Raw genomic sequence first — 72,089 nt, forward strand, 5'->3', positions numbered from 1 at the left:
CACTAGCTATCAGACAAAGTGATTCCATAGTGTTAGGACACTCCCTGACAGTACAAGTTCCACACTCCGTGGAAGTTCTTTTAAACCGAACACAGACTCAGCACTTGACGATTGCACGTTTAACAGGTTATGAACTGACACAGTTTCAGCCACACATAGAAATCAGACGCTGCAACGTTTTAAATCCCGCTACACTGTTACCGTCAGTTACTTCAAATCCTGCCACACATGACTGTGTGGAAGTCGTTAACACCATGACAAAGCCAAGACAAGACTTGACAGATATTGCATTACCTGATCCTGACCTGACACTTTATGTGGATGGTTCATGTATGAGAACAAGTACAGGAGAACTAGTAGCCGCGTATGCAGTGACTACGGACACTGAAGTTATAGAAACACATCGTATTGACACCCTGTCTGCTCAAGCAGCAGAGCTAGTCGCTCTGACCCAAGCCTGCATACGAGCTAAGAACCTGAAAGTAAACATATACACAGATTCACGTTATGCATTCGGAGTCGTACACGACTTTGGAGTGCTCTGGCAGGAGAGAGGTTTCATGACTTCTCATGGAACCAAAATTCAGCATGGTTTCCTCATTCAAGCTCTGTTAGATGCCATACATTTACCGACAGCTATTGCTATCATGAAGTGCAAGACACATACGAAAGTCACTGATATCATTTCCCAAGGTAACGATCTAGCAGATCGAACAGCCAAGCTCACAGCTCAGACTCCAGACATTCCTGTTAACACGACACAGACACTCATTCCAGATCAGACTACTTGTATGACAGTTAAGGACCCTACACAAGATGTAATAGATATACAGTTACATGCTACTCCCGATGAAATCAAGAAATGGTCTGAACAAGGAGGGGTCCAGACAGATCAAGGATGGTTGACGAAGGGAAAAGCCACATGGTTTCTCCCCGACTCAATGGTTCAAGTCATTATTAATACCGCACATAGTCCAGTACACCTAGGAGAAAAGGCCATGTTAGACAGTATCCAGAACCTTTGGTTCAACAAGCATTCACGAGCAGCAGCCAAACAGAAAGTGCGTACCTGCATGATCTGTTGTCAGTTCAATCCAGGTAAAAGTGTCCCGGTGGAACAAGGTGGATTCCATCCTCCTGACCACCCTTTTGAAGTCCTCCAGATGGATTATATTCAGATGGAGAGATGTCGAGGTTTCAAGTATGTCCTCGTAGTTGTATGTGCTTTGTCCAGATGGACAGAAGCATATCCTGTTCCAGATTACACTGCCGCGACCACTGCCAGGCAGTTGGTTCGTGAGTTCTTTCCCCGCTATGGTTTACCAAGGGTCGTGTATTCAGACAACGGCCAGCCATTCTCATCCGAGCTCATGAAACAAGTTTCCCTTCTGTTAGGGTACCAGTGGAAGTTCCATTGTGTACGCCATCCTGAAGCAGCCGGTCTAGTTGAGAGACATAATCAGACATTGAAAATCCGCATTGCAAAAGTATGCGCAGAGAAAGGTGTAGATTGGTTGATAGCACTGCCAGTTGCCCTTTTTTATATGAGAATGGTTGCACACTCTAGATCAGGTCTGTCCCCGTACGAGGTCGTATTCGGCCGTCCTCCTAATATGTGGGGTACACCTATGCCCCGAAAGATTACAGACGTTTCCAGTAATATGTTGACAGATTACCTAGCTTCCTTGATGTCTGCCCTACACTCTTGTCGTTCACAGGTACCGCTGCTTTTCCAGACAACACTGAGGTGAAACTGCATGAAGTCGTTCCAGGCGATTTCGTCCTGGTGCGCAATTTTGATCGTTCAAGTCCGCTGGAGCCCCGTTGGAAGGAGCCCCAGCTGGTGTTATTAACAACAAGGACCGCCGACAAGCTCGAGGGACGCAAGGGCTGGGTGCATACCAGCCACATCAAGAAATTCCATGGAGTACGGCCAAAGACATTTATCAAAGACTGCCCCGTTCTTAAGGACTGTCCAGACACAGACTCTAAACTTCCCCTGTTAGAGAAAACTCCGCAGCAGGAGTATAAAGCAAAACTCCGGTCTAGTAAAATAAGTCAGCCAGTTTAATTGTCTAAGTCCCTCTCGGGTGAAACGGTTAGACAGGTTCCTGACATGTATGAGACAGACCCACACAGTGAGAGAGTTAGCCAAAACTCTAAAAGATGTATTATCGTTCTATTCTTTTTATTGTTCTTAAGTCTTATGGTTACATGCATAAGTTATGCGTTACATTTATGTTTTTCTATTTCACATGTACATATGTTTTCTAATGTTACAGTAGAGCACACATTTAGTGACCTGCCTCCTCACGAGTTATCCTATCGTCTTGCTATGCGTAATAACACATTTATCAGAATGTTACACTATTCACACCAGACCAGCAATGCCACTAATTGTTGGGTGTGTGGTCGACTTCCCCCTTTCCAGACACCGAAGGGAGTTCTGCCACTCTTTCCTTATCCGTTTTCACATAATGGTTCGTGTGGAGCATGGTCCATGTTAACGTCATCCTCAACTGATATGTCCCTTTTGAATCATACATGTTTTCCAGACAAGCAAGGTCTTTCCCATAGAACAGGGTTAGATCTAGAAAATGAAGTATATGATTTAGGTAATTATTCCTCGAATTTCATGGTTTTGAATGTTCAGTCCGATACTACTCCAGATTTGCCTGCCATTTCAGTACTACCAGTCAAAGGCGAATTATGTGTCAGAAAGAATGGTTCCGCACATGTAGGACATAGTGATTGTACTACTATGGTCGAGTATAGTGACAGTGGGAAATCTATTTTCAAAGCCTCACGTCATTCTTATTTTATTTGTGGTCAGACCGCATATGTTCGTCTGCCCCTCGATTGGGATGGAACATGTTACATTGCCTTCCTACTGCCACCAGTTTTTCTAGCCCCATCCGATTATCACAGAAACACACATCTAGTACACGTTAGACATAGAAGGGAGACTGAGTCCCCAATTGTCGATCAAACTGAAACTACTCTAGAACAATATCAAGACTTCAATAAAGGTTTCTTTTTCTTTTATAGGCCCTGTCCAGAATAGTAAGTTAATACGTAGGTTAACCAGAACCCTTGAAGCAGTAGTGAATGAGACTACTTCCGCTCTAGGTAACTTAACCGAAGAGCAATCTGCCATTAGATTTGTCGTGCTCCAAAATCGTCTCGTTCTTGACGTCATACTGGCCGATAGAGGAGGAGCTTGTAGAGTCATCGGATCTAGTTGCTGCATTTTCATTCCTAATAACGCGCCGTCTGTTTATTCAGCTATAACCAGACTTCATAAAATTGCCCATCAGTTACACCAGAATCCAGGCACCTGGACATGGTCCGGTTGGCTCTGGAGTATCATATCTGCCTGGGGATGGAAAGTATTGTCATTCCTAGGTATAGCAGTAATGATAATATTCAGTTGCTGCCTCTGTTTACAATGTGGCCCTGCGATTTGCGGCTTGTGCGCTACATCCTGTATTCCTAGTCCTAAGTCCCGTTCCAAGACAATTCGAGACGAGCAAATGATGCTATATGAACAGATAGATGGTATCATGAATATTGATGTTTCCTGATGGAAACGTAGGGCACAAGGAGGGAATGTGGAAAAGTAAATTTTGCCATGTTATATGTGCCTACGTGTTCCCCACTCTATGTTATATGTGCATGATCGATATGCATATATCCCCCTATGATCGATTAAAGACGCAATTATAGTTGTGTCCAACTCTAGTATGCCAGTTTCCAGTTCTCGTGAAAGCAACGAGTATTAGGCCTATGTTGCCATGTTTCACAGTGTGCACGTTAATTCACCGCATTGTCCCCGTTCCTAGGCCTCAAAAGGGCCCGGACACCAGATTCAAGCTCCAGTCTCCTGAACCCTCTCCGAGGAGCGATGCAGCCCCCACCTGCATCCCTGACCCTTCGCTTACTTCCTGCCGCACAGTGCCCGGCCCGGCCTGGCTCTGCCTGCCTGTCTGCCAAGAGTATGTTATGCTTCTAGTTATCAGTTCAGCCCTCCTTCTCTGCATTCCTAAGCTACTGAATCGCATCAATAGTTTCAGCCAGGGTCTAGCCTTTCTGTCTCCATGTAAGAGAAATACTGTATTAATATTCATAGAATATTCCTCGCACACGCAATACATGTAGAATAATGCATGCACCAGTCTTAGTGTCGAGTAGCCTTTGCCCTGATAACTTTTGGATTCTATCAACATGTACTCCAAACACCAGATACCAGATATGCTATAGGTACATGTCGTCCTGACACCGCAGACTTTAGTCTCCTCTTCTAGCGCAGAAGTCATAGCCCCAGTTCTCCCTGGTAACACGTCATTGCCCGTTTGCGCGCACCACTAGGTTAAAGGTCCCAGCTACTCAGGTAGCCCCCTCCATGTTTCCGCCCCATTTATGACACTTCTATGACGTTTCACATCACATGCCTATGTATACGCCCTGTACACGCCTTCTTGTTACACCCATTTTGTTCTTATCTTTCGCGACTGCTACGAGTTACGCCTACTGTTACGCCTACTGTATGCAATGTAATGTAATGTATTATACTATATAAATGCTGCACTGTCGATGAGGCATTGCAGCTGCCACCCATTCTATTTCCGTGCAGGCTATCCCGTTCCTGTCCCTTCCCTTATGCCTGATTAAAGCCTGTTAGACTCAGATACCTCGAATCCTGTCTCTTATTTATTGAGCTACCTGTTTTATTCAATGTATTCAAAAATAGTACCGGTAATTAATTATTTATTTACCACAATTGGGCACAGTGTCAAGACTGATTTGCATATGGCTGGGTTGAAACTTGAAGCGCGTTGTGAGCAAAAATAAAAACGATGGATTTAGGCCCAGATCTCTGTACTGGGGTGAATGTATGACATTGCTCGGCATTCTTTCCATCAATTGTTGCTTTTGCATTTGTCACCCGAGTGGGACGGGTATACCCAGACATGGGCCCCGTGCTGTCCATGCCACTTGAGTCAAGCTATCGTGGCTGATGAGGGGTGTAGCTCCAAAACTGGTCCTAGGATGCTTGTTTTCACTCCAGGGACAACCTGGCCTGGCAGTTCGGGCTGGACTGTTCCCAATGGGCACAGGTTCAATACTGATTTGCATATGGCTTGGTTCAAACTGGAATTGCATAGTGAGCAAAAAAATTATGGATTTAGGCCCAGATATCTGTACTGGAGTGAATATATGACATTGTTCTACAATCTGTCCATCAATTATTGTTTTTGCATTTGTCACCCAAGTGAGACGGGAATGCCCAGATGTGCGTCCCTTGTCCTCCATGCCACTGGAGTCAAGATATCCTGGCTGATGAGGGGTGAAATCCTATAACTGGTCCTAGGATGCTTGTTTCCAGTCCAGGGAGGACCTGGCCTGGCAGTTGGGCTGGACTGTTCCATTGGGCACAGCGTCTAGACTAATTTGCATATGGGTGGGTTCAAACTGGAATGGCATGGTGAGCAAAAAAACATTGGAGTTAGGCTCAGATCTCTGTACTGGGGTGAATGTATGACATTGTTCTACATTCTGTCTATCAATTGTTGTGTTTGCATTTGTCACCCCGAGTGGGACGGGTATGCCCAGACGTGGGTCCCATGCTCTCCATGCCACTGGAGTCAAGATATCCTGGCTGATGAGGGGTGAAACCTCAAAACCTTTAGTAGGATGCTTGTTTCCAGTCCAGGGATGACCTGATCTGGCAGTTTAGGCTAGACTGTTCCCATTGGGCACAGGGTCAAGACTGATTTTCACATGGCTGGGTTCAAACTGGAATGGCATGGTGAGCAGAAAAAGGATGGTTTTAGGCCCAGATCTCTGTATTGGTGTTAATGTATGACATTGTTGTGCATTCTGTCCATTAATTGTTTTTTTTGCATTTGTCACCCCGAGTGGGTTGGGTATGCCCAGACGTGGGTCCCCTTCTCTCCATGCCCCTGGAGTCAAGCTATCCTGACTGATGGGTGAAACCCCAAAACTGATCCTAGGATTCTTGTTTCCTGTCCAGGGAGGTACCTGGCCTGGCAGTTCAGGCTGGACTGTTCCTATTGGGCACATGGTCAAGACTGATTTGCATATGGCTGCGTTCAAACTGGAATGGTATGGTGAGCAAAGAAACTGGATTTAGTCCCAAATCTCTGTACTAGGGTGAATGTATGACATTGTTTTGCATTATGTCCATCAATTGTTGTTTTTGCATTTGTCACCCCGAGTGGGACGGGTATGCCCAGGCCTGTGTCCAGTGCTCTCCATGCCACTGGAGTCAAGTTATCCTAGCTGATGAGGGCTGAAACCCCTAAAACGGTCCTAGTGTGCTTGTTTCCAGTCCAGGGAGGCCCTGGCCTGGCAGTTAGGGCTGGACTGTTCCCATTTGGCACAGGGTCAATACTCATTTGCAAATGGCTGTGTTAAAACTTGAATGGCATGGTGAGCAACAAAACGATGGATTTAGGCCCAGATCTCTATACTGTGGTGAATGTATGACATTGTTCTGCATTCTGTCCATCATGTTGTTTTTGTATTTGTCACCCAGAGTGGGACGGGTATGCCCAGACGTGGGTCCCATGCTCTCCATGCCACTGGAGTCAAGCTATTGGCGTGAAACCCCGAAACCGGTCCTAGAATGCTTGTTTCCTGTCAAGGGAGGACCTGGCCTGGCAGTTCAGGCTGGGCTGTTCCCATTGGGCAAAGGGTCAAGACTGATTTGCATATGTCTGGGTTAAAACTGGAATGGCAAGGTGAGCAAACAAACGATGGATTTAGACCCAGATCTCTATACTGGGGTGAATGTATGACATTGTTCTGCATTATGTCCATCAATTGTTGTTTTTGCATTTGTCACCGAGAGTGTGACGGGTATGCTCAGACGTTGGTCCTGTGCTCCCCATGTCACTGAAGTCAAGCTATCCTGGCTCATGAGGGGTGAAACCCCGAAACCGTTCATAGGATGCTTGTTACATTCCAACGAGGACCTGGTCTGGCAGTTCGGGCTTGGCAGTTCCCATTGGGCACAGGGTCAAGACTGATTTGCATATGGCTGAGTTCAAACTGGAATGTCATGGTGAGCAAAAAAAAGATGGATTCAGACCCAGATCTCTATACTGCGGTGAATGTATGACATTGTTCTGCATTCTGTCCATCAAGTGTTGTTTTTGCATTTCTCACCCTGAGTGGGGTGGGTATGCCCTACGTGGGTCTTGAGCTCTCCATTCCACTGAAGTCAATCTTGCGGGCTGATGAGGGGTGAAACCCCAAAACTGATCCTAGGATACTTGTTTCCAGTTCAGGGAGGACCTGGCCTTGCAGTTCGGGCTGGACTGTTCCCATTGGGCACAGGGTCAAGACTGATTTTCGCATGGCTGGGTTCAATCTGAAATGGCATGGGGAGCAGAAAAACAATGGTTTTAGGCCCAGATCTCTGTACTGGTGTTAATGTATGACATTGTTGTGCATTCTGTCCATCAATTGTTGTTTTTGCATTTGTCACTCCGAGTGGGACGGGTATGGCCAGACGTGGGTCCCCTGCTCTCCATGCCACTGGAGTCAAGCTATCCTGGCTGATGGGTGAAACCCCAAAACTTGTCCCAGGATTCTTGTTTCCAGTCCAGGGAGGTACCTGGCCTGGCAGTTCATGCTGGACTCTTCCCATTGAGCACATGGTCAAAACTGATTGGCATATGGCTGTGTTCAAACTGGAATGGCATGATGAGCAAAAAAACTATGGATTTAGGCCCAGATCTCTATACCGTGGTGAATGTATGACATTGTTTTGCATTCTGTCCATCAATTGTTGTTTTTGTATTTGTCACCCCGAGTGGGACGGGTATGCCCAGACGTGGGTCCCATGCTCTCCATGCCACTGGAGTCAAGCTATTGGCGTGAAACCCCGAAACCGGTCCTAGAATGCTTGTTTCCAGTCTCAGGAGGACCTGGCCTGGCAGTTCAGGCTGGGCTGTTCCCATTGGGCAAAGGGTCAAGACTGATTTGCATATATCTGGGGTCAAACTGGAATGGCAAGGTTAGCAAAAAAACAATGGACTTAGGTCCAGATCTCTGTACTGGGGTGAATGTATGACATTGTTCTGCATTCTGTCCATCAATGTTGTTTTTACAAATGTGGAGAAGACACATTATTATTATTATTATTTATGTGTTTATATAGCGCTAGAATCGACCCCCGAAGGGGTATCTCTGTGCTAAGCGGAGCATGAGCTAGATGTGTGAACTCAGCAAGCTAGCAGGTACCAAAAAGAGTAGTTTTGAGCATCTTCCTAAATTGTAGGTGGTCTGTACACTGTCTCAGAGGTAAGGGCAGTTCATTCCAGTAACGGGGGCCGATATAGGAGAGAGCCTTACCGCCTAGTCTTGCTCTTTTAGCTCGAGGTATCAACAACATATGTTTGGAACTCGAGCGGAGGGATCTCGGAGGAACATAAGGTTTGAATTTCTCACAGAGATTGGAGGGGCCTAAGTTATACAGTGGCGTAGTAGGTCCAATACATGGAAGCAGGAACACACAGTTTGGGCTGAGTGCTCCTTCATTGTAAGTGCTTTGTCAAGTCGGATCCCCAGATTTTTTGCCACTGTCTTAGGAGAGGGATGGGGGCCCAGATCTATCGGCCACCAATCTGGTGTCCAAAGTAGGGATGCCGCTCCAAAGAGCATAATTTCTGTTTTCCCTACATTGCACTGAAGGAAATTGAGCCTCATCCAGTGTGATATTGCTCTCATTCCATTGGAGAAGGCCTCCTGAACTTTTGGGGTGAGTTTGTTAAATGGGAAGAGTAGTTGGGTATCATCAGCATATGATATGGGGATGAACCCATGTGACCTCAGGAGATTGGCCAAGGGAGCCACGTAGATATTAAATAGTGTGGGGCTCAGGCAGGAGCCCTGGGGTACTCCCTTGGACAAATTAGTGGGGGCAGCTCTGTAGGGTCTGAAATTAACAACCTGAGATCGGCCGGATAGAAAGCTCTTCAACCATTGGAAAGCCGTATTTCTTAGTCCGATGTCTTCCAGTCTTTGAGTCAAGATGTTATGAGAGACACATGACTGAAGAAGGTAAGTTGTAACTGGTCATTATGAACGAGAAATCTAGGAAGAAGAAAGGCCAAGGAGAGAAAGATGATGAGACGCAGGATAAGGTTGACACTGATAGCGATTGTAATGATGGTTTCCTAGAGGACTTACTATCCTTTGAGAGGACTACTTCCTAATAATATTGTTCAGAGCAAAGGCTGTGCTGCTCATAGTTTTAATGGTGCTACTGCTCCTGTAGACCAAGATGTTACTCAGTCAAGGGGACCTGCCCCAACTGCCAAGTTGTGACTGGTCCAGCATCACGGCTATTGCTGAGATTGCTCGGTTTAATACTGTAATCACAGGTTTACCTGTTCCTAGAGTGACAACTCCTGCTATGATGACCCAGACACATAGTATTCCCACTCTAACTGCCCCAATAACTATGGCTCCAATGCGTTTAGTTTTTGGAGCAGTTCCTGGAATGCCTACTACTGTTATTACACATAATTCACTAGCAGCCATTTAGAGCTCCAATCCACTTGCAAGGCCTTTATGACAAGGTGAGACTCTAGTGTTCACAATCGGAGCCGACAAAGGTGCCATGAGATTCTTGGACTTTGGAGTGATACCTCAACTGTTTGTGGAATTCTTAAACAGTAAGAAATTGAGGTAATCAAAAATTAGCCAGAGTTCCAGTCAAGTTTGAGACCTTTAGATATTTCCAGAGTGAGGGCAAAGTTAGGGGAGCTTAATTGGGGGAGATGAACTTAATTATGTGAACCAGTATCAGTAGAATACATTTATATTTTTGAGTAAAGATGTTACCCACCATACTGCTCAAGCACACACAAAATGTACAGACTTGGCAAATAAGTATGTGTATACCTTTCAAGAAGCAAAAGTCTGCAAAGAATCTTTCACACTCAGTTAGATAATCAAGCAATTGTAAATATTAGAACTTCTGAAATAAAGTTACATGTTAAGTAAAGCGAACACAAAGAGATGATGGACGGAGTACTGAAACTTTTCAGACACTCACCCCCAGTCACAGATCTGGGTTGATCCATCATCGTTATTTAGCTCACTTCGCCACCTAAGTTCAGACCCAGCTATATGCAAGTCAGTCTTGACCCTGTGCCTCATGGAACAGTCCAGCCCGAACCGCTAAGCCAGGTCTTCCCTGAACCGGATACAACAGTGGCGGCTCCTCTATGGGGCATTTGGAGGCCGCCCCCCTGCTTTCTCGCCGTGCGAGAAGGTAGAAACAAACTGTATTGTTTCTGCCTTCTCGCGTGCAAGAAGGCAGAAGTTCCTGCTTGAGAGTGGGCGGTGTTACTCGAGGGCAGGGGGGAGTGGCTTGCCCACTGTTGTTAATACTGTTTGTTTGGGCAGCCTGAGGCCGCCCAAACAGACAGTATTAACAACAGTGGACAAGCCACTCCCCCCTGCCCTCGAGTAACACTGCTCACTCTCACTATTCTCTCTGTATGCTGCAGCACACAGAGAGAAAATTACGCAGTTGGGGCAGCGGCCTAACCAATCAAAAACGCTGCGCTGGAGAGGCGGGAGGCTGCCTGCAGCCTTCCTGATGACAACGAGCCCAGAGGAATTCAAACACAGCGAAGGCGGGAGGCGGGAGTCTGGAGTCTCGGGAACGTTAAGGTAAGTTTACTTTTATTATTTTTAAAGAAACTTGCAGGCTGGGGGTCATTTAAACCGATCTGATACCTTCAACCGAGTTCGAGCTATTTAAAAAAAAAAAAACTACTTTCCGTGACCTTAAAACAATGGAAAAGGAAGCCTTAATCCCGGAGCAAGTGCGAACTGTGTGATTCTCTCTCTGGACCATGTTTTATTCACCAGGGAGAACCACACAAAGGGCCATATGTATCATCAACATACCCTTTTGCGATTTCTTAATAGCGATTTTTAAGGAATCGCTATTTAGAAATCGCAAAATGGCATGTATGTAGAAAATCGCTTTTTTTAGCGATTTCTTAAAATTCCTTAATTGCGATTAGCAATTTGCTAATCGCAATTAAGGAATAATTTCCCATTCATTTCTATGGGCCAGGAGGCCCATAGGAATGAATGTGAAATTATTCACAATTTGCGATTCGCAATTTGCTACTCGCAAATTGAGAATAATTTCAAGGGTGCAGGGGTGTCTCAAGAACACCTTGCTGCACCCCTGAAAATGACATGTGTGCGCATATGGCGCACATACAAGGGCATGTATGAGCGTCACATGGCACCTTTGGATTTAAAAAAAAATGCTTTTCTAAGAGAATTCGCAACGTACCACCAACTAGAAGTTGGTGGTAATTTGAGAATCCTTAAGGGCATTTTGGAATGTTTTTTTCCTAGATACATTGCTTTTAAGGAATCGCAAAATTTGCGATTCCTTAAATGCAATCGCAAAATCGCAGAATTTCGGCGTTTGCGAACCCATTTGGCCTTGATACATATGGCCCAAAATGCATTACCTGCACGAAACGCCGGGAATTCTCCCTGTATTCGCAGTTAATTCTTGGAAAGTGTAAACTGCATTTTTCAACAGATTTTAAATACCTGTATTAATCCTGACCTATGGAATAAAAACGCTGAAGGGTCAGAGTCTCGGAAGATGACTCAGTGAGTTATGTGTTCGCTCCCGATAGCTGTCTTTTGCCTGCAGGTGGTGAGTTTCAATCCAGCATGGACAATTTAGTCTTTCATTCTTATGACGCCGATGAATGACTACCATTAGATTTAGTAACACCACGATACATACAGTGCTTAAACTGTGCCATAAAAAAACGAGATATTTTTTTCTGGAGGTGAACCAGTACGGCCAGGGAAAGAGCTACAGATTGTTTCAACAGCAAGAGTTTTATTGTGGCCGAAAACTTACTTTTAGAGCCAAAATACCTTTGTGAATTGGACCTTATTTTTTTGCATATTACGCAGGCGGAGGCGTTCTAAAGAGCAGATTTTGGACAAAACTTTACTTCCCGTATACGACTTTTCTTCCTTTATTATAAATTATCTGGACCCCCACCACGCGCTCTGGAGATGCAGAGAATAAAACACCAACATCCTTTAGAAGGGCCCCTGGCTATCGCTAGAATATGTGATACACCGGCAGTATTTCATCCTATACTCCTCAGCCACAGGGTGGAGCTGGATGTATTTTTTTTTTCACACACGTGCTGTGCAGTAGATGACCAAGTGTGTATTCGGGGATACAGACAGAATGAATGATGCAGGCCACCTGTACTGTGGGTTTTAAACCAAGAGTTTTACAGGTAAATAAAAAATAGATGTCATCACTCCTCAGCGGCAGGCATACTACAAGTGGACATAGAAAGAGAAAAAATAGAAAATAAAACAGTTGTGAATCGGCGTTCAGTGCCCTTGTCAGCGCTGGAGCCTGCTCTCCCTGCAGCTTCTTCCAAGAACAGCACGAGGTGGTCGTAGAGGTGAGTGCCCTCTGCCTCATGTGGAAGAAAATATACCTGTGGTTTGCTGCAAATACTTTAGCTCAAGCGTCTCCAATGTTGGCCTTTCAGGCCCGACTCCATGCAAGATTTTTAGGCTAACCACTAGCTGTGCAAACAACGGAGGCTGGACTAAAGGAGGTGCAGCAGCCAGACCGGTGAGGGAATGTGCATATCTGCATCCCTTCCAAGAAGGGTGAGTGAGCACATTTTATTTCAAAGTGTTGGGGGTGGTATTGTAAAGAGATAGGGCGGCCGGCACTCTTACAGTTTATGCACAGACTCTCCAATGCAGCGCGCCCATTGTGATGTACATTGTCAGTGCATGTATTGCCTTATATGAATATTATTAGGATTTTGAATATTTTATTTTTGGCAAGTGTGCTGCTGTGTTGTCCACCCAGGGATAATTTTTCAACACAACAGTGTTCACCGGCTGCTACAATGAATGCATTTACTTCCACGTGGTCCACATTTGTTCCGTGGTGAAAAACTGCCCGGAGTACCGGATCTATCTTGGGCACAGGGTCAACATTAGGAACCCAGGGAAATCTCTGTGTTCACAGTTGTCGCTTTATGAGTTGTTTCTGACCCCTCATGAGCTGTCTGGGGTATCAGAACACACTGGGGTACAGACATGCTCACAGGGTGCGCAGGGGTCTCCAAGGATGCTGCCCAGGTGCTGTTAGGATCTTTGAAGTGCAGAGCAGGATCTACTTGAGGCTTAAGCTCCATGTGCCTCTTATGACGATCAGCCTTGCTCCCTACGCTTACTCGCCACAGGGCACACATCCCAAACTGTTACGCCTCACCTCTTTCAAATGTCACCAGCCGCCTCTGGGATACAAGCATCCTGGAACCGATTTCTGGGTAACACCCTTCATCAGTCAGGCTAGCGTGAATCCAGGGGAAAAGTGAGTGAATGATGATGGATTCAACCAAGATCTGTGACTGGGGGAGAGTGTCTGAAAGGTTTCAGCACCACATTCATCATCTCCTTTTGGTTACATGTTAAGTAACCAGTCAGTTGCATACAGAATTGGAGTAGCCTAGACAAATTAAGGGGCCAGTGGGTCAGAAAAAGGAAAGGAAAAGAGGAGGTTGGGGGAATGATAAAATACTACCAATAACCCCAGATGGATCTAATACTAAGACTTACCCTCTGAGAGATGTACATGGAGGAGGATAGGTGCATGTGCCCTGGAGTTGAGGTGATCCTGCTAAATTTACAATTTCTGAAATGGAGGGAGGGTCCCAACGTTTGATTGTTTTGTTAACATTTCAAAAGTACTGTGGGAGGATTTGAACACCTTTTTGATATAGGGACTCCCAGTGATTCGTAGGCTGAATGTAAAGCATTGAATAAGTGCCCAAATGCTGAACCTCAGAGACTGTCTGCAGTGTCTTCCATAGTGATGGAGACGTACAACCAAGTGGATAATTTCTTTAAAGGAAATGTTCCGCTAAATGACATTGATTGTTTGAAGATTAATCAAACTACAAAAGATGCTAAGAAATCCATGCATGCCCAATTTAAGCGTTTGTTGCAGGTGATTAGACATCATAATGTTGTTGATAACCCAGAAAGGCGTAATATGAGCAAATTTGAGGCACAGTTTTTTTCTTAGATTGTGTCGGACATTATCCTACATATTGAGCAGAACATGATTTGTTGCCAAAGTAAGCAGTTAAATTAGATACTTTGATATGCGAAGTATTGCAATGATGAAAAGGAGATGAAACAGAAGATGCGTGTATATGTTGTATCTTGAGTCTTCCTGCTGCTCAGCTAGAATGTCTGTGTTGTGGAATGTTGGATGGTTGGAATGCTAGTGGTTTGTGAATGTCAGTTGGGTGAGGGCTGAGCAGCAGGACAGCTGCTCCTGATGGGGTTATCGTTTCATCTTATTATCTTAACATCTTAACTTAATAAACTAACTTGCTTAATTTACATGGAAGTACCAGCCTCTTATTGATTACATCATTTGGCGATGTTGAAGAAGAATCCACGTGTGCAACTTAAAGGATACTGATTACATAACGGAAACTGGACTGAAACAGAGAAGATAAGTCCAAGTGTGTTTGAAACTGAAAGCGGCCAAGTATAGTCCAGTTTCCGTTATGTAATCAGTATTGTTTAAGTAGCACACGTGGATTCTTCTTCAACATCGCCAAATGATGTAGAAAATAGAAGAGAAAAGGAAAAACATGAGGTAAATGACTTTTAAATGAAAATAAAGTATGTGTAACGCTGTCTGGCACTCAAACCCCATCAGTGACCCTGCCATCGGTCGCCCGGTAACCCAGGTGTGCCAGATCTTTCAGTGTGAAACAAGGGCTTGACAGCAACCGTTCTGTGATTTACTTGTGCTTCGGGGGCCATAAATCGAGCCTCGGTGTGAAATTCTCACAACGTAATGGCAGTTATCTGGTGTACTTTTACAGAGATGATATTTTCATTGGATTGAACACATCGGATTGTACAAAGTCGGGGATCGTGCTTTTGTGCTGCCTATTCTTTGTTAAGCAAAATTGGACCTTGTTTGATGTTTGACATGGAACAGCGAGGAGGAGTTTGCATGTGTTTTGAGCATAGGGAAGAGACAACGCTGTGGTTCATGGCAACATAACGTACAATTATTTCTTTCTTTTGGAAGTCATCGATATATTACAAAAATGTTGTCTTTTATTGGTTTTCACCGTTACCTCAAGCAAGGAAAAGATATCGGTTACTGTTTGCTTTTAAAATCTGCTTGAGTCTGTCTAAACATTCAGCGTTTACCTCATCAGTGGCCTTCAACGTCTTGCTCTGTGACGAATCAACACTCCATGTACGTCTGACGCTGGCACAGCATTATTTGGTGCATGTGCGTGCCGTGAACCAGCCGATCCTAGTCAATGTGCGTGCCTCCATTTTGGAAAATATGAAATCGTCAAGCCTGGATATTGACGACAGGAGGGTGAACGCTAGGGTGGAGTTCCACGCCTCCACGTAGCACCTGAGAGCCGTGCTGTTGCCCCTCCCCCCCCACGAGGCTGACGATGGCGATGGCTGCAGGGCGGTTGCGGTTGCTCTGAGCTTCGGAGATCTCTGTTTTTTTACCACGGCTAAGCAAGAGCATTTTCTTGCTTTCTTGAGGCTGGAAAAAAACGGTTTGGAAATAAATGGCAAAATCGGCTGGAAGGTGAGGAGGCAGCGTGTTGGTGTCTACTCTCCGCGTTAAGCACTTCTGAATCCTCTGCTGAATGTTCCACAGTGGCTGAGCTGTTTCGGTGTTTGGTGTTCGGTGTTCGGTGCTGATGTGCCAAGGGTAACGCGGCCGACAGCTGGTCTATTCTCTGAACATTTTTTCACTTATTTTGAAAGCTCTACTGAATGCTCCATTGCTGCTGAGGCTGACTACAGCGTTTTGGTGTGCCGAGGGAGATGCGGTTGATAGCTGTCTACCTGTGGATTATTCGGTCTGCCCTCTGAACAGAGATTGTGATAGGCAAACAGGAGGTGACCAGGTTATTTGGCAGTGGAATATGCACCGGCAGTGCTGCTACGCTGGTTAAGCAAGAAGGAAGGGAAAGCGGTAAGAACAGAGCCGCTTATGTTTACATCTGTTTATAGCTTAGCCAAGATTGTACCATAGAATGAGGGGAAAGATTTGTTATTTGGATAATACGATCGGAAGCAATTAAGTAAAGAGTGCCGAATTGAGTGAATTTCTGGAGCTTTGTGAACTTTTGTGAAAAACAAAAGGGGAGAAAAAGAGACAAAGCCTCACGTATATTTGAATTACGGGCACTATGGGGAAACTATTAAATGCTCGTCTTAAAGCTAAACAACGTCGACAGCAGGCAAAGGAGGCTGCAGCTAAGCTAACAGACGGAGGCAACCTTAAGGAAGATGATTCCGTACATTCATCAGAGAGCTCAGAGGTCAAGGATTTACTGACAGAGAATTTAGTTCAGCTGAGTATGGGGGGTAACCCCAATGAATTATGTTCTGATGATCTTTCTAAGACTCTTGTGTTACCTCAGTCCACTTTACCGCCTCCGCATCCACCGTCTAAGCAATTTCCCTTGTTTGTTAAAAAAACACTTCCCCTCTCGCTTAACCAAGCATCTCCACTGAATTCTCTGAATTTGGGATTGGGTCAGACTCAGCAGACTGACACAAATGAACCGAGTCCGGTTGTAAGCACTCCTATTAGTTCGGCACCACTTGTTCTTTCTATACTTGACTCAAAAAAGACATCAACTGACTCTGTGGGTCTTAAAAAAGAAGAGTTAAGGAGTACAGCAATGCAGCCATCTGAAGTATCTGACAGGGGATCAGATGGGGTGGTGGCAGACCCCCTCGGCCCTTTGTTAGAGATGGATACTGAAACTGAGGGGGAAATGAGGATGTCCGTGAAGGATATGCTGAACCTGATCCTGGACGAAGTGAGAGAGATTAAGAGGTCGCAAAATGTGGAACTCACGGCGATTCATCAGAGACTGGACAAAATCGAGGAATTAGTTTCCACTTTTCCAGCCCGCTTAGTTGAAGCAGAGGAGAGGATCTCTTCTTTAGAGGATCAAATGGTCGAGGTGAAGAAAGAGTCCAAAGCCACTTTTAAAACCACAAAGGCTCTTGAGATTAAATTGGATGATTTGGAGAACTATAATAGGAGGTCCAATTTACGTATCGTAGGAGTTCCCGAAGGAATTGAGGGGTCAGACATGACCTCGTTTCTTCAACAGGGGGTGATACCGGAACATAAAGCCGATCTCACTATTACTAGAGCCCATTGAATTCCTGCTCGACCATTTCCGAACTCTACTCTCCCGCGTACTATCTTGTTAAACTTTGCAGATGTCAGGGTTAAGGAGAAAATTTTGTCCAGAGCGATTCAACAAAGGCAGTTCCCCCTGAATGCTTCGGTGAAATGCCGAATATTCTTGGACATGTCTGCTGTAGCGGCGAGACGGAGAAAAGAGTTTGTCAAGATCTTACATCTATTTAAAGCCCATGGTGCTCAAACAATGATCGCACAACAATCAAAACTTAAAGTGTTGATCAAAGGGAAATTTTATTTGTTATCTGACGTGGAGGAAGCGCAGGAGTTGCTTCATGGAATCCAAAATGGCTAGTTTGGTGATAAGATTCAGCACTTGAGTATCTGCTGTAACAATTACTATCATACATAAATGGGTCTTTCTTAGCTTCACATTTGACAATGTTTATTAGCTTGGGGGGAATGGGGGCACGGTCTTGGGGGTTAAGGGGTGTAAAATCACTACACCTTAAGGTTAAGGGAAAGGTTGCTGTGGCAAGCGTGGGTAGAGGGAGGTGGAGTTAGGATGGTACCACAGGTGGTATTGGGGGGTGGGATGGGTAAAAAAGTTAAAAATGAAGTTCTTGGCAAATATATGTTCATTATTTCCGTTGTTTTGTTAATTGCTGGAGACAAATGTGGCAATAGATTAGGGTGTAGTTGGTTTAAAAAAGGCCTGGAAAAAAGGGAGGAAATTGTGTTATTGGACTTAAGTAAATATTCGAATTATGGTTAAAACTGGTTTGAAAATTATTTCTTTTAATGTGAACGGCCTTAATAATAATAAGAAAATGCGGGCAATAGAGAGATGGATCCTGACTGAAAATCATGCAGTTATACTTTTGCAAGAAACTCATATTGCTATTTCAAAGTCCGATAATTTTTCTATGTTCAAAGGATGGGCCTCTTATCCGGGCTTTTCCTTCTTCTCTGAGTCGCAGAGAGGAGTTGCATTTTTCTTTAACAAGAAATTAGAGGCGGAAATAATTCAAACAGAAGTAAGTAGTCGGGGCCGCTGGTGCTGGGCCCCATGTAAATTCAAGAATAGATCAGCGCCTATTACCTTCGTAAGTTTCTATGCCCCTCTTAATGACAATCCTGCAGTCTATGATGAAATGTTTAAGTCCCTACTGATGGTGGGCGGGGATATTGTAATTGGAGGGGATTTCAATATTCTGATGAAGCCCAATTTAGATTGAACTACTGGTGGGAAAAAGCAGTCAAAACCTAAATCATTCCCGACAATTTTGAATAATATAAGGACCCTTGATCTTGTGGATCTTTGGCGTTTGATAAATCCTCACAAAAGGGAATACACTTGTTGGTCGGGGAGGCACAAGTCATTTTCTTGTATCGATTTTTTTCTCGTTTCTTCAAAACTAAAAAGTCGGTATCATCGGATCTTGCACAATAGCTTCTCCGATCATGCGATGCTAGCTGTTGAGTTCGTGTTGGATGAAAGTATTAACGTCTTGAAACGATGGGTCTTTAATAAATCTTATTTGTCCGATGAAGCCTGGGTTACCTTTCTCAAAATCGAGATTAAAGAGTATATTGAACGAAATATGGGAACAGCCCCTATCCATGTCATATGGGACTTTATAAAGGCGTTCATTCGAGGGGCAACTATAGGTAGGGATGCAAGGGAAACAGCTATTTTTCAGGATACAAAGAATCAACTGCAGCAACAAATACAGGTTTTAGTAGATCAAAAGTATCACAATCCCTCTGCCGAGACACAGAATCAATTAAATGCCGCAAAACGGGAGTTGAGTGCGCAATACTTCGCAAGAAGTGAGGAAATGTTTTGTAGGCAAGCCCAAAAAATATACGAACATAGTAACTTTACGGGCACATTCTTGGCATGGCAAGTAAAAGAACAAGCTGCAGCTAATGTAATCCGATCTCTAAAATCTCGAATCAGTGGTGTGGCTACCTCTGATGAGGGAGAGATAGGGGCAATTATGTTGTCCCATTATGAGAATATTTATACCTCCTATCACATCACGGATCAACATAGGATAAATGAGTTTTTAGACAAATATCGTCTCCCACCCTTCCCCATCTGGATCAAGAAGTAATGGCGTCATCATTCTTGAGTAATGAATTAGAATTGGTAGTTAAAAGTCTCCCACGTGGTAAGGCTTGTGGTCCAGATGGACTACCAGCTGAATTCTTTGTTACGTTTTTTAGCTCTCTCCCCGAGCTACTTCTTTTATTAGTAAATTCGATGCTGGAGGGTGGCCTGATTCCAGCGTCTTTTTACGATGGAACAGTGGTTAGTTTTCCGAAAAAAGGAAAGGAAGCTAAAGACCCAAATTCTTATAGGCCCATAACATTACTGAATTCGGATTATAAAATTATTACAAAACTGCTTTCAATTCGTTTTAATCAAGTTTCTTTGCAACTGATTCATGCAGATCAGAATGGTTTTATTGCAGGTCGTCAACTTATTACCAATACACATTACTTAGTAGAGGCACTAGAATATTTTGAAATACGGAAGGTGCCGGCTTTAGTTCTTCTTTTAGATGCAGAAAAGGCTTTTGATTTGGTGGTTTGGGATTCACTTTTCTTTATTTTACAGCGTTTTGGCATTCCTCCTCAAATTATTACTTTAATTTAAAAATTTGTATCAGGGGGCAAAAGTTCATATTCTTGTTAATAAATCTATGGTGGGATCGATCTCAGTACAAAGAGGGACGAGGCAAGGCTGTCCACTCTCCCCCACTCTGTTTGCTTTCTTTATTGAGCCATTAGCAGCTGCGATCAGACAAAGTAAGGATATCTCCCCGCCTATCGCTGGTATAGATAAGATTAAACTATATGCGGATGATATTATGCTGCTATTGAAACCTGAGATGCATTCGCAAACACAGACTTTCTCTATCTTTACACAATTTGAAGCATTGGGGGGGTACCGAATCAACAAAAGGAAAACTGAGATCCTAATCTGTGGTAATATAAGTCCTGAATTGCACCCAGATATTCAGAGATGTATTAACAACAGACCTAAAAGATATCTAGGGGTCTATTTTTCATCTTCCGTTCGCGATTTGTATAGGTTGAACTTTGAACCCTTATTGCAGAAAGTGCGTGATATGTTCTCACGATGGAATGTATTGCCCCTATCCATTCTTGGCCGAGTGGCATTAATTAAAATGTCAGTACTCCCCTTATTAAATTTTTTGTTTTCCACTATTTCTTGCTCCCTTCCAGGTTTCTTTTTTTCGAAAGTTGAATCTTTATTCCCAGCTTTTGTCTGGGCTAAAAAGACTCCACGAATAGCTATCAAAACCCTATATGCAGATAAGGAGCAAGGAGGCCTCGGTTTGCCAAATGTTAAAGACTATTACTATGCATATTTTGCACAGTATCTTTCAAGATTTAAACACTTAGTACCTAGAGTGGCATTGTTTATTAATTTTTTCGTTGATTTAATTTGTAAAGAGATTATAATTCCTTCTCCACTCTCGATATTTAAATCACCTAAATCAGTCAGATATAAGGTTTTGAGTTGGTTTCTTAAAAAACGAGAAGTTATGCTGAAAAGGTACTCACTTTCCCTCCTGAATTTAACAACTCCATTAAGCGATGCTGTCTCTGGATTGGGATTAAAATAGGATCAGAAACTATACGTAATTGGGCCAGTTCTGGGTTTATTACTTTATCTAATTTCGTGAAAGACGGAGTATGGATGACTCTTGATGAGATGGCTATCTTAATCTGTGGAAATTTTCTTCTTATGGGCTCATATGTGTCTCTGTATAAATCTTTGGCTGTTTTAGATGTAACGCAGATAAGCCAATCCTCTAATTTAACAAATGATCTTTTTTGGTCCCCACTATTTAAAAATCCTGGAGCATGGAGAAGAAGCTTAGCACAAAGCAAGGAGGAGGATGTAAGTGCCAAAGCAATTAAAAAATGGCAGAAGCACGGAAGTCTTAAATTAACTGATATATCTTGGAAAACTTTAAACAAGTTTAATTTCACGGTTCTTAGAGGTGCCAACTGGCGACGAATGCTCTTTTTTAGTAAGTGGCTTTTGTATTATACTCCTGCTGTTATGTCTAAAATGTATAGCAGTACGTCGCCTACTTGTTTTAGATGCACTCAACCGGATCTGGCTAACTGGTCTCATATAATTGCTTTTTGCCCCAAAAATAAGGCATTCTGGAAAGAAATGTTTTCTCTGCTTTCTCCGCATTTACATTTTACGATTATCAGTTATAATAACTTAATTATATTTGGATTTTATCCAGAGCTTAATTTGGTCGATTCTTTAGCGAAACTTTTGAATATTACAGTAGCAGTCGCCAGATCACTGATTCTTAAATATTGGAAGACAGAAATAGTCCCAACTGTAGATGAGTGGTTTCAAAAAATAAAGAGAGTTAGGAAAAGTGGATGTGTATTTGCTCAAAGGACGGGAACAATTCGTAAATTTACCAAAATTTGGAAATCCTATTTTGATTGAGATTACCGTTGGATTATGACACTAGAAATTTAATGTCTGTGTTCGTATTTAATTCTTTTTGTTTTCTGTATCCTCTCGTGGGATTCTCGTTTATCATGTACTATGTTTAGATCCAGCATCTGATTGATTAATTATTTTTTGGATATAATGTAATCAGTGTGCTGTTGAATTATTGTCAAAAACTCAATAAAAATTTTCAACAAAAAAAAAAAGCCTGGATATTGACGTAGTTGTAGTGTGGTTTGCCGTGAATGTCGCTGTACTAGGAGGAGAACCAGGTACTGACGTCGACTTAATTTACAGCGAGTGTTGAATGTTCGTCTCGCCCTCGGAGGTAAATTACAAATGTGCAAACATGTTCTGTGAAGTTTTCAAAGTGAACTGCTGTGAAGTTTTCTTCTGACCGAAGGTTGTTACCCTCGAATCACGCAATGGTTTGGATTATTGCCTAGAGAATATCGGGAATGGGTTCAGAGTTCGTGCAATCAGAACGTTTTGAGAAGATCAAGAGCCCGGAAGAAGACTAAATAAGATAGAGTTTTCCAATAATGGAATCAAGTTCGTGAGCCAAGAAGAAGCAGTTAAAGGATGAAGGTGAAAAGTTCCAGTGGCGGAAGAGGGTCAGAGTGACCATGCTGGAGACACTGGTTCCAGAACTTGGCCACAACAGGGTCTAGGATCCCTAAAGCGTTGTGTATGAGTGGGGTCAGGTTGTTAGGCCACTCATTGGTTTTGATGTGTATGAGATGACTGCGGTATAGTCTCTCAGTATTAGTGTAGTTTCGTAGCAGGTGATTAAGTCACCAAGAGAGATCCCACAACAGGTGTTGTGTATGAGTTGGTTCAAGTATGGCCAACCCTTGGTTTGTGTGTGTATGAGATGACTGCAGTATAGTCTCTCAGTTTTAGTGTAGATTGGTAGCAGGTGAATAAGTCACCAAGAGAAGTCCCACAACAGGTGTTGTGTATGAGTTGGTTCAAGTAGGGCCAACCATTGGTTTGTGTGTGTATGAGATGACTGCAGTATAGTCTCTCGGTATTGGTGTAGCAGGTGAACAAATCACCAGGAGTTGTTCCACAACAGGTGTTCAAGTAAGGCCAACCATTGGTTTTTGTGTGTATGAAATGACTGCAGTATAGTCTCTCAGTATTGGTGTAGCAGGTGAATAAATCACCAGGAGCTGTCGGAGTATGAATGAGTTATGTAAGGGCTTGTTCTGGAGTATGAATGAGTTATGTAAGGGCTTGTTCTGGAGTATGAATGAGTTATGTAAGTGCTTGTTCTGGAGTATGAATGAGTTATGTAAGGGCTTGTTCATTTGTCTGAGTGGAACACATTGTTTCCTGATATATTTGGTGTTAAGGTTTGTTCCTGTGGGTGCTGCTTGTTGTATTGGTCTGGCCAACTGGTATGATTTGTGGCATTTGGGTTTTATGGTGTTTGATGAAGGATAGAGCTTTATTTCAGGAAGCTTTGTGACGTTCTGCTCAGACTGTAGTGTGCGAGATGAGATGTTATATAGCATCTCGGGATGTATCCTTTTTTTGGTTAGTTGAGTGAGTTGTGGTGTAGCGATTCAGGATGTATCTTCTTTGTAAGTTGGTGAGTTGTGGTATAGTGTATGACAGGTTGTATTTTCTTTTGTCAGTCTGATGTTGGTGTGTCATGCAAGTGATTAGAATGGTATTGCATACATTGCATATTCATTATATCTGCATTGTTTTAAGTTTGTGACTATGTGTACTTTACATGTGGTCATTATCTTAATTGATTCATCTGTTATATAGGTTTGTGACTATTAGTACTTTACATGTGGTCATTACCTTAATTGATTCATCTGTTATATTTCACAATGCAATTGTTCCCATAACGAAGGGAGATATGTTGTATCTTGAGTCTTCCTGCTGTTCAGCTAGAATGTCTGTGTTGTGGAATGTTTGATGGTTGGAATGCTAGTGGTTTGTGAATGTCATTTGGGTGAGGGCTGAGCAGCAGGACAGCTGCTCCTGATGGGGTTATCGTTTCATCTTATTATCTTAACATCTTAACTTAATAACCTTACTTGCTTAATTTACATGGAAGTACCAGCCTCTTATTGATGTATGTTATCGTTTCATCTTATTATCTTAACATCTTAACTTAATAAACTAACTTGCTTAATTTACATGGAAGTACCAGCCTCTTATTGATTACATCAATGCGCAAGGAAAGTTTCATGTAGACCCAAATCAAGCTGCCACAGAAGTGGTTTCTGAATGGACCATAAGTGGAAAATGTTGGTGGAATTCAAAGTGCTGGATACAAAGGTGGAGGACAAATGATGCATGGCGAAGTGGTGATCTACAAGGTAGAGGATGCAGGGTTCCAACTGATCCGAGTACAGATATATATGTGGTAAGGAGAACAGGGAGGTTTAGAGGCCCAGTAAATTTTTTACACTGGAGTGTGCACTGCTGTGTTACCTGCTGTGATTTTAAAGGGAGCCCTGCTTTGCAGACTGCCTTTAAAATAAAATTACATGCAATTTGACTTTGGAATTAAAGGTAATTCCAAAGTAGTATTCTACTTTATTTTTACATATAAGTGACAGCTAAGGTATCCCCTAGGCGCCAGAGGAGTAAGGCGCAATGTAACTATAAACAGGGACATTATAAAGGATGTTTTACATGCCTTGGTGAGGCAAAAAACTGCCAATTTCATTTTTGCCCCATTGTAGATAATTAGCTCCTACAGGCTAACATTGGAATATTTTAGTTAAGTATAAATATTGACAGGAGCGAGCTATAAATATCATTCAAGAACTTAAAGTGATAGCTATGATAAATCCAACAACTTGCCCCTATTAGATTTATAACACCTATTGCAGACAAAAAGTTATTAAACTTTCTTTCCTGTAAGCCAAAATATAGCCTTAGAGCAGAACTTCTCTTATTGACTAGCCTCAGCCAGCCGAGCCAAGCTGTCCTAATGAGGTGTGAAGTTGCCTGTTAGAGAGACAAAGGATTTCCCATGGGTGTAGTACTGCAGCTTCAGAAGCAGAAGACAGTAAGAGGGAGGGGTAGCCAAACTGGTCTTCAAAGGGAGAATGACACTTTAGGACTGAACAGTTTTACTTCCACATTCTGCACCTTCAGCCACACCCAAACCTCGTTAGTCAGATTAGTGAGAGGGCTGGAAGAGAATGTTAGGGAATCTAAGCCATACCAGTGGTTTGGCTTGGCCTGATCTAACCTCCAAGGAGAGAATTTTTACCTCTTGGATTTTAAATGGTGCTTTCTACGGCAAGAATATGCCACACTTTGTAGGAAGTGGTTAAATGCTTCACGGCCAGGAACACTGCATAAATATGGAAGAGATGCATGACAACACAGAACTGCTGCCTAAAACTACAAGGAGAAAAAGAACTGTGTATTGTATTGTATTGTATAGTAGGTATACTTGTATAGCGCGGTCCTGTCGCCCGAAGGGCATCCTGGCGCTTGAGATCCGGTCAACAACACTTCCACTGCTCAAACATTCCTAGGGAAAAGATGCGTTTTTAGGGCTTTCCTAAACGGGAAGTAGTCCCTTTGACTTCTTAAAGGGAGTGGCAGGGAGTTCCAGAGTTTGGCCGCTGCGACACTAAACGAGCGGCCACCCATCCTTACTCTCTGGAACCTCGGAACCACAAGCAATTGTGCCGAAGAAGAGCGAAGGGGCCGCGAGGCAGAGTACCAAGCGAACATATTCTGCAGTGGCACTGGGCCCTGTCGATGTACCGCCTTAAACACTAGGCACGCCGCTTTATACAATACACGCAAGTGCACCGGCAGCCAGTGTAGGTCCCTTAAGGCTAAGGTGGAGGAGCTAAGGTTAGGGCGAGAGAGAGCCAGCTTAGCGGCCATGTTCTGCACCCGTTGTAACTTCCCCAGCAGGTTTTTTGGGGCCTCCAGAAGCAGCGCGTTGCAGTAGTCTAAACGACTCAGTATGGTCCCGCGCACTACTTCCGGCCTGGCCTGTAAAGGGAGAAGGGGCAAGACTTTACGCAGCATGCATAACAGCATCATGCACGAGGAGATGGTCTTATTAACATGCATGTCCAGCTGTAAATTTGGGCCGAAAATCACCCCCAAGTTACGAGCTGACTCCGCGGCCGACACTGTCTCGGGGGAAAGTAGAAGGCCAGAAGTTCTCCGGAAGTACCCGCGGAATCCGGTCCATGGAGCAATGGAGCACCTCGGTCTTTGTGCTGTTAAATTGCAAGGAATTGGCCCGAAGCCAGTCCGCTGTAGCTGCCATGCAGCGATGGAATGTCTCCAGCGGGACCGCATTATTTCCTTCCAGGGAGAAGACCAGCTGGGTATCATCAGCATAATTAAAAGCCGAGATACCAAAAGATTTTATAAGCTGGACCAGAGGGCGGAGGTAAAGATTGAAAAGTATAGGGCTGATGGCCGAGCCCTGTGGGACCCCCTGCCCTACTTTCCGCAACTCCGATCGAAAAGGAGGAAGCGCGACCATCTGCTGCCGGTTGTTAAGGTAGGATACCAGCCAGTCTCTTGCCCCCTCTCTGACCCCGCACTCCTCCAGCCTCCTGATGAGGGTCCGATGGCAAACCGTATCGAACGCGGCCGACATGTCGAGCAGCACCAGAAAGGCTGCCCGACCACTATCGACACGCGAACGAAGATTGTCAAGTACGGTTACCAGTGCGGATTCTGTCCCATGCGCTGGGCGGAAACCAAACTGTGTCTCAACTGCCCTGCTGAAAACCTGATCTGCACCTTGAACGAAGGCACCTGCTTCACATTCTGGGAACACTGCCCTAAGGACTTCTCAGTGCTTCAAAAAGGATTAAGGAGGTGACTCCCTTCAAGCTACAGGTTAACTGAGCCCACCTGCATCCTCTCTACCAAAATGTCCCCATCCTGAAGTGCGTCTAGTGGACTTTTAAGGATTTGGCCGGTGTATTGTTGGAATTCTAGTCCCACCATCCCAAGGACCATCTCGGAGTTTCAGACCCCTGGATTGGTGTCATGGACAATTTGAACCCTCAAGGAGACGTTCTGGAAAAAGATCCCAAAATATGGGAACTTTTTGGCAAAAAGCTCCATAAGTTGACCAGGTGCATTGTGGGAGTTGTAGTCCTAGACCTCAAGGGAAAAACCAGAGCATCTGAAGCCTTGGCTGGTTCTGTAGACCACGTTCTAGCATAAAGAAACACTTCTGGAAGTATGTGTAAAAGTGTTACATTATGGTTGATCTGACCTAGTCCAGCATGACCTTTTTGAACAACTGAGAGCTATTTGCTCGTTTTACTTTTAATCTTTAAAAAACTCTGGTTCCCTACATTGGATTTTTGTCATATTGGTGTCTATATGTTCATGAAAATATAACCTCTGTTTATAAGTTGGTGTTGGAGTTTTACTGTGTATTGTGTCTTACTTATTGAATGTATTGGTGTTTTTAAATTCTTTACACACCTGTCTCCTAAATTAAGTCTGACTGCTTGTTGCCAGCTATCAAGGGTTGAGCAAGAGAATAATCTATTGAGACCCTAACTGAACATTTTATTGTGGTTGTGGCCTTATTACTAGTGGTAAGTCACTCCTAATATGCCACAAGCTCAAGTGATACAGGTTTCTCAAGCACCAACGCCCCCAACAGAAAATGTGAAATCTGCAGCTCAGTGTGAACTAGGTCACAAGGGTGAATCAGAATTCTTTAGCAAATCAAACAACTTTCCAACAGTTCCCAGTTTTTGATGCCTCTGATGGCTATGGTACTGATCTATCACAATGGTGATGCTTGAGAGTGAAAGAAAATTGCAAACTTGGTACCGTTTTGGAGGTAGCCCAGACTGATCCATATGTGGAGGGTGAAGAGAATGACTACCCAGTGTTCTTTTTAATAGACACCATGCTGCCATTCCACTGTTAGAACAGCGTACGTCCCCGGCCTAGCCCTCTCAGGAAAACAGCTCCAAGTTGTAGGTGTTGGAAATAAACAAATTGTTAGCCCTGCGTCATAAAAGGCCCAGGTATGATAGATTCCTTTGATATGTGATATGTGATTCTGGCCCAGTAAATGTAGTATTTTGTGCAAGTTTAACTGACCCATATACTGTACACCAGATGGTGTTGTGTTGTAAACACGATGAGGACTTGGATTTTAAAATAGCTGAATAGAGAACAGTTGTTGGGTTGTTTCCTCTGATGACTGCAGAAGACTTGTCCCTGATTTAAAAGATATTGTGAAGCCCGAAGTCTGGGATTTTAGTGGGAAAGTTATTGGACTAATTAAAGTTGTAGAACCTGTCTAAATTACTGTTAAACTTAATGCTGAATATCCCTGAACATCACAGTTGAACCTCACACCAGAAATGATGGCTGGGATTGCCCAGTGCTTTATTCCATGCTACAGCAAGGAATACTGAAGGAAAATATGGGGAGCCTATGTAATCTGCTATTATAGGTCTGCAGAAACCGATCAGCAAGTACCACACTGTGCAAGACATGCAAATGATTCCTGTTCCACTTTGTCCTGTGGGAACGAATCCTGCTGTGCTTTTGTTTCATATACCCTGTGAAGCTGCATGATTGACAGTAAGTGATCTTTGTCGTCTTTTTTTCTCTCCCGTTTCATGGGGAGTGCCAGTTTCTTTTTATGTTTAGGTTTCAAAATAGAATTTTGCCATGGTGAAAGGGTAAACAGAAAGTCCCTCAACCTTCAACCAAATCCTGAAAAGGAATCTGGAGACTCTAAAGTTACTCTGTAATTCAGTCCTGGTCCAATACATCAAAGCTTTGTTAGTTTCATCGATTCACAAGAAGCATGCAGAAAAGACACCACAGAAAATCTGGAGGGAAAATTCTATGCCGTGCCCCGGAACTGAGAATGCCAGATTACAACAAAAAGCTTACATAGTTTTGCAGTGAGAGGGAGGGCTGTGCTCCTTCAGTGCTTACTCAAATGCATGGTGATTCTTAAAGACCTGTGGCCCATTTTCCTGCTGTACTAGATCCTTTAATTGTAGGTCTTTCTAGCTGCCTTAAAGCAGTAGCAGTCATATGTGTCAGTATTTTCGGAGAGTGAGAATATAGTTATGGGCATTCCTTTTACCGTGATGGTACCTCACTTTGTAGAGATATTGCTTACTTATACCAAGACCCAAAATCTGACCAACAGTTGAATCACCAGTTACAAGCAAATTATACTTGCTGCTGAGAATATTACATTGAAGAGATGTTGTAGCTTGAATCCTGCTGCATTATTACCCCTACATGAATCTGAAACTGAGGGGCGGTTGAGCCTGACTATCTCAATGCCACAGAATTGTGCACCAAGCCAAGACCTGATAATAAAGATTAACCCCTCAAAGAGCCCGATTATGTATTGTCTGTGGCTGGCTCATGCTTAAGAGATGAGGAGATACATTTTTGAGGTGCCTATGCTATTTTTACAGTTCAAGGCATAGTGGAAGCGTAAAATTGGCCTTAGTGGCTGAGTTGGTCACTCTTTCTAGAGCTTGCTGTGTTTCTGAGCAATTGAAAGTCACAGTTTTTAATGAGAGTCAATAGGGCTTTGGTGCTGTGCATGAATTCGGATAGCTGTGGTCACAAAGGAGATTTTAGACATTATCAGGGTCTTCCATCCCAAATGTGGAGTATGTTATGAGACTTCTTGAGGTCTTGCAGATGCCCCAAGAGATGGCTGTGGTTAAATGACCAACACACAGGAGCGGAAATGATTACGTAACAGCTGGCAACCACTATGCTTATGAAATTGCTCAATATTGTGCTTATGGGTCTTGTGCATTTAACAGGGAATATTCAAATGAATCTGACAATGGTACTAGTTTTAATCTCTTGTTGTCAGTTATTGATATGTGGGAGGAAGTTAGGAGGCTGCAGGAGGAAGTGACAGAGGTCGTATAGCAGGGCTGGGTTAGAGCAGGGTGTGTGAATAATAGTGATGGGATTTTAGTTTCAGCAGATGGGAGACCTGTGTTGCCTGATAGTTTGTTTCCTGTGGCTAGACATTTCCATGGTCCCACACACATAGGGAGGGACGCAATGGTGAGAATGTGACAAATGTGAAATGTGAAATGTGAAATGTGAAAATGTGACAAAGCTTTGCTACAAGTGCCGAGAGTGAAAAGAGCCAGAACGGGGGGTAGAAGATTTTCGGTGAACGTTGCCAAGTGTTGGAATGAGCTTCCCTTGAACGTACGGACAGAATCAGGTATCCTCCAGTTCCGAAAATTTCTTAAAACCCACTTATTTCCTGCATGATGTATCTCATTATAGGCCCCTGTTTTCTTTTTCTCCTTCTGCTTTCTCCGTGCCATTTTCTTCTTTTGTGCCATTTCCCTGAGTCATGAACGACCGCCGGGATGCCTAAGGGTAACTGTGCGCTATACACGATTCCAAAATAAATAAATAAATAAATAAATAAATGTTCAGACAGATTTGGTTTAACCCCCAATTCAGGATAATGGCTTACAACCTGTGTCACATGTGTCTTGTTTGCCAACAGATAAATGTAGGGAGAGCAACCCCAGTTACTATGAGTCACATTACGAGATCAGGAGGCCCCTTCAACCAAATGCAGTTGGATTTTATTGAGATATTTGTGTTTACCCAGCCAAGATTTGTCCTGGAAATAGGGTAAACAGTTGTTTGAAGTATATCGGACTTGGAGAAATGACATTGTCCCTGTAGCTGAACTGCTGTTGTTCGAACTGATACCCAGGTTCTGAGTCCCAGTTTCTCTGGAGTCAGACCAAGGGATTCATTTTAATTATAATTTCCTGTGAATGCTGTGTGTGGCTTTGCATTGTGGACAGGTGAATGAGGTGTAGAAGTCCTAGCTGACCAAAGTGTATGCTTCTACCTCAAAGTGGCTGAATGCTTTGCCTTTGTTGTTGATGAACATCTGAAGCACTCCTGATCGGTGAACAGGACTGCCTCGCCATGAGATCCTCATAGGGAGAGTCATTAGATTGCCTGCCGTGCCGTGCCTGCTGTGCTTGTGAATAGTACAGATGACATGTTTCCCGACTACTACACGGGACTTGCTGGTGTGGTACTTTTCTGTCTCACCAGGTTGACGCTGCTAATGTCAATCCATCAACAGGGTAGTGTCACAACCCCAGTCCGGGGGACTTGGTCCTTGTCAAGAAGCATGCTCAAAAGTCATGCGTGGATTCAAGCTGGACAGGCCCTTACCAAGTCATCACAGTGCATTATACAGCTGTCAAGTGTGATGGCACGCCAAAATGGATACATGCCTCCCATACCCAGGAGTGGCGACTCTCGCCAGGGAGATGGTAACACCTGCTGCAAAATTGCAACCTTCACCTTGTAAATACCTTGAAGGAGCAAAGGGGTTGAAATTAACACCCAGGAACCTCAAGGTCAACCTGTAGTTCAAGTTCCAGAAGTAACGAAAAGCTGCATTAAGACAAGCTCTGACTCTGTGGCAAGTTACCCAGAGTAGCAAAAGTAAATCAACCTCTCGTGCAGGTGATTGATGATGCAGATCACGGGAAGTAATGTGACCAGAAGCAACTGCAGGATAGAAGAGTGGCGAACGGTCAGAGAGGGGCTGAGACAGAGCCTATCTGTTGATTGCATTTCACAAGCTGTCGTCAAAGAGACAGAGTTGAGTAGGCTGAGTTACAGTGAAGACAAACAGCCAGTATTCAGATAATCAAAACAAGTGAGGGTGTCTTGCTGGAGGTACTCTGCCCCTGAGTAGACACACTATGTTGACAGTGAACTTGATGTAATCACCTATAATCTGGGTGAGCAGAGAACTCTGTTGACCAAACGTCTTTGTAAAAAACGGTGTCTGTTAACTTGAACTCCATTCAGCTCTTTTGAACTGAACTTAGATTAACTTTGCATTTGTTGAATTACGAAGATTCCTTAGGGCAAAGCCTCCAGTATAAGAGCATGGGTGTTGTTTTAGAAGCAAGTGGAGTACGGCTAGGGATGACTTGCGAAGACTGCTATACATAAAGCCAATCTCATCATGTAATAATGAAATAAGTTTTGCCATTTGCACAAGTAGAAACTTTACATAGTTCTTAAGTCTGCTTCCTGATGCTCAACTCAAAAGGTCTGTCTGTATAGAAATTATAGGTATCTTTACCAAAGATCAGCATAGGTTAGTTACAGCTGGAGTGTTGGTAGGTGCTATTATACTCATGGCTGCTTTATTAATAGGGTTAATTTCCCATGCTAATAATAGTCCTGATACGCCTACACCTAAACCGAATACACGTGCACAACCCATCAAGACGAATGTAGGTTTGACACTAAGATTCTACACAAAGATGCTTCAGAATGAGACATTTCTACTAACATCTTTTCTAGATTGCCATATGAGTATGCACAAATAAAGGAGGCAGTGGAATGCTATGTATGTGCTCATTTGTCTGCTTAAGTAGTTGAGGGAATCACTTACAATCACATTCCTCTTTCTTATGACATTACGTGTAGTATTTTGCTTAGTCTGTTGTATAGACAGGTACTCTTTGAATATTATCATTCAAATTATGAAGGTTCCTCTTAACGAGCATCTGACCCCACATCCTAACGTAGATGAGATAGATGCAGCTTTGTGTTTCTTTTGACCTCCTAATAATTAGGTCTGGGCATAAAACTATGCGCTGCTTGCAGAGTTTGCAGAATTCAGCAACTCCACGCTCTGCAGAGAACGCACAGTTGCTGATAAACTCCGCAACGGAGCGGAGGTTTTATTTTCAAGCGTGATCGAAATGTCCGTTCAAACATTAAGGAGTGACTTGCCAAACCCTTGTGATCGCCCACAAGAGTTTCTGAGCCGTTTGCAGTCGCCACAAGATTTGCATGCTGGCTGCATGCTCCCATAAGATTTTGTGGTTGCTAACACATCTTTCGGGCATGCCAGCAACTTAAGGTGGATGTTTATTGCCATACGTGATCCCAAACGCTCAGGATCTACAGCGACTGCAATCTGGGGAAGATTCGCTCATCGAGAAGCATCAAAATCTTCCCATAAGTACATTTTTGGCATTGCTGAATTAATGCTCTGTTCCCTGTGTTGCCAATGCCTCCTTTGTCTGGCTGGTGTGTGTGTGTTTGCCAAAGGCGGCTATTTGATTTTGTTCCCCATGCCATGTGACCAGGGGCCATTTTGTATAGTCAGTGTCCATAGGCCTGCATGTGTTCCTTGTTTCCCAGGCCTCCTGCTTCTTGTTGTAACCATGTGGCTGGCGGCCATTTTGTGTAGCCAGCCATTGTGCTTTGCCATAGGTCTGAATGTCTTCTTTGTTGTGGCCACGCCTCCTTGCTTGCTGTTAGATCATGTGGTCGGTGGCCATTTTGTGTAGGCACTGGCATCCAGTGTGTTTTTGCAATAGGCGTGCATTTCATCTTTGTTTTCCAGGCCTCCTGCTATTGTTACTTGTGAGTTGTGACCATGTGGTGTTGTGTGGTTCCCACTAATCCGTAAGACCTGCGAGTTTGTTTGGATAACAAAAGCTTTGGGTGAAGTGCCTAGACTGACTCCGGGCACAACCTCAGGACATGTTGGCCTGTAGACCAGCTAGCTCTCAATGCCACTGTAAGCTCCCCTAACATTAGCAGGGAGCAAATGGTTTCTGGCAACCACTGAACATGACCACCCTGACCACCTAGGGATCGTGGCGACAGATCCGAACCTTTCGCTCAGTCACTCGTGCTTACGTGTGCTCAGAGAAATATACAGAATACACAGTGGGACTTTTTCAATATATTTATTGAACCAATGTTATTCTTGCATAGAATACATGTGCTGCGATACACAGCAGACAGAAGCAGATACAAGTGATTACGAGCATAAAAGGAGTGAATAGTAGGTATGGCACTACCTTGGTACTAAAAGTATGTATATGCAGGCATATAAACAAGGCAGTAATCAGGTGTACTCCTACTATGCAAATCCTACTCTAAGTGTACCTAGAGAGTGTGTAGGTGTAAACCCAAGAATCTCCCTTAGGGACGATCCAACCCCATTACCTTGCATGAGAGAATGAAGGTCCCCGTCTTGGTCACGCACAGTACACCCCTCACTTTGTGTCAGACCGCTGTGTGGTGAAGTCTCAGCATTCAGTGACCCTTGGTGTCAGCTGTAGTGCCTTCTCTGCTAATCTAATAGGATGCTCATTATTTGTGATAGAAAGCAGCCTTGTGATGTACGTTGTAGATTAGCGATGCTATTGATATGTAGATAGCTCTGTCGTCCGTGGATGAAGATAGAACAACACTTGTACATAGTGCTTAAAGAGGCCTTGTACAAGATGTTTGAGGCTTCGTGATAATGTTGTACGTAGCTAGATGTGTTAACAAAGTGGTTTCAGAGAAACTAATCAAAAATTGTTGAGCATCAAAATATATACAAATGTTCACGGCAAAAATGTTATTGTGAAAAAGAGGACAATGTAAGAAATGAGCAGCTTCGCTACATGAGCCTAATCCGGGAACATAACAGTGGCTGGCTGCCTATTGTGCAGCCAGCCATTGTGCTTTTGTCATAGGCCTGCATGTCTTCTTTGTTGTGGCCATGCCTTTTTGCTGGTCGTTGTTCTGACCATTTGGCGGGCGGCCATTTTGCATAGAAAGTCGGTGAGCATTAGCCATAGGCCTGCATATGTCCTTTGTTTGTGACCATGCCTTCTTGCTGGTTGTTGTGCATTCAGTGGTGGCTCCTCGAGGGAGTGCAGCGGGATGGTGAGGTGGGGGGGGAGGGGCACTGTGGGGGATAGTAAACTCCTTAATGCGGCCCAACAGAGATGTGTATATCAATAAATAAATCAAACGAATTACATTGCGTACAACCTGACGCATTACCCACACATCACACAGATCAATCAATCAATCAGGTGTTTGTTAAGTGTGACTACTCACCCGTAAGGGTCTCAAGGCACTGGGGGTTGGGGGAGGTCGCAGGTTCCAGTCCATCAAGGAGGGGGGTGTCGAAGAGCCAGGTTTTGAGGTTTCTTGCGAAGATGGGGAGCGATGTTATCTGTCAGAGGTGGAGCAAAAGGTCGTTCCATGCTCTGGCCGCGCGGAAGGAGAATGAGCGGCCTCCCGATCTGGTCTTTCTGGTGCGGGGAGAGCTAGGCTGGTCGTAGGGTCCTTTGGGGTGCGTGGAATTTAAATCAGCTGTTCAGATTTGCTGGACCAGTGTCGTGGAGGGACTTGTGAGCATGGGTTAGCATCTTGAAGGTGACTCCAACTTCGATGGGGAGCCAGTGGAGTGTGCGCAGGTGCTGGGAGATGTGGCAATGTCTTGGCAGGTTGAGGACCAGTCTTGCGGCAGCGTTTTGGATGTTCTGTAGCTTGCGGGTGCGGTTTTTGTTTATTCCGACATAGAGTGCGTTGCCGTAGTCGAGCTTGCTGGTGACCAGGGTGTGAGTGGTGGTCTTTCTGTGTTCGAGGGGGATCTATTTGAAGGTCTCACGTAGGAGGCCGAGGGTGAGGAAGCAGGAGGACAAGACAGAGTTGTTCTGGCGGTCCATTTTGAGCTCTGAGTCCAGGATGTTTCCCAGGTTGTGTGCGTGGTCCGTGGGGGTGGAGGGCCACCTGGTGTCGTTCCAGGAGTCTGGGTTTGGGCCCATGATGAGTACTTCCGTTTTGTTGGTGTTTAGTTGTAGGCAGCTGTTTTTCATCCATTTGGCGACCGCTTCCATGCCTTCTTGAAAGTTGTTCTTGGCGGTGTTGGGTTAGTTGGATAGGGAGAGGATGAGTTGGGTGTCGTCTGCATATGACAAAATGTTCGGTCCGTAGGTTTTGACGATGGTGGCGAGCTGAGCCATGTAGACGTTGAAGAGCGTTGGGCTGAGGGAGGACCCCTGGGTTACTCCGCAGGTGGTAGGTGTGGTCGGAGAGGAAAGGGGGGAGTCTAATCTGCTGCGTTCTGCCTGAGAGGAAGGAGCAGATCCAGTCGATGGCCTTGTCTTCTCTTCAACTTGTGTGAAACTAAGGGCCACTGCTAACAGACAACTTCAAGATGGCCCTAAAGAAAGCTGCTACCAAGTGCTATAAACTACAAGGGGCTCCATTGGGTAGAACTAAAAGTTTCCTTCTATGAAAAATTACTTTTTAGGAAGATTGATAGTGATAAATCAATTACTATAAATCGCACACAAAAGACTCATACAATCATTATTGTCTTTTAATCGAAAAATAAATGTTTTCCTATATCCAATTTTTTGTTGTTGAATTTTTCCAATATTTGAAAGGGCTGACAATCACAATACAACAAAAAAAGATGTAATGACAATTACACAAAAAAAAATGATAGGGACTTCTGGTTCAATTGGTGAAATGAACCATCAAATTCATACACAACTAGACAACCACATAACTATAAAAAGCCTCTGTCTCCTTTTGAATTTCAACAGTAACCCACCGTTTCTCTAGAGTATATGGTTAAAGAGAAACAGGACAGGAGGGAATGTTACACTGATGTTTCGACCCAGGTAACAGTGTGATTATGAGATCATCAAATAGGCTCTTCTTCAGGACAGATAAAAGCTAGTGTCAGTCCCAGTATTCCGAAACTGGAACTGAGTCTACTCCAGATATGGTAGGAGCGTAGTGAAGAAAAATGACTCCCAATTAAGAATATCGCTACAGACAATCGATAATCATGGAGGTTGTTGGACCCGGGCCTTTGGGCTGGTTCACTCCTGAACTTTTTGCTTTTTATGGCGACCTGGCGTTCATGATTTCTGGCTTGGCGCACTTTTTCCCAGGGTAAAGTGCGTGCGTGGAGTAAGGTTGGCCTGCCCTCCCATAGGAATGCATGGGGAATATCTGTGCCCCTGGTAGCTCCTGATGCGTGAGGTGTACAGGCTCGAGTTTGGTATGAGCGAACTCGTGAGATTGAATGCTGCGTGATGATGTATGTGGCATGTATGTGTCTAGTGGGGAAGTGCCACTTCTAGACATTGATGTGTGTGTGCAGTAAGGGTGCTGGAGCGTGATTGGCTGGAGCTGGCTGGCAAGCCTGGCTCCAGAAAGTCTGGATGGGTCTGCCCAGGAGTGAGTGGAGAGATCAGCATGAGTGATGTGAGGGAGGGCTGCGCCTGGTTCCTGAATGGGGCTGGGCTTTCCCCACACAATGCTGGCTCCGCCCTCTGTGGTGCGTCTAACGACCCTAGCCTCCCTAGTGAATGAAAGGGGTGGTTGAGCCATCAAGGGTGCTCCAAAACCAGCTGCGACTGGTTTCTCCCTCATCCTGCACCTACAGACAAAGGATTTAGTAGTATAAGAAGGGGCTGTGTCCCATTACAAGGTGTTCTCTTCCAGGATCCTGAGGGGGCTGCTGCTGTTGCTGGGCAGGAGGACCGCCACTTGGATTGCCTCCATGCCTGGAGGCCCAGTGAGCTGGCTCTGGGCCCAGCCTTGCCCCCTAACTACCTAGGAACTTTGCTGGACTTTGCCAAGCGCCTTGAAGCGCTTCATTTCTCCCCTAGCGCCTGGGAGCGCTTTGCTTGGCTTCTAGCGCTTAAAAGTGCTTTATTCTGTCCATTGGCGCTTAGGAGCGCTCTGGGTGCTTTGGCCGGTGCCTACGCGGCATTGTTTGCCTGCGTGCTGGTTTTCTGCCCCAATCGAGTGCCCACCTCGATTTATTGTTTATATTACTCTAGCGGCTGCCCACGCCGCATTTGCCCCGCGTCCTTGCTGCCCGTTTATTATATTTAACGAGGGAGCCTACCCCTCGGTTAATTATCCCCCAGCCTACTAGTGCCTGAAAGGGGCCACTGCGCTGCGCACGGCGCCCCGTTAGCAGCTTTCAGGCCGGCCAATCCCAGCGCGGCCCCGGGAGAAGGACCGGAAGTCCCGCCCTGCCGTCGCGGAGCGAGAAGGAACCTTCGGCGTCTGCCCACGAGGCTCCCCCAGCGAGAGGAGAGCCGCGACGCGAAGGGAGAGCGGCTGAGAGTGCAGGCGGGGCTCCGTGGTGGAAGAGGAGCCCCGCGCTGCCCAAAGGAAGAGACCGGCAGTGGTTCCCGCCCCCCACAGCACCAGCGAGGTCCCGGTGAGTGTGGGGGCAGGGCTTTTGTCACTTTGAGCGGCCCCCCGGTTGACAGCGGGCCGCTCCAATGCTCCGGGGGCATTTCCATTCTCGAGTCCCCCGAGGAGGGACTCCAACAACGGCCTAGATTGTGTGTAAAGATCTGAGAGGGCTCCGGGGGCATTTCCATTCTCGAGTCCCCCGAGGAGGGATTCCAACGACGGCCCAGTTGTTTTGTTAGAGCCGCGAAGGCTCTGGGGGCATTTGTTAATTAGGAGCCCAAGGCTCCAGGGCCCACATTGTGTTTAGAGCCCCAGAAAGGCTCAGGAGCATTGCTTATTGTAGAGCCCAGCGAGGCTCTTTGGGGGACAGTAGATTTGGCCAGAGCCTGCGAGGCTCCAGCATTGGCCCTCATTATCTACACCAGTTGCCCAGCACTTTGTGGGCAACTGCCACGTTTAGGCCCCCTGACACTGGGACACAGGGCGTCCTTGCCCCAACAAGGCCAGAGGGCCTAGGGACTGCCACAGGTGGTGGCTCATGTGATTTTTGCGCAATTGCTTGTGCTTGCACCTCTGAATGTGTTTTGATGCATCATGTGTTTCCTTCCTTACGCCTCTGAATGTGTTTTGATGCATCATGTGTTTTTCCTGGCTTGTTATGCCAGAAACCGGTCCCCGGCAGCTTGTTTCCTTTCCAGTAAAGAATTGGCTTGGTAGTTTGGTCTGCCCTGTTCCCATGATGCACTGGGCCAGGGTCAGACTAATTTGCATATAGCCAGGTTCTGAACTGGGATGGTGCAGTGAGCTAAAAAACGGTGATGGATCAAGCCCTGATCTTTTGACTGGGTAGGAGTGTTCTGCTTAATTCAGATACTCTGTCCATCACCACCCCCTTTTGAATCGTTTTGGCCACCACAAGTGTGGAAGGGTATGCTCAGATGTGAGTCCCTTGCTCACTGCACCATCAGGATTCAAGCAAGCCAGGCCGAAGATGGCTGTAATGCCAGAAACCGGTCCCCGGAAGCTTGTTTCCTTTCCAGTAAAGAATTGGCTTGGTAGTTTGGTCTGCCCTGTTCCCATGATGCACTGGGCCAGGGTCAGACTAATTTGCATATAGCCAGGTTCTGAACTGGGATGGTGCAGTGAGCTAAAAAACGGTGATGGATCAAGCCCTGATCTTTTGACTGGGTAGGAGTGTTCTGCTTAATTCAGATACTCTGTCCATCACCACCCCCTTTTGAATCGTTTTGGCCACCACAAGTGTGGAAGGGTATGCTCAGATGTGAGTCCCTTGCTCACTGCACCATCAGGATTCAAGCAAGCCGGGCCGAAGACGGCTGTAATGCCAGAAACCGGTCCCCGGAAGCTTGTTTCCTTTCCAGTAAAGAATTGGCTTGGTAGTTTGGTCTGCCCTGTTCCCATGATGCACTGGGCCAGGGTCAGACTAATTTGCATATAGCCAGGTTCTGAACTGGGATGGTGCAGTGAGCTAAAAAACGGTGATGGATCAAGCCCTGATCTTTTGACTGGGTAGGAGTGTTCTGCTTAATTCAGATACTCTGTCCATCACCACCCCCTTTTGAATCGTTTTGGCCACCACAAGGGTGGAAGGGTATGCTCAGATGTGAGTCCCTTGCTCACTGCACCATCAGGATTCAAGCAAGCCGGGCCGAAGATGGCTGTAATGCCAGAAACCGGTCCCCGGAAGCTTGTTTCCTTTCCAGTAAAGAATTGGCTTGGTAGTTTGGTCTGCCCTGTTCCCATGATGCACTGGGCCAGGGTCAGACTAATTTGCATATAGCCAGGTTCTGAACTGGGATGGTGCAGTGAGCTAAAAAACGGTGATGGATCAAGCCCTGATCTTTTGACTGGGTAGGAGTGTTCTGCTTAATTCAGATACTCTGTCCATCACCACCCCCTTTTGAATCGTTTTGGCCACCACAAGTGTGGAAGGGTATGCTCAGATGTGAGTCCCTTGCTCACTGCACCATCAGGATTCAAGCAAGCCGGGCCGAAGACGGCTGTAATGCCAGAAACCGGTCCCCGGAAGCTTGTTTCCTTTCCAGTAAAGAATTGGCTTGGTAGTTTGGTCTGCCCTGTTCCCATGATGCACTGGGCCAGGGTCAGACTAATTTGCATATAGCCAGGTTCTGAACTGGGATGGTGCAGTGAGCTAAAAAACGGTGATGGGTCAAGCCCTGATCTTTTGACTGGGTAGGAGTGTTCTGCTTAATTCAGATACTCTGTCCATCACCACCCCCTTTTGAATCGTTTTGGCCACCACTAGTGTGGAAGGGTATGCTCAGATGTGAGTCCCTTGCTCACTGCACCATCAGGATTCAAGCAAGCCGGGCCGAAGACGGCTGTAATGCCAGAAACCGGTCCCCGGAAGCTTGTTTCCTTTCCACTAAAGAATTGGCTTGGTAGTTTGGTCTGCCCTGTTCCCATGATGCACTGGGCCAGGGTCAGACTAATTTGCATATAGCCAGGTTCTGAACTGGGATGGTGCAGTGAGCTAAAAAACGGTGATGGATCAAGCCCTGATCTTTTGACTGGGTAGGAGTGTTCTGCTTAATTCAGATACTCTGTCCATCACCACCCCCTTTTGAATCGTTTTGGCCACCACAAGTGTGGAAGGGTATGCTCAGATGTGAGTCCCTTGCTCACTGCACCATCAGGATTCAAGCAAGCCGGGCCGAAGACGGCTGTAATGCCAGAAACCGGTCCCCGGAAGCTTGTTTCCTTTCCAGTAAAGAATTGGCTTGGTAGTTTGGTCTGCCCTGTTCCCATAATGCACTGGGCCAGGGTCAGACTAATTTGCATATAGCCAGGTTCTGAACTGGGATGGTGCAGTGAGCTAAAAAACGGTGATGGATCAAGCCCTGATCTTTTGACTGGGTAGGAGTGTTCTGCTTAATTCAGATACTCTGTCCATCACCACCCCCTTTTGAATCGTTTTGGCCACCACTAGTGTGGAAGGGTATGCTCAGATGTGAGTCCCTTGCTCACTGCACCATCAGGATTCAAGCAAGCCGGGCCGAAGATGGCTGTAATGCCAGAAACCGGTCCCCGGAAGCTTGTTTCCTTTCCAGCAAAGAATTGGCTTGGTAGTTTGGTCTGCCCTGTTCCCATGATGCACTGGGCCAGGGTCAGACTAATTTGCATATAGCCAGGTTCTGAACTGGGATGGTGCAGTGAGCTAAAAAATGTGATGGATCAAGCCCTGATCTTTTGACTGGGTAGGAGTGTTCTGCTTAATTCAGATACTCTGTCCATCACCACCCCCTTTTGAATCGTTTTGGCCACCACAAGTGTGGAAGGGTATGCTCAGATGTGAGTCCCTTGCTCACTGCACCATCAGGATTCAAGCAAGCCGGGCCGAAGACGGCTGTAATACCAGAAACCGGTCCCCAGAAGCTTGTTTCCTTTCCAGTAAAGAATTGGCTTGGTAGTTTGGTCTGCCCTGTTCCCATGATGCACTGGGCCAGGGTCAGACTAATTTGCATATAGCCAGGTTCTGAACTGGGATGGTGCAGTGAGCTAAAAAACGGTGATGGATCAAGCCCTGATCTTTTGACTGGGTAGGAGTGTTCTGCTTAATTCAGATACTCTGTCCATCACCACCCCCTTTTGAATCGTTTTGGCCACCACAAGTGTGGAAGGGTATGCTCAGATGTGAGTCCCTTGCTCACAGCACCATCAGGATTCAAGCAAGCCGGGCCGAAGACGGCTGTAATGCCAGAAACCGGTCCCCGGAAGCTTGTTTCCTTTTCAGTAAAGAATTGGCTTGGTAGTTTGGTCTGCCCTGTTCCCATGATGCACTGGGCCAGGGTCAGACTAATTTGCATATAGCCAGGTTCTGAACTGGGATGGTGCAGTGAGCTAAAAAACGGTGATTGATCAAGCCCTGATCTTTTGACTGGGTAGGAGTGTTCTGCTTAATTCAGATACTCTGTCCATCACCACCCCCTTTTAAATCGTTTTGGCCACCACTAGTGTGGAAGGGTATGCTCAGATGTGAGTCCCTTGCTCACTGCACCATCAGGATTCAAGCAAGCCGGGCCGAAGACGGCTGTAATGCCAGAAACCGGTCCCCGGAAGCTTGTTTCCTTTCCACTAAAGAATTGGCTTGGTAGTTTGGTCTGCCCTGTTCCCATGATGCACTGGGCCAGGGTCAGACTAATTTGCATATAGCCAGGTTCTGAACTGGGATGGTGCAGTGAGCTAAAAAACGGTGATGGATCAAGCCCTGATCTTTTGACTGGGTAGGAGTGTTCTGCTTAATTCAGATACTCTGTCCATCACCACCCCCCTTTTGAATCGTTTTTTCCTGGCTTACACCTCTGAATGTGTTTTGATGCATCATGTGTTTTCTTTCCTACACCTCTGAATGTTAATGCATCATGTGTAATGTTCCTATGCTTATACCCCTAAATGTTGGTGATACTTAGGTGGTTGTTTTTCTCCTAGTACAGGGGTTGCTAGTGAGGTCTTGGTTCCCTGCGCAATATTTTCCTAAGGTGGTTAGGGTTGCGTAGGAGGTACTTACCCTTTACCAGTAACTACTGGTTGTGTGCTAACTTGTTCTAAAAGTGTTCTATGTGCTAATTACTATTCCTAAAAAGTGATGATTCCTGACAGTGGTCCAGGTGGCCCTGTCTTGTACATATCCCCTGTAAATTCTGCCCGTGCCTGTTGGCACATTGTAAAGTATATGTTTCTTATCTAATGTGTTTTGGTATAATACAAAGGCTATTTTTATATAACCTTGCGTGGAGTTTCCTTTGTGGTGGGCCTTGGGTGTTGCTGTGTGCGTGCGCAAACACTTAACCTACATAGCCTCCAAGTTTAGCCTGGCTGCTCGCGTCACGTTACCTAGAGGGTGAGTAGGGGTTATCTTGGTGTGTGACTCCCTTGCCCTGACGTGGAAGTGGTGGTCTCTGACTGACTTTGGCGCAAGCCTTGGCCAGCCAGAGATCCCGTTTCTAACATTGGTGGCAGGCGGTGAGGATCCGGATTTGTGTTTGTGTTATACCGCAGTGGCAACGGGCCACACTACAAAACTCTGCATTTTAGATTATTACATGTTGGGGATTATTGTTCTTTGAAGTTCTAGTATTTCTTTTCCAAAGAGTGTCCAGTATATTTGTTCCCCATCCTGCTCCCAGAGTTTGGTACCTGTGTCACGTGTGGTCAGGTTGAGATATCAGGGGTGGTAAAAACTGCCTTACCGGTCCGAGGGGGGTTGTGTGTGGATGAATGGTGTGTCGCATGGACAAATGGGTGTGAGTTCTCTGGGGTAGGGAGCTTGCTGAAATACTTTGAACTGTGTATTCTTGCTTCAGCTCAGACTGTTAGGTCACCTTTGTTGCACGTGTCTGTGAGCATCCTGCCAAGATGGAATCTTCTTTTAACCTCTTTGGTCTGTTTAAGTACAATATGCATGAGTTGGTACAGTTTTGTGAGGAGAGAGATATCACAGTGAATGAGTCAGACACCCAGTCCAAGCTTAGGGATAACCTGATCCTATGGCAGAAGGATGACTGGGAACGTGAGCACAGTGTGAGATAGAGGGCCCGGGCATCGCACCATGAGGGTGGCGGGTCTGAGGGGAGCCCTGAAGAGTCTGAAGAGGAGGATGAGGATGACAGTGAATGGGCACCAGCAGATAGTGAGGACCGCATAGATAGGGAGTCCCTTGCTGGGTCCAGTGTCAGATGCAGCACCCCATCCCTTTCCCTGTCCCCAGATGAGTGGTTGGATAGGAGGGAAGAGAGGGAGCACCAGCTGGCTTTGGAGAAGCTCAGGTTAGAGCATGCCAAGGAGATAGCGCAGCTGGGTGTGCAGGAGAGGATAGCAGAGGCTGAGAGGGCCTTGGCCAGGGAGAAGATAGCCCTAGAGCCCTAGAGGGTAGGGTAACCCCTGACCGCAATTATAGTTTTCTGGATTCCCCAGGGAGGGTTGGATCCAGTGGTGGCAGCAATAAAGAGTTCAGTGCAGGAGGTCCCGGTCCCCTTCTGCAAAGAATAGTACCTTGTTCCAGAGAGGACAAGTACCGGTTGACGTTCAGGGGCAGTAGGAGACTGCCTCACCAGAATTGGGAGGATTCTGTGGATGATTGCCATGATGCACTGATTGATTGGTTAGCGGTTCACGGGGAACCTAATTTTGATGGACTGCTCAACCTGGTTATCAGCGAGCAGCTGCTCAATTGTTTTGTGCCACAGTTGCGCCGGCACCTGTCAAGGTATGACTACGTTTGTCCTTGGGACATTGCAGAGGAAGCAGACCGCTGGGAAGGTGCCAGAGGTTCTGACACATCATGGGTGAGTGAACCCGACTTATCTCTGTCGCAAAGTAGTACCAAATCATTTGCAGGAAACTCAGAGAAGTGGACTACAACAACAACAGCCACAACCACCAATAGTAGTTTCTCCCAAAGTGGAGCAGTTCAGGAGATTGAGCTTTCTGCTGAGGAAGTAGAGGCTGGTTCTGTCGGGTACGGACAACAATTTCTTTGTCATAGGAATCTGAGTTTAACTTAATTTTAAAATTGGAAAGAACACAACAACAACAGCTCAAACCCCTCTGAAAGCAAAAAAGGCCCTTTCTTGCACTCAATGAAAAGAAAAGAAAAGCCTTTTAAGTGACTATATATCCTCTTTATATATTTTTGTATAAGTCACATTTTAACAAAGAACCTTTCTGTGTGACGACTGTCAATATCTACAATATAGTGCAAAACAGTGAAAACAGTGAATAGTGATCACATGTCAATATATACAAAGTTAATACATTCAAATAAAATATACAAAAATACTCTTGTCCTAAGTGTCTGAGTCACTTCGCTCTGTGTGTAACGGCGTCCGCTCGTCCAAACAAGCTCCGAATTAGGACAAGAGGACGTTAAAATCATCGTGTCTTCAGTTGACATATAAGCAACCTGACGCTAGGACTGTCGTGTTCATATCCGTCTTGAGAAAGACCCGTCGCGACCAACAAATTGGCGCTTAACAGGGTCGAAACGTCGACATTTCCCTACAGGCCCCATAACTCTAGAACTCCATCGAATTAAAAGAAATTAAAAGAGTTCAGGAAGTTTACACCAAAGGGAGGCCTTTGTAAATCAAGAATATTGTAAAAGCTTTTTGTATTTTTGTATATTTTATTTGAATGTATTAACTTTGTATATATTGACATGTGATCACTATTCACTGTTTTCACTGTTTTGCACTGCATTGTAGATATTGACAGTCGTCACACAGAAAGGTTCTTTGTTAAAATGTGACTTATACAAAAATATATAAAGAGGATATATAGTCACTTAAAATGCTTTTCTTTTCTTTTCATTGAGTGCAAGAAAGGGCCTTTTTTGCTTTCAGAGGGGTTTGAGCTGTTGTTGTTGTGTTCTTTCCAATTTTAAAATTGAGTTAAACCCAGATTCCTATGACAAAGAAATTGTTGTCTGTACCCGACAGAACCGATCTTGTTTGAACTATTAAGTACCCAGGTTCTGAGGGAGACAGGGTTAACCCCATTGTTTTCACAACAAGAGGAAGTAGAGGCAGCCGCTCTTTCAGAAGTTCCACTGCCCAAAATGGAAGGTTCCCAGATGGCCCTATTTTGCAAGAGTTGCTGTTCCAGGGCTACATCCCGATGTGCTGAAAATTGCTTGGACAAGCTTTCCAGCAGAGTGTTGTTCCCACTATCCACCTGATGACAGACATGTGTACCAGCTGCCAAGCCACTGTTTACATGTGCATCATTGCACACTGGATCTCTTTTGTGGGGTCTAGAGAAAAGAAATCTGCAGGTGTTGACACTGCTGATTTTTTAAATGCCCTCGGAAGCATGCAACTGCAGCCATGCTCATCATGGAGAAATCCAATACTCCTGCAAACATTGTGTATGACTTTATTAACAAGGTCTTTGAATGGCTATGACCAAGAGGGCTTAACATTGGATTTCTTGCCACAGGCAATCGCAGTAATACGTTAAGGTCATGGCCAATGGAGGCTATTTCAGGGTCCTGTGCTTTGTGCACGGCATCAACGTCATTGTACAAGACATTCTCAAAAGTGAAGGCTAAGTAGGCAACTTACTGTCCACCTGCAGAAGAATCTGCACTCATTTCAGCCATTCATTTTAAGCCCATAAACAGCTGAGGGTCATTCAGAGTGATAATAGAATGCCAGTTACAGGAGGTGCAAACACATTGGACTCAACTTATTGCATGCTTAAACGCCTGTTTGAGCAGTACAGACTGATCAATGAGTATGTCTTGCAAAGAGGGGATGCAGCTGTGAAAAGCATGATCATTCAGATGGACCAATGGGGCCTAGTCAAATTCCTGACAGGTGCAGCTTCCTTTTAAAGTGTTCACACAGAAAGTCAGCAAGGAGGACAGTACCATGGGCCAAGCTATCCATTTGCTGTACATGCTACAGAAACAGCTAAAGGAGGTGTCTGCAATGTATGCAGGTGGAGAGGAAAAAAATTATGCATATGACTTGGTGGAGAGCTTAATCCTTCTCTTATCTTTTAAGAGAAGGGCGCAAAGAGACATTGTGTCATCCAAATATTACATCTGTGCCACAATTCTTGATCCATGGCACAAAATATTACTGGCCAGTTTCATTCCTTTTTCAGACACTGATGTTGCAAACTACAAAACATGGATAGCTGAACAAGCCAGTGACCTAGAAAAAAGAAAGGCTGGGAATTAGAGCCCCACTCTTCCAGGGCATAGGTTCTGTGGGGCAGCCTTCAAGTTCAGAGCCTTAGGGCAGTGCGTGTGTCTCACTGAAGCCAAAACCAACAACAAGAACACCATCAACAATAAGAACAGGATCATCAACCCCAAGATCTGCAAAAGAATGGTCTCTACTGGCAGGGCTTAAGTACAGTGCAGAGGCGAAGGCAAAAGAGGTCGAGCAAGGTGACCCATTGGTGTATTGGTATGGGAAACTGTACCAATGGTCAGTGCTCAGCAGGCTGGCAATAAACTATCTCTCTTGCCTGGTAGCCAGTGTCTCCGCTGAGCATGTTTGCAGTGCTGCTGGTGCCGTTGCCACATAGAAGGACCAGTCTCTTACACCAAAAAATGGAGAGATTAGGCATGATTAAAATTAATCAGCACTTTATACCACTTCATTACTTCATACATGAAGTACAAATCGAGGGAGACTCAAGTCATGGAAGTAGTGTGTAGGGTGACCTACTTCTGGGCAAACCACCTGAGTTTGAGGACAAACTCTACTTTCCTGACTACTGGGCCTAGGCCAACAATCATAGAACTTTCTCTCTCTATTGCTGATCTTATTTCGTTTCTACGACGCCCCAAAACAAATTAGCTAGCGAAACATTATTTCATTTTATTTGCTTGTGTCTGGTTGACTAATTCAGCCCCCGTCTTACTCTCTGATACATTTTATTGCTGGATTGGAGTTGCAATAGTGTGCAGTGAAGAAGTCCCCACCCATTTTACTCAAGGCAATTGGGGATACAAACAAATGTGTACCTGCCTCAAAACCCTGGGCCATGTCCCATGACATCTATTCTTTATTAGTTTATTATTCCCCTAGCCGGACTGTCCCACATTATTTTATTTAGACTGGCCAATCTCTCTTTCTTGAACGATGGATCGGCAATGTACCACAGTCACAGTGACCACACTCGATTTAGAAGAACAGGTAAAGGGCATGCATTGCACGCTGAGTGATTGTTGTTTGTGAGTGTGTTTTTCAGATGATGCATGTGGTGCCAGCCAGTAAGGTGGACTGGTTGTTTGTTTATTTGTAATTATTATGCTTAAATGTGTTTGTGATAATTTACAATGTTGGTGGCCTACCGACGGCTGATCATTATTTCCCTGAAGGTGTTTATTTCCTTCCCCTTTGAGAGTTAGCGAGATTTGTTTGCCGATTCCATGTCCACTCCACACTGCTTTGTTTTCTGCTTTAGTTTTTATTCCTCAAAGAGTCAGACCTGACCAGTCCCTTTAAAATAGATAACACAAACACAAATCTAGTCTACACAAAAAATTACTCATTCTTTTTCTTGCTGTCCAGCAACAGCATTGTACTACAAGTGGATCAATTGCATTTCAGTTAGTCTCGGGACACAGTCGGTATGGAGTTGGACACTCTACTAGGAGTCAGGAGGATCAGGGATGATGGAAGGACTCAGGGCACTCACAGCTTAAAGAACTGCCCCCAAAAGAAGGACGCTTTCCAACTATATTGAAACCAACTGATTTGGTGATGACTTTAAAGAGGCCTACTCAACTCCGTGGAGTGGTGGTGAGTGGTGACAGCGGTGCGTTGATTAATTGACTTGATTTCGAAAATGCTATGTTGATGGGTTTCTGTGCTCAGTCAGTGCTGTCTGGCTCAAATTTAACGCTAAGTGGTGGTTGGGTGGGAGGCCTGTTGTTGTAGGTATCTGGAGACAGACATTTAGTCTTGAATTATCACACTATGCATGTGCTGTTAGGTTACATATTATTCTTATGATTCATAAATGATGATAAATTGATAATCACAATAGAGTATGAGCAACCCTATTACGAAAGGTACATCTCGCCACTTTTGTGTGATTTTTGGTTGTTGTAAAATTGCCCTCCCCTAATTGTACACACACACGTCATAAAAATTAAAGGGTGCAAAAAGGACTATTCTTCTCTTGTCTCTTGTGCTCCCTCTTAGGCTTCTTGATGCACTCCTTATGATGTTTAACCTCTTTCTTTTTCCTTGATTCTATAATATAATTTTTGTTTTTTAATCCACAGGCCCTCTTTTTACCCTGTGGCAAACTGGAAAAGCAACATTACACTTGCCTTTACCTTACCGGCTGCATCCGCGCCTGGCACCCTAGATTGACAGATAGTCCAAGAGGAATGCAGATGCAGCTCCCAATTTGAAAATACAGTAAAAAGAAATTTTTTAATATTCATTAAAACTGTGTGCATTGTTTGTTTGACTCTTACATGATTTGTAATACATTTGCTATATTTTAAAGCTAGGCAATAAAGGACATTTAGATATATAAAGGTAACTTGGGTCTCAGCAGAAGGACAATTTAGTTTGGGTTGCATTTAATTTTCCTGTACTCATTCCTTTGTTTCCTTTTCTTCCCATAACAGATTTATCATGATTGGCTGCTCATTACTCAGATGAATGTTGTCCTTGTGTAGTGTTTGACTTTGTCAAACATTTCCTCAAATACCCCTTTCCATCAATTCATCAAAAATCCCTAACCCTCTTCCCCTGGGCTGTGTGATTTATTAAGGTGTTGCTTAATTTACACCATCAATGGATCACACACTTGGTGGGATGGACGTGGTGAAAGCAACACCAACTCAGTTTGAGATTCAGTTTTTACTCCTATTACTGAAAGAATAGTCCACACGGGCCCCAGTTATTCCAACCACACATAAAAGCGGTTGATATTTGACATATAGAGAAACATCATTTATCAGTATCAACATCCAGGTATTGTGTGTTGATTTAAATGCTTAACCAACAATAACCATGCTCTCCAGACTTTAAGTACTTTTCATAAAAAATCACAATGCTAGACTAAGAGTCACTTTTGTTTCCTTGAAATACTAGCTCACCAATCATTGCTCTGATAAATGAAGTTGTTATTCTACATCAGGTAATCTTTGTTGTGTGCTAGACAAGTCTGGTCTCAACTCTCAAGTGTTTGTAAAGCCTACTAATAATACATAACACACCAACTCAGTTTTTGTTTTTTTCCATTTAGTTGCTTGCAATGAATAATCTTGCTGATTAAAATCCTACAGTTTATCCTAGGTGGGAGTGGAACCTCACTTCTGATTCCTGCACTGTTGTTAGTGTGTTAGTCTGTTACTACTACTTCCAGGGCTCTTTGGGAAACCCTGCAGCCCTCGCTTTTTCTTTTATTGGGTAAGATAACTATAGTTTGATGTCCTTCTAAGATGTTGTAGCCAAGAAAGGCATTGGCAAACAATCACACCCCCTTCAGTGGTCGATATTGTTGCAGTCTGGATTGCAGAGACTAGGAGAGTAGTAGGCCAAAAGTACCACACAGACATAGCACATACCAAATTGTTGTTACACACTATCAGCAAATTTAAAAAATATGTTGCGCTAAAAGGCAGCTTTAAAAAGTAAAACACTCCCAAAGATCTTGATTAGGCAGTAGAGGCATAAATATAACAAAATATTTTTTATTTTTCTAGACAAACAAAAAAAACCACCCCTTCCACCCACACCCAACAACAACTGGCCCACCCCTCTCCCCAAACAAATGTACTATCCCCGTCCTCCCCACTATTCACAAAAAAATACAAAGTCCAGAAACCCTGATCGTAAAGCCTGCATCCACACAGACAAGAACAAATAAGTCCTACACACCAAAATAAAAGTTTAAATGGGGCCAAAAGGAACTAAACCCGTCGCAGATTATCCTGTACGGGCTGGTCCATGCTTCTCTGCCAGGCCTCCAGGCATTTCAGCCTTACCAGGAAGCGTGTGCAGTAGGGTGCAGTCTGAGACTGTAAGGGGGGCAGCAGTGTGGGTGGTTGGATGGCGGGCAGCTGCCTGCAGACTGCGCCGTTGATGTTGGGATTGAGAAGCCAGAGGTGCTGAGGCACTGGGCTGCTGCCTCCTCCTCCTCCTGGGCCACCAGCCATTGCCACTTGGCCGGTATTGCCTCCAGCTCCTTGTGCCGCATCCTGGTGAGATGGACGATGTTGACCAGGGGTAGCCAGAAAGTAAAAGACACATTATAAACAATGCTTTGTCACTCTGTGCCCAAAACTTGTTTAAAATTATGTAGTACGTGGCACAGTAGCAGTATATAAATGTATTGATGGTCCCATAGAGCCATTACAATTGAATGAATGTAAATGTAAATTGATACTTGTATAGCGTACTACTCACCCGCAAGGGTCTCAAGGCGCTTGTACGAATACCGCTGTGGAACCCATCCTGGCTTTCCCTGTGAGGTGTCCACTCCTGGGCACCCCCATGGTGGAGGCCAGGCATCCTTAGCGTTGTGGGGGCCGTTGTGGAGATTAAGCAAGCTATTGCCCAGAGTTGCAGAGTGGGACTCCATGATTGGAATAGGCACCGAGACGAGAATTATCAGGTCCGTGGAATTTTGAGCCCAAGACCCGCCGAGTGGGGAATTGAACCCTGGTCCCCGGCTAGACCTCTGCATCAGGGTCTGCCGCTCTAACCATTGAGCCACACTGAATGAATGAATGAAAGAGATCTTTTACCGCACAACTTAGCCCAAGCCCATTGGTGTGATTAGAATCACAGCCACCATTATCCACTCTCATAAATTTAAAGCAAATGTCAAAAAAGTTCTAACTGAAATTAAGACAGAATCAATAAACACAGCAAAACACCAGTTTGATAACACTGCTATATTTTTTCTTTTGAAGGATTTTCTAGTAAAGTGCTGAGATGTTTTGGGGCTTCAAGAATTAGACCTATTTACTAATGAATGGTCTAGTTAGCTACAATAATGACTGATATGATCAGACAACTTGAATTTTCTTTTAGCATCTCTGATCTTACCTTTCTCCATTTGCATATTTTTTTCATAGGGTATCAGTCCACTATAAACTGTTCAAAGTGATTGGGCTTTTGTCTTACTCTCTGTGTGGTTTGGGAACTGTGTCGGATTTTGGGTCAAGGTATTTAGATGTAATCTTAATATCTGGCCATTCAAGGTGTCAACAGGCATTGCCAAACAAGAATCCTTGTGTTGCAATGTGCATTCAAGCCAATTTAACCTTTAACTCCCTCAGCTATAATCAACATTCTTTTGAGATAGTAGACGGTTGGAAAAGCGATGTACTGTAGTTCAGTGAGTGAAAGGATGAAGGACTGGGATATAGATTTGGCACGTTCATCACAGACTATCCCACCCACAGCAGTTAATCAAATTACATCATCCCTTCAGAATTGCATTGTTCGTCTAGTAATCTTAATCTTCACCCTGGGCTTTTATATTCACCATTTAAGCTTTACCTTCTCTCATCCACTCTTTCGCCATAGGAAACTAGTGATCATTATCCAATCAATCCATCCATCCAAACATAGCTCTGAAATCCGAACAAACCTTTCACCAACATCCATTTACCCAGCCATGCATCCTTGCTTTCACCCATTCCATTCACCCATCCTGCTTTGCTTCAACCCACCCAAGTATTCCTTCGTTTTACTAGCCCTCCTTCACCCAGCCATGCAGATTGATTCATATCATCATCACCCACCTAGCATCATTCCTTTCACACATGTATCCTTTCACTCATATATTACATACATGATGCCACCCACCCTTTCTCCTTCCATCCTGTTTTGTCTTTCCCATCACCCTGTCATTCTTAAAGTTCATTTATGAACATTTGTCTATGTGGTAAGTCACAGGTGGAAAAGGGCATACATACCTACTCAACTCCCACTGTATCTGCTAAAGCGAGATGTTGTTCGTTGGTCAGTCAAAACCCTCACAGTAAGTATATTAATGTCAATAAGTAAGCAAAGTAAAGTGACTTACCACTGCCTGCCCCTGCTGCCTCTGGTTCTCCTCCCTCTCTGACCGCTGCAGCCACGTTCCCTCAGCCGGCACTGCCGTCCCAGGCGTAAGGTAGTCTGTACGGATTGAAAAAATTGTACACAATTATAATTTGAGATGGCAGATGTGCCTCCCCTGGTTTTAATTTTAAGTAAAATATAATCACTAAACACAATATCACTATAGTTTGGTTACAGTTTCTTAATCTTCTATCAACATGCAGAAATTCACGTTGGTCATTTTGTTGATTAGCAATCATTGAAAAGCCAGGTAGTCAAGCCAAATAAAAACGTTTTGCAATTATGGTGGGGCAGAAGCAAAGCTACAATAAATCAGATTTATTTGAGCACAATTAAGTGGTTCAATGATGGGGTCAATGAAGGACATGTGATCTTAGTTGGCAAATGTAATGGGGCCATCCTCCCATCATACTTCCAAGTTCCAGCCATGCTGCACAGTCATTACCTGCTTGTATTCCATTACCTAGGTAAAATAATACATACACAGCACAGAGGGGTCCACCAGGGCCATGGCACCTTCTTGCTTTGCAGTACTGTTTGAACATGAACAAGAAAAAAAGCCTTCTCAACAAACACGCTTAGAATACCTTGACTGCATGCAATCTTCACAGTAGAATACCTGACCTAAAATGGGTTCTCTGAGTTCTACTGTACCACCAGTGTATAAGGGGAATGGGAAAGCTTACTGACAACGCAGAAGAAAAAGGAAACTAGAGACTAGTACAAATAGTTTTGAAGTCGAGTACAGAAACTTCAAATGTAGAGAAAGTAAAGTAAGCAATGACTAGGATAATGTAGGGATAAGCAGGATTTAGTAAACAGATCAAAGTGGAGCTGGAAAGAAATTAGAAGACGGGCACAGTAAATAGAAAGAAATATAATTATATATGTGGAGCAGAAAAAGAAGAATCAAGATATGCAAATACATAATATTAACAGGAGGACTTTCGGGCCCTGCAGAGCAATCTGTGCTCATGGAGGCACCTCGAGCCCCCTCACCCACCTGCCCCGCCATGGTGGTAATCGCGGCCGTATCCCTCCTGCCCCGGATGCTGATATAAGAAATTAACAATGGCATTTAAAAAAAGATTATTAGTACTGTTAATCTCCCAAAAACATTTGACTGGGAGAGGTAAAAACAGCCATATTTGATTCAACGTTTTTAAATCACCTATCACTAGCGTGCACCTATTCCTTAATTTCTTACCCTACTCTATTCCAAAATTCCTAAACTACATTGGAAATACTAATAATTAAATTGTGACAATTGATCTTTGCTTCTCATCTAATTCTGAATTGCCTACTCTCAACCTTTGACGGGTCACCTCAGTCTGCATTTTTTTTCTTTACAGGCATTGCTGATTCATGCATAGTTACTAGTTACTTAATACTTTCTACACGTCACTCGGAAATCAGTGCCTCTTAGGGTTGGGAGTTGCGACTGTATGAGCTACAAAAAACAAAGGCACAGAGAAGTGAACAAAGAATGCGCTAGCTCACTGTCTAATATATCACTATCTCATTAACAGGACAGAGGAGTCTCTGCACAACTTCTTAAATAAACAGTCCAAGCAAGTGCCAATACGATGATTAGGATTAGGTAGCACTGCCAATTACCTGTCTACTCCAGGATGATCATATAATATTTCTAACATAAGCGTACCTGAGTGTGAGCAGCATGCTTGCTAAGTGGGGAAAAAATATTGCCATAGATAGAACACAATAAAAAAATTATTATAACTCACCAAGCCCCGCAACCTCCATAACCAGCAGGTCGAGCAGGTCCTTGTCCCAGTCCAAGATCTCCCCCAACGGTGCCTCAGCTGCTCTTGGGTGCACTTGAAGCCAGAACAGAGATAAACCTCCCGGTGCACCCGCTCCCAGCGTTGCTTTTGCTCTAGGAGTGTGTAGCCACTATCAAGCCTGCTGCCTGCTGCCAGGGTGGAGGGGAGGTGATGCTGCACATAAAAAAACAAGTGCTGCCACCTCTACCTCGGTGAATAGTGTGCAGGGCTGCACCCGTTGTCTGTGTGGCCTACATCAATGTGGTTCTGGGGGGCCTGGCGCTGCCGCTCCCCTGCTCTGCAATGGTGCTGGGTAGGGGCCGAGAAAGAAAAGAAACTAAAAAAATCTAAAAGAAGGAAGGAAGGAAGGAAAAATAAGTAAAGCAAAAAAAAAACTACAGAAAGTCAAGCAAAAATCACAAAAAAGTTCCAAATAAAAATAAAATACAAAAACTCAAAGACACAGGGCAAAGATACAATAAAAAATAAGGGATAGATAGGTTCTAGAGGGGTAGGAGTATGAGGATTAGGAGGAGGAGAATGAAACATAGGCCCAGCAACATAATCAGAGCAAAATTCAAGATGGCCTCATGCGAACCACATGGTACTGTTCGAGTTCCAACATGAGAATGCATGTTGCATTATGTTTGACAGAAAACGTAACGTGAATGGGCGTGGCAAGAAACTACGCCCTTTTGCAAAACTCCACAAACTCCGCCCACCGCTACTCATAATATTGACAATGATCGTGCCCATAGATTGAATCTGACATGTGCCATGAGTCTTTGTAGAGAAACAGTTTATCCATGATTTAAAAGCAAGCAGGGTCCAAATGTACCTTCGGTCAATGGGAAGAGAGGATGTTTTGAAGCATGTTTGGAAGGAGGAGGAAGATGACTTTAAGGTGAGGAGAATGTATCCTAAGTTTAAATTGGATTGACAACATAAAGGAAAGATGTGCATCAATAAATTAGTCAGAGCAGAACGGAATAGTATATGGGGGTGAGCCTGAGTGAACATAAAGTGGAAACTTTAGGTGGCTCACTCAAATTCTTATGGGAGATCACGTGATTCCTGTACTTTATTTTTTGTGTAGACAGTATGCCTATTTTAAGTTATCTAGAAATTGGGCAGGTACTTGTTACCCTGCTGTAGTGTGCCCAAAAATCTATCATGCACAGAATCTGAACACACCTGAAAAGTGATAATTTTTCATCTCAACGATTTAAAAATTAGAAAACTTGCCATGATAACTATACTTACCCAGTTGCGACAGCCACTGAGTTAATATATATATATGGAAACTTGGTCCTAACTATAACTACCTACTGGCGACCGCCAGTAGCTAATATATATATATATATATAAATATATAAATATATATATATGTATATATATTACCTACTGGCGGTCGCCAGTAGGTAGTTATAGTTAGGATTGTTTTCCAAAGGAAATCCGCAACATTCTATTGGGAATAACTTTGGCGCCGAATGAGGGATCTGCCTGTAATTTTCCTTACCTTTGCCTCGCTGCACTCTGCTCCTTCCCTGAAAGTTTCGGGGGGATCCGTCAAGCGGGGGCCGAGATAAAAGGGGGGTCCCAAAACGTGTTTTCCCATGTTAATTTCCATAGGGCGGTTGGACTCACTTTTAGCCCGAACGGGTGAATGGATTTCCACCAAACTTGGCAAAATTGTAGGGACTGGTACCCCGATGTGCCTTTGCTATGTCTCAAGATATATGCTCCAGTGGTTTTTACGAAAATTAACTTTGAAAAAATATATATTGGTATATATGTTAGAGCCCAAATGTAGCCCAATGTAGCCCAATGTAGCCCAAAGATGGCCACCAGAGACAAAAGAGCCCAAATGTAGCCCAAATATCAGCCAGATGTAGCCCAACTATAGCCCAATGACAGAATGTCCCAGAGTGTTCTAAAGAACAACTAGAAGTATGGCACACCTGAAGTCATCCAAAATACCTCTCAGGTAAAGAAGTTGACCTGAACACCCAGCGCTTGCAAATAATCCTTTATTTCGGCAAGAGAAAAGTCACGACGCGTTTCACCCTTACGGCTTGATCACGCTCGTCAGGTCGATAACAATTGCCATTTTTAAAATCCCAAAACACACCCTACGTGCAAGTCATGTGACAAACAGAGTGAATATGGGGGACATCTTTGTCTAGTCAAATGTCTTAACTGAACAGTGTGATTGATCCAACATATTCGTATATACAGAATAATGTAACACATGTATATTATGCATGAGTATTGCATTAATAGTGGCATTATATAATTCCATTATTCGATAAGAAACATTTCAAGAAATGGATATTTTTCACACATCTCGTTTAGATATTAAGACACATAAAGTTAGTATTTTGTCAATATAGGATACTGTGACAATTCCAATGGGAATTGTTATCGACCTGACGAGCGTGATCAAGCCGTAAGGGTGAAACGCGTCGTGACTTTTCTCTTGCCGAAATGAAGGATTATTTGCAAGCGCTGGGTGTCCAGGTCAACTTCTTTACCTGAGAGGTATTTTGGATGAAATTCGTAGGTCGGCCAGTGACCTAACCTGGACCGCTTGAGACAGCAGCAACGCTCGCACTGGCAGTGGTGGAGTTTTATATATATATATATATATATATATATATATATATATATATATATATATATATATATATATATATATATATTCACTGAAAAAACCATAGGTTATAGACCATATATAGTTAGGAATTAGCATTTAGAAAACCTTATTTTACTCACACAAAACCATTGAAATTCCATATATAGTTAGTTGCACTAACTATATATCGCACACCCGCAATCCACTGCTGATGATGTCACATATTACATCATTCATGACATGGTCAGTGACATCACTGATGACATCACTGATGACAACATCCAGTGATTATGTGTTTCTGTAAAGTTTAAATATGTTTTACATATTGAAGAATGAGTGGATGTATAAGTGTCTGAATGAAGGTTTTAGTAGGTGCGTGATTGACTGTATGAGTGAGTGATTAAATGCGTCTTACTGAATGCACGGGTTAGTGACTAAACTGTCTTAATTTGTGCATCATTAAGTCTGTTGTGATGTAAACTGCTGCATGTGTTGATCATTAGCTATACGAGAGGCTATATGTGTTATTAATTGGTTGCCCAAGTATTTCTATGGGAGATTGAGTTTGTGTGGGGGTGGCTGGAAGGTGTGTGACTCTGTGCATAGATGTGTGAGCAGTTTATTCACTAGGTGTATGAGTTCAAGAGTGCATGTGGAAACAGCTACATGGGCAGTTGACTGTGTGCATGAGTGTATTGATGAGTGAATGGATATCTCAATGCTACATGTCATAGTAAGTACATATGTAAAACACAGTACATGTGAGAGTTGGCATATATAAATAACTGTGCATGAGAGCCACTGAGTGAGTGGTTGTATCGATCATTGTGAACTTGTATCAGGGATTGTATAAGAGAGTAAATATGTGTTAGTATATGTTTCAATAAGTAAGGTGTGTATAACTGTATAGTTGAAGAAATGGAGGGGAGATTGTTTCTTTGCATGACTGACTGGGTGTGTGAGTAACTCCATGGATGAGTGGCAGTGTGTGAGTGTCTGTATACACTGAGTGTATCTAAGGTTATATTAGAGTCTGAAGAAGTTTATCGTATTAGCACAAGAATGATGCCAAATGAGACGTCATCGGTGATGTCATCAGTGATGTCATTTGAGATGTCATCAGTGATGTCATCAGTGATGTCACTGACCATGTCATGAATGATGTAATATGTGACATCATCAGCAGTGGATTGCGGGTGCGCGATATATAGTTAGTGCAACTAACTATATATGGAATTTCAATTGTTTTGTGTGAGTAAAATAAGGTTTTCTAAATGCTAATTCCTAACTATATATGGTCTATAACCTATGGTTTTTTCAGTGAATTTTCAAGGTTTTGTAAATGCTAATTCCTAACTATATATGGTCTATAACCTATGGTTTTTTCTGTGAATTTCATTGGTTTTTTAACAGCTAATATCTGTAGCTGTAAAATGTATTCTTCTTTAAATCCAAAAATATATTTTATATGTTTATGAATAATTTTTTTTTTTAATATTTTTTTTTCTTCGTTCCCGCTTCGCGAATCGGGAAGCTTCCCGTTAGCTGACCTTGATGCCGCGAAATAGACCGCGAGCCGGTAAACGTTTCTTTACCGCAAGTGCCGCGTTAGAAAACAACATCGTGACGCCTCCCGTCCGCATGACGTTTCACGTTGTCGCGTGATACGTCATATGACGTGCTACGTTAGCGAACTGGTACGCGAAGCGAGTCGCAAAGCGCAGGTTTCTGGAAGCAAACCGGGAGGCCCTGCAAAGCGCTTAACGTAAACACAGCAAGTCATGTGACTTGGTAATAACACTTTTCATTGGTTCATTTCACTTTTGGTTTCCTAATGATGTAAGACTAGGTCATATAATCTAAAATGAACACTTTTGATTGGTTGAGAACTCTTGTTTTTCCCAAATGATGAAAATCCCTCCTTCTTTCCTCACTCTGACTTTCATCATTGTGAGAGAAAGACCCTTTGTGATCACTGAGCAATGGCTTCTTTAGTAGCTTCAGCTGGTGCTTCCCCACCACCTCCACCACATCCAAGGAAGAGTGGACCACCTGCTCAAGTTCTAATTCAACAAGAAGAAGAAGAAGAGGAACAGGAGGACGAGCACGAAGAGAGGCAGTTTTTGCCTGAGCAGCCCAGGACGTCTCACCGGAAAGAAAACTTCATTTGGCAATTTTTTAAAATTCCCAAGGGTCAGAAAAAAGTAAATGCAAGATACGTAACTTGCCTTATATGTCAAGATAGACTGTCCAGAGGGACCGACAAAAAATACAGTTTCGGAAACTACACAATGCATCGCCATATGACTAGGTGGCATCCTAACAACTACAGTGCTGCACAGATTCGGAACGACCTAGATAATCTCCCTATTATGGCCAGAAGATCTGTTGTACCGGAAGTAACGGGACCAGAGGGCAGGGAGATGGTGCCAAATATACAAATGAGATTTGGTGATGTAAAACACATCTGCGCATTTTGCGATGGATTCATTTCCTACGGAGAAAAAAGCATCACTCTGATCAACAGAGCTATTGACTATCATATGCAAGTTTGTCCGAAACGCCCAAAATAATAAATACTTCTTTTTTTTGTTTTGTTGCTCCTGTTGAGCCCTTTACAATGAATCGTTTTCATTGCCCCCTCCAAGAAAAACCCAAAAAAATATAAAACTGTTCCGAAAAATTCAAAAACAGTAAAAAAATGTTCAGAAAAATAAAAAAAAAAGTTCTTTTCAGAACTACCTCCCCGTTATTAAAAAATTGGTACAATATTTGGAATTGTGCCAACCTCTATTTCTCTTAGTTCGCTTCCTAGTTCGCTCGCTGGTACGCGAACCGGAAGCGAACCAAAAACAGTAAGTATAAGGGAAGGAAACAGACACTTATGTTAAAAGAAACACAGCTATAAGGGAGTAAACTAGAGATACCATTACCCGTAATCCACTGCTGATGATGTCACATATTACATCATTCATGACATGCTCAGTGACATCATCAGCAGAGGATTGCGGGTTTTTTGGCAACATGCCTTATCCACGGTTTAATAACGCTGCCTTTTGCTTTATATAAGTTTTCAAATTGTATGAAATATATACCAATAGGTCGTTATGAACCTTTAGGTAGTGCTTTTCTTCATGAGGTCTGGTCGCTTCCATACACATACAGATGTTTCAAAGATGATCAAGAAGTTTATCTGAATGGAGAGGAATGCACTGAGACGCCAGATCATTCACTAATGTGTAGGCACATACAGTTACACGGTTCATGCAACAAACACCGACCAAATATGGCTTGCGTGTTGCAAGGCACGCCAGTTCCTGCTATCATCCCCACGTTCAAGTTGTTGGAAAATGGTAGTTATTTGATGCTCAATAATGAAGATTGTTCTGAGTTAATTAAAAGTATTCCTTTTATCGTAACAGTAAGTGAACGGGTTATTTGCTGCAGAAATGTTCTATTTCCTCCCACACATGAACATAGGGAGTTTTCAATCTGGCCACAAATACCAACCTTGGGACACGTTTCAACGGCATGGCAAGAATAAGAGCTCTTTTGTCTCAGAGAGAGGTGGCCTTGAGTTCGGCCCGTGAAACTTTCGTACTTCACATAGCGAACACCCATACAGAGGTGCACACCCTTTTCAATTAAGATTTGCCTTTCAATTTCAGCAACATGTTTCCGACTATCTTTAACGCATCCTCCACAAAGTCCCTGGCACACTTTTTTAAAGTTGTTACCAGTGGTCTCGTGACTTCATTTGAGAAAATCTTTGGAGTCATCCCTGCTTCCTTTCATTGTATTTTCTGCACTCTGGTTCGTAGATTGGCATTTTTACTTGCATTACCAGCGGACGCTCTTGTGCTTTTTTACATTTTTAAATATGGATGTCCCTCCTATGCAACCTCCGACCCTGCAGCTGCTGACACTGTTCCGCAATCGCATGCTAGAATATTATGGCACAATGCCGTTGGCGATATTAAGCACGGCATATGGATTATCTTTTCGGTTCTCCTACTTCACCTGTGTCCAGCCTGTATTTCACTGCCTGACCTGTGATTTCGATTGGGCCATTGATTTGTGTCTCTGCGGACCGGTTTCTCCTGACGTCGACTTTAATCAGCTGATGACTCCTATCATTACTCACGAGTTGGTTTGTCCTGGCGAAAGGATTATGGCTGTGGCATTGATGCATGGACTACTTGGTCCCTGGAATTTACTGGCGGCAGCACAGTCTTTCTTGGAACAGAGCTTTCTTGAAAACCCACCGAGCTGTCCTCTGATGGTGATAGAGGATCCGGTGCTGGGAGAGCACGTATGTTCTTTTCCGCTTTTAAATTGGATGGCTGAACTGTTTTCGGATGAAGACGGTGACTTCCTATTGGAGGCTGTTGCAGCTTATTTTGCATACACAGTTATGTCATAGACCTTTTTCATGTTTGATATGCTGAGTACTAGCATTTCATTGACAATTCATTGACTTATTTGTCAAGTTTTTATTATTTACCTTGCCTATTGGCTTAAGACTCGATAAAGTACTTGGCTGTTTTATTTTTCTTTAGCATTACATTTTCCTAGTTTTTAATGCTTTACCTTGCGGACCGTCCACATATAAACTTGCAATCTGCTCTCATGAGATGGCACTTCTATTATCTTATTCAGTTCGTTTCCGGATCATGAGGAGGTGTCATCTAGGTCCTGGATATCTTTACACCGTGTTAAGTTAGCATGGGCTCATTACCGGTTTAAACGCCATTTTTCCTTTTTTGCAACTTCTGCACACGACACTTAGTTGTTGCTTTAGCTTTCCACCTAGTAGTTCATCGTGGTTTACATGAGAATAATATGTTATTGGTCTACTATCTGCTTTACTTGTTAAACTATATCTGTACAGCGAGTGCTAAAGTTTCAAGAACAACACGATACAGAATTGTTATGAGGTCTGATCTCCACGACTTCATACTCATAACATAAGTGCAACTTCTGCCAATTCTGGGCATGAGGCGGGTTTTATATTGCTTTGCCGAACACACATACACAACAGTTGATGCGATTCACATGAAGAGAGAGCTGGTGTATGCTGATGTGATTCCTTCAAATCTAAGACACTAAAGTATGGGCACGCCCTAAACCAACACAAAGAGACCTTCTTAGCAAATAATATAATATGTGTATTAGGGAGGGTGAGATATAAGCAGCCGCGGGCCGTGGAGGGAGTTACGATGGGGCAGGGAGGCGGGGAGGGGGAGAAGCAGGGTGGAGCCCTCTCTACCTTGCCCCTCCCCCTCCCCGCCTCCCTGCCCCACCGTAACTCCCTCCACGGCCCGCGGCTGCTTATAAGTGTTGCTAACTCTTATTCATTTACAGCATGTTAACATACTGTCACCATTCGCTTTTTATGTACTAGTAACTATGCTGGTAATTTTGCTACTGATAATATGTGTACTTGTATTCTCCACCCTGCTTCTCCCCCTCCCCGCCTCCCTGCCTCACCGTAACTCCCTCCACGGCCCGCGGCTGCTTATAAGTGTTGCTAACTCTTATTCATTTACAGCATGTTAACATACTATCACCATTCACTTTTTATGTACTAGTAACTATGCTGGTAATTTTGCTACTGATAATATGTGTACTTTTATTATCTAAGGTACTACGCCTGAGAAGACAGCATTAGTAAATAAACATTTCAAATACACATCTGTTCTTCTTAACTCCATGTTCTGGTTTCTAAGAAATCTATAACGACCGACTGTTCATGAGTTCCACGTATCCTGAGGTACTATAAGTTCATATTCTGGATTGTCTAAACATTGAGAGTTTGTTATATCCAATGTGACACTGTACCTAGCTTGCTAAGGAGTTTTTGATTACTAACGTGAGTTTTGGGACACCCTAATTCGCCGAGGTTCCAATCCTCTGTCCACAGTTCTGTGTGAGAACAGAAACCCTGCGACAGGGGCACCCCCGACCCTTGCTGGAGCTTCATCACACTTGCGATACAACTCCAGCAATGCATTCGCCGAGGTTCCAATCCTCTGTCCACAGTTCTGTGTGAGAACAGAAACCCTGCGACAGGGGCACCCCCGACCCTTGCTGGAGCTTCATCACACTTGCGATACAACTCCAGCAATGCGCCACCTTTACGGCACAGATACATCACGCATCTGTGCTGTTTTTGCCCCATGATGCGCCGCATTGTAAATGCAGCACACCATAGGTGACGGAACAGCGGCACAAAATGACTAACACATCCCTGGTGATGCGCCAGTCATCATAAATGTATCCCTATGCTTCTTATCTTGTTAGAGATGAACCGCCATATGTATCATCAAAGTTATTTGCATTTCCTAAATAGCGAACTTTAAGGAATAAATAGCGATTCTTTACCATTCCTAGTTTGCGATGAGCTATTTGCTAATTAGCCGAATGTAGCCCAATGAAGCCCAATGTAGCCCAATGTAGCCCAAAGATGGCCGCCAGACACACAAAAAAACAAATGTAGCCCAAATATCAGCCAGATGTAGCCCAACTATAGCCCAGTGACAGAATGACCAATCAGCTTCGCAAACCTCCGTTACGCGAAGCGGAGCGCTGTTACAGATATATATCTTTTTTTGAACGTTAATTTCTCAAAATCCACTGGAGCACATATATTGAGACCTAGCAAAGGCACATCGGGCTACCAGTCCCTAATATTTTGCCAAGTTTCGTGCAAATCCATTCAGCCGTTCAATTATTATTATTATTATTTTTTTTTGCCCCGCGGGGCCCTTTTAAAACCTCCACATCAAACCTAGGGGGTCAGCGAGGATCTACTATGCCCCCTTATAGTTATTTCCCCCTTTGTTTTGACCTCCTCTTGTCTCTCGATCCTACCGAGAGACAAGATGGCGGCCGCTACGGACTGTTTGGAATGTTGACAGACGCCGGAGAACCAATCAGCTTCGCTTCACAAAGCTCCGTTGCGCGAAAAGTCCGCGAACCAGTGCGCTGCCCGGTCCGCTGTTACAGATATATATCTTTTTTTAAACGTTAATTTCTCAAAATCCACTGGAGCACATATATTGAGACCTACAAAAGGCACATCGGGCTACCAGTCCCTACAATTTTGCCAAGTTTCGTGCAAATCCATTCAGCCGTTCGGGCTAAAAGTGAGGCCAACCGCCCTATGGAAAACTCAATGTTAAAAACACGTTTTGGGACCCCCCTTTTTTCTCGGCCCCCACTGGACGAACCCCCCCCAAATTTTCAAGGGCTGCTCAGAAACAAAATGTGCCATTTTCCTGAAAATTTCAGCCAATTCCGTCCACAAACGCCAAAGTTATTAGACATAGAATTTTCAAAAAACCCATAGAGAAAAAATCCTAACTATATATACCTACTGGCGACCGCCAGTAGGTAATACATATATATATATATATATATATATATATACATATATATATATATATATATATACATATATATATATATATATATATATATATATATATATATATATATATATATATATATATATATATATATATATGTATATATATATATATATATATTCAATACAAGTTGCCCTGAAGCATTAGGATAGCACACTGTCGCTCTCTGCCCTCCGGCATGAAAATGCAGCCCTCCAGTTTTTCCGCTGTTTGTCTACGTTGCCGACGCGTTTCGGGGCTCAGGGCCCCTTCTTCTTGGGCTGACAAACCACAAATGGAGACTGCATGCTTGATTAACCACTTTATTTGATACAGCATCCCACCTCCTGAGGGGCGTGTTTGCATCCACTTCACACAGGTGAATTCTGGGGGATGGAGTTTTGCATGCAGATTTTCATTTGTCTTTGACTTAAGTTTAGTTCCAATTCTTGCTCTGAGTGAGCCACGGATGAAAAGGGGGGGGCTCAATCCGCATATCGAGAGCGGCGCCGCTCAAACAAGCAAGTCTTGACCGCGGCTCCTCTCAACTGTTGATGTTTGTATTCAGCAGCTGACGGTGGTGCCTATCCCCACGGCCGGGCTGCCGTGCAAGTAAGATTCAATACAAGTTGCCCTGAAGCATTAGGATAGCACACTGTCGCTCTCTGCCCTCCGGCATGAAAATGCAGCCCTCCAGTTTTTCCGCTGTTTGTCTACGTTGCCGACGCGTTTCGGGGCTCAGGGCCCCTTCTTCTTGGGCTGACAAACCACAAATGGAGACTGCATGCTTGATTAACCACTTTATTTGATACAGCATCCCACCTCCTGAGGGGCGTGTTTGCATCCACTTCACACAGGTGAATTCTGGGGGATGGAGTTTTGCATGCAGATTTTCATTTGTCTTTGACTTAAGTTTAGTTCCAATTCTTGCTCTGAGTGAGCCACGGATGAAAAGGGGGGGGCTCAATCCGCATATCGAGAGCGGCGCCGCTCAAACAAGCAAGTCTTGACCGCGGCTCCTCTCAACTGTTGATGTTTGTATTCAGCAGCTGACGGTGGTGCCTATCCCCACGGCCGGGCTGCCGTGCAAGTAAGATTCAATACAAGTTGCCCTGAAGCATTAAGATAGCACACTGCCGCATTTTCATGCCGGAGGGCAGAGAGCGACAGTGTGCTATCCTAATGCTTCAGGGCAACTTGTATTGAATATATATATATATATATATATATATATATATATATATATATATATATATGTATATATATGTATACATATATATATTCACTGAAAAAAACATAGGTTTCACACCAGTTAGAGTTAGGAATTAGCATTTAAAAAACCTATTAAATTCACTGAAAAAACCATAGGTTTCACACCAGTTATAGTTAGGTGGAAATTTTTACTCGCATAAAACCATTGAAATTCCCACGTTATAGTTAGTTGGACTCACTATAACTTGCGCGTGCAATGCACTGCTGATGATGTCACATATTACATCACCCATGACATGGTCAGTGACATCACTCATGACATTACTGATGACATCTCAAATGACATCACTGATGACATCATCCAGTGAATGTGTATCTTTCTGAAAAATAAATATTTTTTATATATGTATATCTAAAGGTTGATGGAAGAATAAATGGTTAAATAAATGTCTAAATGGATGTTTTTTTGTGTAAAATTGATTGGTTAACTGACTTATTAAATGTATCTTAGTGAATACATATATTAGCGAGTGATGTTTAAATATTTAAATATCTGTATCTGTGTCTCACTTTGGGTATAAGTGGCTGCATGGGTTGGTGAGTAGCTACATGAGTGTTTATATGGGTTATTAGTTTTTTTTTTGAGTATCAGTGTCTGTATGGTTCGGTGGGGGATATTACTTAGAGCACAGATGCATGAATGAGTGACTCACTATTTGTATGTATTTTGAAGACAACATGTGTGCAAGACTGTATGGGTGGATGATTGTGTGTATGGGTGGGTTAGTGAGTATGTGTTTTTATAATTGATTGTTTAAGAGAGTAAATATGTTTCCGTTTCTGTAGAAGTATGTGTAGTGGTGTGTATATAGCAGTATAATCAAGTAAATGTTTTTTTGATAGTTTATGTGCATGTGTTAATTTGTGTGTGAGTAACTATATGGATGAGTTTTTCAGTGAATATATATATTTGGCTGCCACTGTTACTGGTTCCTGCGCAAGCAGTCGTTTCTTCGGTCAAGGTATTGACAAGTGACAGCCCACCTTTGGAGGGTGAGACAAGCCAGGGATGCCGCCACACGGTGGTCTGTGACTGCACAGAGGACTCTGAGTCACTGTACTCAGCCTACGACCTGGCGGACCTGCTCTCTTGGGGTTGGAACGTTGTGCGGGGACTTGAGAGGTTTCCTGATTGTACCTAACTGCACACAGCGCGCCCAGTGCTGCAACGCCTGCACTTTCCAGCAAGATTCAACTTCGTTCCCCCACGTCCCACCTGCCCAGGTATGATGGTTTCTGGGAGCTGTAGTTTCCAGCGTCACTACAGCTTGGTGGATGGTCACATGGTTGGGGGAGGCGTCGGCTCCTTACCTGAGAGCATGCAGAACTATTTAAACTGGGTCAAACTCACCTGCAGTTCGTCAGCGGCATCTGAAGAAGGCACACCACGCCGAAATGCATTATGCCACAACTGCTGTACTATTAAAGAAACCTCTCCCGAATTTCCCTGCCTGTGGCCTCTTCCTTCTGCTTTTCTGGAGGTTTTCGTGGATATATATATATATATATATATATATATATATATATATATATATATATATATATATATATATATATATATATATATATATGACACATTTTGGGACCCCCCTTTTTTGTCAGCCCTCTCTTGATGAATCACCCCCAGACTTTTAACATAGGAGCTGATATGACCAAAGAATCAGTTTGGAAAATTTCATGAAGATTCATTAAAGGACGCCAAAGTTATAAGCAAAACAAAAAATGCACTTCCTATGGAAACTTGGTCCTAACTATAATTACCTACTGGCGACCGCCAGTAGCTAATATATATACATATATATATATATATATATACATATATATATATATATATGTATATATTACCTACTGGCGGTCGCCAGTAGGTATATATAGTTAGGATTTTTTCCCTATGGGATTTTTGAAAATTCTATGTCTAATAACTTTGGCGTTTGTGGACGGAATTGGATGAAATTTTCTGGAAAATGGAACATTTTGTTTCTGAGCAGCCCCTGAAAATTTGGGGGGTGTTCGTCCAGGGGGGGGCCGAGAAAAAAGAGGGGTCCCAAAACGTGTTTTTAACATTGAGTTTTCCATAGGGCGGTTGGCCTCACTTTTAGCCCGAACGGCTGAATGGATTTCCATGAAACTTGGCAAAATTGTAGGGACTGGTAGCCCGATGTGCCTTTTCTAGGTCTCAATATATGTGCTCCAGTGGATTTTGAGAAATTAACGTTTAAAAAAAGATATATATCTGTAAGCGCGCTCCGGGCAGCGCTCCGGTCCGCGGACCTTAAGCGTAACGGAACTTCGCGTAGCTAAGCTGATTGGCTCTCCGGTGTCTGTCAACATTCTAAACAGTCCGGAGCGGCCGCCATCTTGTCTCTCGGTAGGATTGAGAGACAAGAGGAGGCCAAAACAAAGGCGAAAATGACCATAAGGGGGCATACTAGATCCTCCCTGACCCCCTAGGTTTAATGTGGAGGTTTTAAAAGGGCCATGCGGGGCAAAAAAAACAAAAAAAAAATTTTGTTTTTTTTGCGTGGGGAGCGCCCGGTCCGCGAACCGGGAAGCGTTCTGGGCAGCGTACTGCAATGAAAAATGAATGATAGACTTTTCAAATGCTGTATGTTAATTGATTGTTGTTTTTGTTGATTATTTTTTATTTTCTTTATTTTTTAAGCATTTTTTTTAATGTGATTGTGTTTCATAATTTATTAAACTTTCTAACATTTCATTGTCAGAAATTTCATAATTATCATGGAATATACATTGTAGTCTCTGAGGGTGTAAAATGTCCTCATTTGCAAGGAGGTTATCTACTGCTTGTACACATTGCAGTAGTTCATTGTCCCAAGTTTCATCGAAAAATTCAATGTTGTATCAATCAATTCTTGGCTGCTCTCTTGCAGGTCCATTTCAAAAGAAACTTGGTTTTCGCCTTCCATTTTGCCTGAAATTTGGATTAAAAAAATATATATTAGTAGAGATAGGGCAATGTTGGGAATAATTTTAGATAGGCATTTTTTATCAGTGAATTTATCTTTGGGCAGTGTATAGTATCAGAGTGGAAGTAGGAATATAAAAAAGTGTATGTGATTTAACGTAAGTAAATTCATAATTATACAAGAGAAGCCTAACTCCATCCATAACTATAACAGAGAAGTCTCTCTAAATCTATAACTACTACAGAGGGATAGTATATATCTATCAGAAAAAGTTTACCATATTAACTTATAGTGCACAATATACTTCAGTTTTAAAAATAAAAACTTACCTTTAGAAAGAAGTTGAAGGAATTAGTGAAAATACTATTGAAATGTACAGCAAGAAGTAGTAGTCAAAATGGCTGTGTTTTCTTCTCTTCCTTTATATATATTCAGGTATATAACCAATGAAATGTCAGGTAAAAAAAATAGAAAATGAAAGTAACATTTTCATTGGTTGTCAATTCCAACACTTCAGATGTGTTTTGTGAAGTAATTTACCTCAGGGTATTTAGAGAGGTCTACAGGCTAAATGACTAAATGGAATTCCAATCAAATTTGTGAAAATGGTAGGGATTGGTATGTAGTATGAGCTAATCTATATTTGGTGAAATTGTCTCCAGTGGCTTTTCTGTGAACTACTTTCCCACCTTTTTTGATGGTGCGCTTCCCAGAGAGCGACCCGGTACGCGAACCGTTGAGCGCCCCGGTTCGCGAACCTTAAGCGTTCCGGGAGTCCACCATTTTGTGTTTCGGTCGAATTAAGATACAAGATGGAGGGCAAATAATGTTCAGAATGGGTAGAAGGGGGCACGGTAGAGTTATCTTGACCCCCTAGGTTTTCTGAGGGTGGCTGAGGAGGCTTATATGTGCGAAAAAAAAACATTTTTAAAAAAAATTTCGCGAGGTTAGCTCCCGGTTCGCGTACCGGGTAGCGCCCCAGGGAGCGTACTTTGTTGGAAATTAGTGAAAAATGTTAGAGTAAAATAATAATTGTGAGTGATCAGATGTAGGGTAGCTCTGAGAAGAGCTTTTGGGTTTATGGTACATTTAGGTACTTATAAGTAGGTACCAATGCACATTCTTAAATTCAGAGTGAAAACTCTGTTGCCCTCATCTGAGAAGTGAACTCCATCTCCTCTGTAGATATCTTGCATGTAGTAACGCAAGTTATTGTTGTACAGGGAGCCCATTCCATGGTCTCTCATGTAAGCTGAAACAGATTTGTTTACATGCTTCCTCGACTTCTCAATTTGTGGACAAAATTGGTTTGACCACCTCCATTTCTGTCTTTGGCATATATTTGAATATACCAAGGCAGTCTGAGGAAAAAGTGCCATTAATTGCTCAAAGGTGTCCTTTAAAAGCATTTCCAGACCTACACCAGTCAAAGTGCCCAAGTTTTTACCTCCACAGTGCACAATTAACAGGTCAGGTTTGGGCAAATGCATAAAGGTTTTCACCAATGGTATCAATTGGTGACATTTTAATCCTCTGTGGCCAAACCACTTAATTTCCACATCTTGTAAATTGAGGTTAGGTAATTTCCTGTTTTCAACGTACCTTTGAGCCCAGTGAATATAACTATGTCCAACAATCCAGACAGAAAACATGGTGAGAGAAGGTTCTCCTGCAGTCAGATGAAGTGTGGCAATGAAATGGCAGTTGAAAAAATGAGAGTTTAAAATGAAAAAACTGTGGAGTTTCTGTGTTCATGAAGCAGTAACAGTGATTGGTGAATTTTGATTGCTGAAAACAGAAAGTTAGGGTGCACGGATGTGTTCTTTGAAAGATGTATTTTGAATGGTCAATAAAAAATCATTAAATGAAAGAATGCACTGGATATGCAGGTGCACTGAGAGTTCAGAGTTCAATTGCAACAAAGTTGTGTGAACTTGCAAACACCAGAAGTCTTCCAAGAGGTGGTTGCCATGCAGAAAAGACAGAAAGGGCAGAGGGGGGAAGGGTTTTCATTTGAAAAAAAGTGAGGGAAGAGTTTTGATTGGGTGACATGAGAAATATGTGTGAAGAATTACAGCATTTCTGTGCTTTTGATAGCTGCAGACTCTGGAGTGCATACCTTTTGCTCTGCTGAAGACAAATTGGTGTGTTTCTGAGACTGTTTTCAAACTCAAAGTATTTGCTAAGGTGAGAAAATATTTCTTTAATTTAGATAGAGAATAGTGTGCTTTAAGGAGAAAATTATGAATTATGTGGCGCAAATTGCTTGTAAATATGCTCCCACCTGTGCATGGAAAATTTAGATTTTGAATGTTTGTGTTACATAGCCATGTTAAAAGTGACCCAACCATGCAGGAAAGGCAATCAAAAAACGCTTTTATGTGTCTTAAGGACATTTTAAGTAATTTTCCCATGTGCAGTGTTTTGAAATTATGATTTGAAAATCGTTTTTGAGGTAAAGGAATTGTTTTTAAATTTATGACAAGGACATAATGGTGTATGCTTCTTTATAAGGCAATTGACTGTCCCTGATGTTATTTTTCCCATTTTAATGTAAGACTTTTCTCTGTGGCGCAAATTGCTTGTAAATATGCTCCCACCTGTGCATGGTAAATTTAGATTTTAAATGTTTGTGTTACATAGCCATGTTAAAAGTGACCCAACCATGCTGGAAAGGCAATCAAAAAACGCTTTCATGTGTCTTAAGGACATTTTAAGTCATTTTCCCATGTGCAGTGTTTTGAAATTATGATTTGAAAATCGTTTTTGGGGAAAAGGAATTGTTTTTAAATTCATGACAAGGACATAATGGTGTATGCTTCTTTATAAGGCAATTGACCGTCCCTGATGTTATTTTTCCCATTTTAGTGTAAGACCTTTGTCTGTGGCGCAAATTGCTTGTAAATATGCTCCCACCTGTGCATGGCAAATTTAGATTTTGAATGTTTGTGTTACATAGCCATGTTAAAAGTGATACAAACATGCTGCAAAGGCAATCAAAAAACGCTTTTATGTGTCTTAAGGACATTTTAAGTAATTTTCCCATGTGCAGTGTTTTTAAATTATGATTTGAAAATCGTTTTTGAGGTAAAGGAATGTTGTTAAAATTTATGTGCGCCATATGCCCCCAAATTTCTTTTTCAGGGGTGCAGCAGGGTGTTATTGAGACACCCCTGCAGCTTTGGAAAAATTCCTAATTTGCGATGAGCAAATTGTTAATCGCAAATTGCACCTTCATTTATATGAGCCTCCTAGCCCATGGAAATGAATGGGTAATTTGCAATTAGCAATTTGCTCATCGCAAATTTGGAATGGTAAAGAATCGCTATTTATTCCTTAAAATTCGCTATTTTGGAAATGCAAAATAGTTATATGATACATATGGCGGTTGATGTCTAAGAAGATAAGAAGCTTAGGGATACATTTATGAGGACTGGCGCAATGAAGTTGACATCACTTACTTGATTGGTAGAGCTTTACATGTATTATGTCCTCTGTATTCTTCATCAAGCGTAACTTTAATCTGCAATCCTGAGTAGGCCTCACCTTAAACAAACCTCTGGATAGGCCACATCTTATTGTCATCCTGAATTAATCATTTAAAATGCTAGGGACAGA

The sequence above is a fragment of the Lissotriton helveticus genome, chromosome 6 (genome assembly GCF_964261635.1).
Source record: "Lissotriton helveticus chromosome 6, aLisHel1.1, whole genome shotgun sequence".
Taxonomy (NCBI): Eukaryota; Metazoa; Chordata; class Amphibia; order Caudata; family Salamandridae; genus Lissotriton; species Lissotriton helveticus.